Here is a 72,089-nt window from a genome sequence, read left to right as displayed (position 1 = left end):
ATTACGGTGGGTGAAAAAATTACTGTCGAGCAATTGATAGAAAAGCGAATAATTATGAGATTATCTAGGCATGATCATGTATATAGGCATCACGTCCGCGACAAGTAGACCGACTCCTGCCTGCATCTACTACTATTACTCCACACATCGACCGACTCCTGCCTGCATCTAGAGTATTAAGTTCATAAAGAACAGAGTAACGCATTAAGAAAGATGACATGATGTAGAGGGATAAACTCAAGCAATATGATATAAAGCCCATCTTTTTATCCTTGATGGCAACAATACAATACGTGCCTTGCTGCCCCTGCTGTCACTGGGAAAGGACACCGCAAGATTGAACCCAAAGCTAAGCACTTCTCCCATGGCAAGAAAGATCAATCTAGTAGGCCAAACCAAACTGATAATTCGAAGAGACTTGCAAAGATAACTCAATCATACATAAAAGAATTCAGAGGAGATTCAAATATTTCTCATAGATAAACTTGATCATAAACCACAATTCATCGGATCTCGACAAACACACCGCAAAAAGAGTTTACATCGAATAGATCTCCACAAGAGAGGGGGAGAACATTGTATTGAGATCCAAAAAGAGAGAAGAAGTCGTCTAGCTAATAACTATGGACCCGAAGGTCTATGGTAAACTACTCACAACTCATCATAGGGGCTATGCTATTGATGTAGAAGCCCTCCGTGGTCGATTCCCCCTCCGGCGGAGTGCCGGCGAAGGCTCCAAGATGGGATCTCATGAATACAGAAGGTTACGATGGTGGAAATTGTGTTTTGTTGGCTCCCTGGATGTTTTCGGGGTACGTAGGTATATATAGGAGGAAGAAGTACGTCGGTGGCTGCCTGTGGGGCCCAGGAGATAGGGGCATGCCCAAAGTGGGTGGGCGCGCCCTCCTGTCTCCTGGCCGCCTCGCCAGCTTCTTGACTTGCACTACAAGTTCTCTGGATCACGTTCGTTCCAAAAATCATGCTCCCGAAGGTTTCATTCCATTTGGACTCCATTTGATATTCCTTTTCTTCAAAATACTGAAATAGGCAAAAAAAACAGCAATACAGGTTGGGCCTCCGGTTAGTAGGTTACTCCCAAAAATGATATAAATGTGTAAAATAAAGCCCATAAACATCCAAAAGGGGTAATATAATAGCATGGAACAATCAAAAATTATAGATACGTTGGAGACGTATCAGCTATCGGGCCTGATTTTTTATTCAATAACCCGTTAACAGCCCGGACCAATGTTGGTTTTCCATGTGTAAAATTGTCATTGGCCGAAGGAAACATGTGTCAGCTCGTCATTGAGTCAGATAGGCGCCTATGATATAAAGCCCAACACTGGCCCATTTAGCTTACAAAGGCCGGCCTGTTCGACTTGGTCAAAAGTTAGCGAGCCGGACCATGAAAAGCTTGTTAATGGTTTGTTCGCATATAGCCCATTTTACGGCCCGGTAAGTCACAACCCGTTAGGGCCTTCCCAAAACCGGCCCAACAGCATCATGTGGGCCATCGAATATAACACCAACCTGTTTCACTTTCAGCCCATGTATGGCCCACGACGTCTTCCAAGCCATATGAGGCCTTCCATATCTTTAGGCCCTTGAGTGGCCCACGGTGACTCTGGCCCATAATGAACAGTAAATTTCTTTGTACCCATTAACGTCCCATGATTTCCTTGGGCCATTTCTAGCTCGTGTTAGCTTTCGGCCTACTGACGGCCCATACGTTCTTGGGCTCCTTTCTGGCCCTCGATTACTTCTGGCCCGTTAGTGGCTTGTTCCCCTAATGGGCCAAATTCGGCCCATGATTAGAATCAGCCCGTTTGTGGCCTATTAACCCGTTGTGCCATTTCCAGGCTGTCCTATATTCTGGCCCATTAACGACCCGTTATGCCTGTGACAGAATTAAGCCTTTGCTGTCTTCCAGCCTATTAATGACCCGTTACCGTGCTGTCCCGATACCAATTACGCCTATTTACGGCCCATGTGGACCCATTTATCCGACAGCCCAAGGCCCACTGATTCTACGACCCGTTGGAGGCCCATTTATCCAATGGCTCGTTGAGGCCCATAAACGGCCCGTAGGAGGCCCATGGATCCTACGGCATGTAGCAGGCTCAAGGTTACCATGGTCCGTATATGGCCCATGGTTGTTGCGGCCACTAGAAAACCAGGGAAAAAGAAGACTAGGAAACAAATAAGCTCGAAACTAACGCTGGGCTATTAAGACGATTGCACAGATTACATCCACTAGGCATCAAAGTTCGCCACCAGTGCAAATATAGGGAACACCCTACACTATACAAAAAATGGCTTGCTGTTTTATTCAGTCGATGGCTGGACATTAAGAACAAATTTTGTATCGCAACAAAACAAATTACAACCATAAAACAAAAGGAAGGTTGGCAAGAAAGTTAATAGTCTGGCAGATAAATGCACCACCAGAAGTTCAGAACCTCAGTTCATTTGACCTGACTGATATGTTTTCATGTTGTACTGTCCGATGGAGCACCATAACCTTCGCCTTCTTTTGTCCTAGACTCCTGAACAACATAGCAAATGTCTGATAGTCTGGTTTCAAAACCATGCATATCTTGACGACATTGAACAATGGATGTCCTTGTTTCACACAGGGTCTCTATTAGGGAATGGACTTGTGTCCGGAGCGCGGATATAACATTGTTTTGAGCTTGCATATCTTGATCATTAGGAAGTTTGGATGAGATTGCCTTAACAACCAACCCAGTATTACACAGGAACATGCTTTTGGCACTGTTAGTGGACAGGTACTGACCCACTACAGCAAGAGGTGGCATTGCGGTTATAGTTGCCTCGTCACCTTTAGAAGGTGGCGGTTCCACCATTTTTTTCATACCTTGCTGAAAAGTTGAGTTTTTACATTAGTACTACCAGAACAGAAGATATTAAGGAGGCAGCAAAACCGAACAAAATAGCTTTGGTCTATATACAAAACTTATTTTGGTGAACCCATGTAAAATATTAGTTGTATTTTATAGCAAAGTACATAATAAAACCAGGTTCCAAACATATGACTCTGTACCATGGCTAATGTATTGTGTATTTCTTCACATTGGATTGACAACTAAGGATAGAGAGACAAAGTTTATAATACGATAAGCATAGTATGACATCATTCATATCACAAAACAACTGACAAACAAACATGCAATTGTAACATTGTGTGGCCAAGTCCAGCACAGAACTAGATTACAGATCAAGATCAAAGGAACGTCACTCCTATCTTTTAAACCTTGTAAGGTGCAATGATACGCTAAGACAATTGTGTATAAAATTGAAAAGGCATGAGGAGTAAGGACTTATAACAGCGGCTTTGACTGGTGTAGTCATGCCCTTCGTCTTGCTGGTGTGACAGTCCTTGAAGATATACACAACATTTTGTTGAAGTACATTTTAGTCCTTGCGGGCTTTCCTCTACATTTGGAACAAGTCAATATAGATCTGATAATATGGCACAGCGAAAAGAGTGAAACAACAACTAATTACAAGAGCCTCGTAGTGTGCAATATAGCTATGAGATCCTATCGTCTGTTGGAATTTCACTTTCGTACAGTTCGCCTTGTTCTTTGAACAGTTCACCTACAAGAAGATAGATTTGTGAGGCACATGCGTAAATAGGAGTTCAACATGTGATCATATCACATATATATATAACATACTTGATACTTTGGATCAGACGAGTGTTTAACGAGGCCTCTCCAGTCTTCATCCAATATATTTTCCACTGGAGATGTTTGTGCAAGTTCACTGTCAGCCTTGCCTTCAAAGTGAGTTTTCCTCAAGTTATACCGATACTGTCGCAGTGTAGACTTGAAAACATGGGTGCAAGCTTGTCTGGTTGCATCATCTTGGTTATCCAACTTGAACCTCGTCTATTGAGAATTATGGGAGTCTCCTCATCAGCAACCTAGAAAGTATGGGACAGAGCAAGACCATATTACTAGTTTCCATACATAATTGTAACACCCCGATAATCATGCTACAGTAAACCCCTGTTTATGATGCCAGGTCATTAAATTAAAATTTTCCTAAAAATCTCACTTGTTTCAAACTAAGTTCAAATACAAATTCAAATAACAAATCAACTATAGTTTCATAAAGAAGTGAATAAAAAAAGTTCAAAATGTTACAAGTATTCGGTAAGTAATTTTCATGTAAAAACTAACAACCTTTGAATTGTTAAAAGGCCCCTAACCTAATTAAAATAGTACCAGCAGCAAATTAATTAACAAATTCAATTTCTAAAATTATTAAACAATTGCTATTGCCCTAAAACTTTTTGTGCACTCCTAGAATGTTAACTAGTATTTATGTTCCAAGTTTCAAGTTAAAGAAAAGGCCATCTACTAGCTAAACTAAAATGCAAATCGGAGAAGAAGAAACAAAAAACAGAAAAAGCCGAAAGGACTACGCTATGCATTTGGCCCAGAAACTGCCACAGTGCGGCCCAGCCCGAGTCACGTCGTCTCCCACCTCTCTCCTTGTGTGTCAACGTGCGCACGGTTTAGATCATGCTCACCGGCTGGATCGGCGCCACCGAGACGCTACAGGGCGCCAGGCGGGGATAAGTGCCCCACCCTAATCCCTTGGAAAAACCCTAGTCTCTCCTTCCTCTCCCCCTGCTTGTTCTCTTCCCTCAATCTCCACCGAACGGAGCCAAAGTTGCCGCCATCGTTGCCATGCTCCGGGGCCTCCTCGATCTGCTGTGAGGCGGCCAAGAGGATCGCCGCGGTCGACCACATCCTCTCCCTGCTTCAATTTGAGCGGAGGCGTCGCTACACCGTCGCCATCACCATCACATCCGCCCACGCCGTCGTCCACCTCCCTGACCGGCCGTGGATCCGCTGCTCCGATGTCTTCCGACCTCCCCGAGCCCGTTGCCACTCCCTACAACAGCCTCGTGAGCCCCCTCCCTCAATCCCCCCTGCTGCTACGCTGCCATTTCCCTCCCCGCCTGCTGCTGTTGCCTAGGTTGTCAGAATCATGATTCTGAATCGGAACAGAGCTCCAATGGCAGGATCCCAAATCATAGAATCTTCACTATCAGGATCGTAAAAATGTAGATTCTATGAACCAAAATCGTAGAATCAGAGGTGTTAGTTTGGATCATAAAGTCGTAGAATCGTACAATAGAATCGCGATTCTGACAAACTTGGATGTTGCTGACTGCTACCGCCACCGCCGGCTTCGCGCGCCTACACCGCCCGCCCTGCCTCGCGCCGCCGGCGCCTGGCCCCCTTCGCCGACCACGCCCTCGCCCCGCCACCTCCCTCTTCACCCTGTGCCTCCCCACCAGGCCCGCTCGCGCCCGCGTCGCCTGTAGCCGCCCCCGCTCGCCCCTGACCATGCTTCGCCCGCACCCTGCAGTCGCCGACCGCGCCCTTGGTCGCGGCCTTGCCGCCGCCTCCCTAGCACCCATGCGCCGTAGCCCCTGCTCCGCCTCCCCCTACTGCTGCTGCCCGCCTGAGGCTGCTGCCGCTGCTTGCTGACGCTGCTGCTGGCCGTGAGCTCCACCGCCTGCACCTGCTCGCGCGCCCTCCTCCCGCGCCTCGCGCGTGCTCGTCCACCGGCTGCCGCTCCCGCTTGTCTTGCCCGCCCCCTGCGCCGCGCACGCCGGCCCTAGCCGCAGCTGCTACCACAGCCGACCGCCCCCGTGACCCGTCGCATCTCCTGGGGCCCGGCCGCCATGCACAGCGCGCGTGCGTGCCCGACCTGGGTGGTCGGCTGGTTTAATTAGGGGGCCTAACCCCCTGCTGACCCCCTCCACTAACATGTGGGCCCGCGTCATTTAACTAAAAGAATTCCCCCTGTGACACTCACCACTGGACCCCCACAAGTTAATTAGATTAAATAATTGTGTTTAAAAAATGTTAATTGGCATGTGTCCATGACACCTGGGCCCCACTACCCAGGTTTGACCAGTCAACAGTTGACTAGTCAACTGTGACTGTACTAATTGACTGGGTCGACCCAGCCCCCTGGCCCCACATGTCATTGACAGCTGCTAGCCCCTGCTGAGTATAAAATGTATATTCTGTTTTTAATTCGATTTAATAATAAATCTAGGAATTTTAGAAAAACTTTAAAACTTTAGAAAATCATAGAAATTAAACCGTAGCTCGGATCGAAAAACTTTGAACTTGAATGTTGCTTAGAACAACGAGACGAATCCGGATACGCAGCCCGTTCGTTAGCCACACGTCCCTAGCATAGCGAGCATGCAACATTTCACCTCCGGTTCATCTGTCCGAAAACGCGAAACACCAATGATACTTTCCTGGATATTTCTCCCCTTCACCTGTATCACCTTCTATCGCGTTAAGGCACACCTAGCACCGCTCATTGTCATGTCTTGCATAATCATGCTTATGTTTGCATTATATTTATTGTTTCTCCCCCCTCTTCTCTCCGGTAGACTACAAGACTGACGCTGCTACTGCCCCGTTCAACTACGGAGTTGACGACCCCTCCTTCTTGCCAGAGCAACCAGGCAACCCCCCCCCCCCCTGATCACCAGATATCACCTATTATTCCCTCTACTGCTTGCATTAGAGTAGTGTAGCATGTTACTGTTCGGTAAATCCTATTCTGTTGCATAGCCTGTCATTGTTGCTACAGTTGTTGATACCTTACATGCAATCCTAAATGCTTAGTATAGGATGCTAGTTTATCATCTGTGTCCCTACATTCTTGTCCGTCTGCCTTGTTATACTATTGGTCTGTGATCACTCGAGAGGTGATCACGGGTTTATACTATACATACATAGTATACATATGGTGACTGAAGTCGGGTCGGCTCGTAGAGTACCCGCGAGTGATTCACGGGTTGGGGGCTGAAAGGACATTTGTCCCGACGGTCCTCTGTGTGCATCTTTGTGGCGGAGCGACAGGGCTGGTTGAGAGCACCTAGGTGGGAGGTGGGCCTGGCCCTGGTCGATATCCGCGGTTACTTGAAAATAACACGCTTAACGAGATCTTGGTATTTGATCCGAGTCTGGCCACTGGCCTATACGCACTAACCAACTACGCGGGAATAGTTATGGGCACTCGACGTCGTGGTATCAGCCGAAGCCTTCTTGATGTCAGCGACTGAGCGGCGCGCTCCGAATTGGACTGGAATGCCTGCTCTTGTATTAGGGAGGCTAGGTCTGCTTCCGGCTGCCCTCGCAACATGCAGGTGTGCAATGGGCGATGGGCCCAGACCCCTGCACGCATAGGATTTAGACCGGCGTGCTGACCTCTTTGTTGTGCCTAGGTGGGGCTGCAACGTGTTGTTCTTCCGAAGCCGGGCATGACCCAGCAAAGTGTGTCCGTCCAGAGGGATCGAACGTGTTGGGAAATGTGGTGCGCCCCTGCAGGGAAGTTTATCCATTCGAATAGTCGTGTCCCTCGGTAAAAGGACGACCCGGAGTTGTACCTTCACCTTATGATAATTAGAACCGGATACTTAATAAAACACACCTAGACAAGTTCCAGAGAAAACCCGGTGATCGCTTTCCCACAGGGCGACAAGGGGAGGATTGCCGAGTAGGATTATGCTATGTGATGATACCTGGTGGACTTCAATCTACTCTCTTCTACATGCTGCAAGATGGAGGCTGCCAGAAGCGTAGTCTTCGATCAGACTAGCTATCCCCCTCTTATTCTGGCATTCTGCAGTTCAGTCCACCGATATTGCCTCTTTACACATATACACATGCATATGTAGTGTAGATCCTTGCTTGCGAGTACTTTGGATGAGTACTCACTGTTGCTTTGCTCCCTCTTTTCCCCCTTTTCCCTCTTCTTCTCGGATGCCGCAACCAGACGTTGGAGCCCAGGAGCCAGACGCCACCATCATCCACGACTCCTACTACACTGGAGGTGCCTACTTCTACGTGTAGGCCGCTGACGACGACCAGGAGTAGTTTAGGAGGGTCCCAGGTAGGAGGCCTGTGCCTCTTTCGACCTGTATCCCAGTTTGTGCTAGTCATCTTATGGCAATTTGTTTAACTTATGTCTGTACTCAGATACTGATGCTTCCGCTGACTCGTTTAAGTTCGAGCACTTGTATTCGAGCCCTCGAGGCCCCTGGCTTGTAATATGATGCTTGTATGACTTATTGTACTTTTAGCGTTGTGTTGTGATATCTTCCCGTGAGTCCCTGATCTTGATCGTACACATTTGTGTGCATGATTAGTGTATGATTGAATTGGGGCGTCACAAGTTGGTATCATAGCCGACTCCCTGTAGGAATCCCCCTTTCTAGCTCCTTGGCCAAAGTTGAGTCTAGTCACAACAAAACTTTTACTAACATGACTATGTGTCTTACGGGTCCATGTCGCCATTGGGTGGTATTAGGATCTTTTACTCCTCTTCTATACTCTGGGACTCTGATATCTCTTATATTCGTGTCAAATGATTTTACTAACTCCGACTCTAGGTTCTCGTAACTACTTCCTCCCGAAGAGGCCTTCAGTTCAGATGATCGCCTGCTTCATGAGAAGATTTCGATGATACTCTTCGATGTATTCTCGAGACCCTTGTGCCCATCGCCGATGCTTTTCCCTACCACCGTTGTATCCTTATGGAACCTACACTTCCCGTTCATATATCCTTTCCCAATTGATCTTGTTATTACAAGATACCATGAAACATTTTCCTATATTCTGAGAAACCCTTCGTGTCTACTGCCTTGCAGTTCTATGCCACCTGAATACCCCCTACGGATAATTCCTCGTACATACTAAGTATCCGTTCTTCCCTCGTTGTTCATATGATTCACAAGATACATTGAAATACTATCTAATCTTCTGGTAATCCTATGCCCGCTATTGCCCTTCAAACACTTGTCTGCTTGCATTATGGTTGTGTTCCATTTGTCTAGCAATATTTGTTAGTATCCTTTGTCATTACCATTTCGAGTCCCTTTATTCAATATGTTGAGAATGCTTGCAATCCTTAATTAGATCCTAGAATTCATCCTTCCGGCTCAGACATCATTTTAAGCATGAGTTGGATCTCGACCAATCAATCTTAAGCCTACTCAACTTATCCATCATTAATCAGAGCATTTGCTTCTGACCCCTTGATATGGAATTCATAATTCCTTTGCAATTGAGCTTTAATTAGTCAGTTGTTTCCATCTTCTAATCTCCTGGCATTTGAGTACCGATGCTCACATCAGATCCTTTGTGGACCACCAGATCCTTTATTGGATTTCATACAACAACGTCCTTCATATTCAATAACCTTGTGAGCCTTTCCACTTGTATATAATGCCTTTGGTAAATTGTATCCTCTACTTTGTCAACCATGCTCTACTTTCGAGCTTGTCTTATTGTACTCCTGAAGTTGTGGTATATGTTCCTAAGATGCCCCGATGGGTTGAGCCTATGTCTTCCCTAATCTGTGTGAACTCGAGAGTTTTCACGAGTCATACTCTTCTGGTATTTTGCCAGATAAAATTTCAACGCCATAACTTTATCGAACGCGAGGAGTGAATGAAAGGTTATGCATTGGAGAAGTGGGAGTCGACCTTGAACTTTGCGTTCATGCCCATGGAAACGATATAGATCCTATCATGGAAGCTCCTTGTAATAATAATTACCCCCTTGATATAATATCATCTCGTGTTTGTGAATTGATCCCTTTATGATTGTGGTTCCAACCATACTTCTCCTTGATTCCATTTCTCAAACGAGTTGAAACACTTGCCTTTTGCAGATCAATACATCTCTGCAACCTCTATTTTTGATCTTCATTCGAGTATTACCCTCTGGTATCTCGAGGATATCGTGCCATTGCACTACCTCTAATAAGTTCTTTATCAAGTATTACTTCTCATCGATTTCAGTTATTCCCCGTGTTCTGAGTTTTTTATCACTCAGGAACACCGTACCAACTAGGGAATCGAGTCCACTCTACGATTCAATAACTCTTAATAATCTTTGTGACTTATGAGAGTTTGTACTCGATCATGTCATTCCCAGTCAATTGGCTACATCATCATCATCGTGCTAAAGATTGATCGTACTACCTATGTCCTTCATCCCCAGAACACAATCTTGACAGTGCGCTAAGCTACATCGAGCTTTCAACATCATATTGTTTGTCTTGAAAGGAAACTCTAACTCTAAGAGTGCATCTTATCTGTGGTTCAAATAACCTTTCGCTTCACTATTCCTTTGCTTGATGTCGTCGATGATCAATTACATCTTCATGAAACCCCTCGACAAAACGTGTCAGGATTAGCATTAACATTTTAACTTCTTCCGATATATCAATTGAGTTCATGATGAGAAATTCCATGCTTGCCCCTCGATGACATATGTTATCATCAACCACATGCATGCCTTCTTTCCAAACACAGACTTGGTCTTGTTTTGGTTGAACCTTAAGCTCCTTGCTATCCAGCTTATGTTATGTTCTACCTTGGAGTATTACCGCCTTTTAATTCAAGGGTGTTGTGAGAATTGCTCCACCTCTTAAGAATTCTTGATATAGTAATACTTCTCGCCGTCTCCGTTCATTACTAGGTTCCCGTGTTGTTTCTGACCGGAATACCGACAAATGGATTGCGATGTGTAAATTCAAAACTTCTAACAACCGTATTGCTTGTAAGTTAATGATCGATAATATCATGCTTGTGTGTTGGCTATTGAATTAACATTCTAACATAGATCATGCTACCTAGTCCAGATTTCCAGGTGCACTTTCAATCAATGTTTGATTGTGGATGTTCTCCACGAACATACTTCATTATATACTATGATATGTCCAATGCTATCACCTTGTTCTCTTAATTATGAAAATCCATGTTATGGAAATCTCGATGAATTGTTGCTGAGCCCATGGGCCCCATCCTAATCTTTTCCTTGCTGAAATTGTACGACTTATTTTATAAGTTGTTTCTGACGGATCCTTTGTGTATCCAAAGACTGACCTTTACCTGATGACCATGTCAATGCTATCTCGAAGCACGATTGTGGTACTCCATTCATCAACAAGAACATTGGCAGTGCAATGTTAAATGTTTCTTGATCAAGTACCCAAACACCATTGTATGGGTAACATCGTGAGTTTCCCCGCCCTTTTCCCTAGTTGGTTAACTACTTGCAGTCATGTCATGATTATCATGCTCTGCTTGGCCTTGGAAAGGAGATACACCTAATACACATGTATACAACCTTTCCTTTCCATTGTTCTGTTTAAATCTGATAAACACATTTTCCTTTCCATTGTTTTGTTTAACCTTTCTTGTGATATGTATGATCTAAGCAGTATTTTTCCTGCTTATGCAAACACCTCGGTGCACAACTCTGCCAGTAAGACCTAGTTCCTATTGTTGATGACATTTCGGTAACCACCGATGGACAAGAACTTTGCCTACTGGTCCGCCTCGTTTCAACGAACAGGAAAATGGTTCTCTTCGTCCCTCACCCTTGGTACCAACATTGTTGCCAACAATACTGACAGACTATCCTCTGACATGCCTTGCTAACATGACCGTGCAAGCTGGCAGCACCCTTCCTGCTTTTAACCCACATGGTGGGCCCATAACCCACATGCCCCAGGATCGACACCTGACTATCCTATACCCCCCCCCATTGTTTCCAAAGTTATTCCTTGCGCGTGACCTCGTATGTAATTCACGAGCCACCTTTCGAGAGATCATCAATTTTGGTATCAGACGCAATACTTATTTTCGTTGCTCCGGACCCCTTTCACACTTTGTTTCAGGTATCGAACGATTGCCTACCCTCTCAAAACTTCTCATGGTACCTTCTTACTTTGCTCTTGATATTTCTTAAGTTTCAATTCGAGAGTTACTTTCCGGCACTTTCCCTGATGTTATCTACCAGATAAGCAACCTTATAAAGGTCCGTTCTTCCGAAGTCACCCCCTTGTCCTTTCGTAAGTACGATGGAGTTCCCGAAGAAAGGATGACAACTTCGTCACGACACCCTGATGTAGAGAAATGAAGACATCAACACAATGGATTGACCTCTTCGATAATAGCAACCAAGACAAGAAGACTTGTCAGAATTTCATAACCAAATCATTTCCCCTCATCCTACCTCTTAAATCTCGGGACGAGATTTCTTGTAGTGGAGGAGATTTGTAACACCCCGATAATCATGCTACAGTAAACCCCTGTATATGATGCCAGGTCATCATAATTAAAATTTTCCTAAAAAGCTCACTTGTTTCAAACTAAGTTCAAATACAAATTCAAATAACAAATCAACTATAGTTTCATAAGGCAGTGAATATTTTTTTTCAAAATGTTAGAAGTATTCAGTAAGTAATTTTCATATAAAAAATAACAACCTTTGAATTATTAAAAGGACCCTAACCTAATTAAAACAGTACCAACAGCAAATTAATTAACCAATTCAATTTCTAAAATTATTAAATAATTGCTATTGCCCTAAACTTTTTGTGCACTCCCGGAATGTTAACTAGTATTTATGTTCCAAGTTTAAAGTTGAACAAAAGTCATCTGCTAGCTAAACTAAAATGCAAATCAGAGAAGAAATTTAGGAAACAAAAAAAACAGAAAATGCCGAAAGGACTACGCTATGCATTTGGCCCAGAAACTGCCACAGTGAGGCCCAGCCTGAGTCAACATCGTCTCCCTCCTCTCTCCTTGCGTGCCAATGTGCGCATGGTTCAGATCGTGCTCACCGGCTGGATTGGCGCCACCGAGACGCTACAGGCCGCCAGGCAGGGATAAGTGCCCCACCCTGATCCCCTGGCGAAACCCAAGTCTCTCCTACCTCTCTCAACTGCTTGTTCTCTTCCCTCGAGCTCCACCGAACGGAGCCAATGCAGCCGCCGTCATTGTCGTGCTCCGGGGCCTCCCCGATCTGCTGCGAGCTGGCCAGGAGGACCGCCGCGGTCGACCTCGTCCTCTCCCTGCTTCAATTCGAGCGGAGGCGCCGCTACGCCGTCGCCATCACCATCGCATTCGCCCACGCCCTCGTCCGCCTCACTGACCGGCCGCGGATCCGCTACTCCGACGTCTTCCGACCTTGCCGAGCCCGCTGCCACATCCTACAACAGCCTCATGAGCCTCCTCCCTCGATTCCCCCTGCTGCTACTCTGCCGTTTCCCTCCCCGCCTGCTGCTGTCGTTGACTGCTGCAGCCACCGCTGGCTTCGCGCGCCTACGCCGCCCGCCCTGCCTCGCGCCGCAGGCGCCTGGCCCCTTTCGCCGACCACGTCCTTGCCCCGCCGCCTGCCGCTTCGCCCTGGGCCTCCCCACCAGGCCCGCTCGCGCCCGCGTCGCCTGTAGCCGCCGCCGCTTGCCTGCTGACCACGCTCCGCCGGCACCCCGCAGTCGCCGACCGCGCCCTTGGTCGCGGCCTTGGCGCCGCCGCCCTAGCGCCCGTGCGCCGTAGCCCCTGCTCCGCCTCCCCCTGCTGCTGCTGCCCGCTGCTTGCTGACGTTGTTGCTGGCCGCGAGCTCCGCCGCCTGCACCTGCTCGGGCGCCCTCCTCCCGCGCCTCACGCGTGCTCATCCACCGGCTGCCGCTCCCGCTCGTCCTGCCCGCCCCATGCGCCTCGCGCGTTGGCCTGAGCCGCGGCTGCTACCACCGCCAACCGCCCCCGTCGCATCTCGTGGCGCCCGGCCACCGTGCACAGCGCGCGTGCGTGCCTGACCTGGGTGGCCGACTGGTTTAATTAGGGGGCCTAACCCTCTGCTAACCCCCTCCACTGACATGTGGGCCCGCGTCAATTAACTAAAAGAATTCCTCCTGTGACACTGACCACAGGAACCCCACAAGTTAATTAGATTAAATACCTGTGTTTAAAAAATGTTAATTGGCATGTGTCCATGACACCTGGGCCCTGCTACCCAGGTTGACCAGTCAACTATGACTGGACTAGTTGACTGGGTCAACCCAGCCCCCTGGCCCCACATGTATTCACTGTGGCTAGCCCCTGCTGAGTATAAAATGTATATTCTGTTTTTAATTCGATTTAATAATAAATCTAGTAATTTTAGAAAAACTTTAAAACTTTAGAAAATCATAGAAAATAAATCGTAGCTCGGATCGAAATACTATGTACATGGAAGTTTCTCATAACAACGAGATGAATCCGAATATGCATCCCGTTCGTCGGGCCACTGCTACCTCTTGAGCACTGCGTTGGATTTCCCCGAAAAGCAGAGGATGATGCAGCAAAGTAGCGTAAGTATTTCTGTCAGTTTTTGAGAACCAAGGTATCAATCCAGTAGGAGACCACGCACAAATCCCTCGTACCTACACAAAGCGATAGCAACTCGCAACCAACGCGATTAGGGGTTGCCAATCCCTTCACGGTCACTTACGAGAGTGAGATCTGATAGAGATGATAAATAATATTTTTGGTATTTTTGATAGATAGATGCAAAGTAAAAAGTAAAAGGCAAAGTAAAAACAAAGCAAGTAAATAAAGTGATAGAGATTGATATGATGAGAATAGACCGGGGGTCATAGGTTTCACTAGTGGCTTCTCTCAAGAACATAAGTATTCTACGGTGGGTGAACAAATTACTATTGAGCAATTGACAGAATTGAGCATAGTTATGAGCATATCTAGGCAATGATCATGTATATAGGCATCACGTCCAAGACAAGTAGATCGAAACGATTCTGCATCTACTACTATTACTCCACTCATCGACCGCTATCCAGCATGCATCTAGAGTATTAAGGGTGTGTTTGGTTTGGGAGCGAAGTGTAATGGAATGGCATGGTTTCATTCCAATGTAATGGGTCAGTTCCGTCCTTATGTTTGGTATGGATAAATCTAAGGAATGGAACGATTACGTTTTGGTGTTTGGTTTGAAGAATGGAATGGAATAGATTTGTAAGTGGTCATCCATCCATCCATGCAACAAAGCTCTCTAAACATTGAGTTTGATTTCTGAACAAGGGTGTGGTCATCAATAAATCAGACTCAAGCAATTTTTGTTTGACCAGCAACGAATCGAATCCATCCATCCATGCGACGAACAATAGTGTAGCTACACCAATCGGACTCAAAGCACAAGATGAACAGCAGCTAGAAGAAATATACGACAGTTGAGCATGGCGGCCGGCTGGATGCGAGGCTTGGCTTTGGCGTCCCCCGCGCAACCGCAGCTTCTGGCGGTGCTTGCTCAGGCGGTCAACGGACGGTGCCTGGATCAAGCGGGGCAGCGCAACCCTCCCGGTGTGTGCCGCCGTTGTTGCCCAGCTTCAAGATCTTCTCGCAGCCGCTCGCCTGTCGCGCACGTGCTTCAGAGGAGAGGGTGGATGTGCTTCAGAGGTGGTCGAGATGACAAGGGCCGGCGGCGCAGACCAGTAGAGAGGAGAGCCCGACGGCGTAGATCGGTGGAGGGGAGAGACGAGGGAGAGGAGCCCGCAAGAGAGAGGATAAGGCTGCAGGAGTGCGAGGAAAGAGACTGGTTCCGCGTCGTCCGCCCAATTTGGAGGTCTCACCCGGTTCCGGATCTGGGCCGAATATTCGGTTCATGGGAACCAGGTGGTGACCGTTCCATCTGCCAACTAAACGCAAGAATTAGGCCCAAGAACGGGTTGGACCCATGCCATTCCAGTCCATGAATGCAACCAAACACACCCTAAGTTAAAAACAGAGTAACGCCTTAAGCAAGATGACATGATGTAGAGGGATAAATTCATGCAATATGATAAAAAAACCATCTTGTTATCCTCGATGGCAACAATACAATACGTGCCTTGCAACCCTTTCTGTCACTGGGTAAGGACACCGCAAGATTGAACCCAAAGCTAAGCACTTCTCCCATTACAAGAACTACCAATCTAGTTGGCCAAACCAAAAAGGATAATTCGAAGAGACTTGCAAATATAACTCAATCATACATAAAAGAATTCAGAGAAGAATCAAATATTTTCCATAGATAATACTGGATCATAAACCCACAATTCACCGGTCTCAACAAACACACCGCAAAAAGAAGATTACATCGAATAGATCTCCACGAGAGAGGGGAAGAACACTGTATTGAGATCCAAAAAGAGAGAAGAAGCCATCTAGATACTAGCTATGGACCCGAAGGTCTGAAGTAAACTACTCACACTTCATCGGAGGGGCTATGGTCTTGATGTAGAAGCCCTCTGTAGTGGATGCCCCCTCCGGCGGAGCTCCGGAACAGGCCCCAAGATGGGATCTCGTGGATAGAGAAGGTTGCGGCGGTGGAATTAGGTTTTTAGCTCCTGTTCTGATCATTCGGGGATACGTAGGTATATATAGGAGGAAGGAGTACGTCGGTGGAGCGTCATGGGGCCCACGAGGTAGGGGGCATGCCTAGGGGGGCGCCCTCGACCCTCGTGACCGCCTCTGGCACTTGTTGTAGTAGGGTCCAAGTCTCCTGGATCATGTTCGGTGAGAAAATCACGTTCCCGAAGGTTTCATTCCGTTTGGACTCCGTTTGATATTCCGTTTCTTCGAAACACTGAAATAGGCAGAAAAACAGCAATTCTAGGCTGGGCCTCCGGTTAATAGGTTAGTCCCAAAAATAATATAAAAGTGGAAAATAAAACCGAATATAGTCCAAAATAGTAGATAAAGTACCATGGAGCAATCAAAAATTATAGATACGTTGGAGACGTATCAGGCATCCCCAAGCTTAATTCCTGCTCGTCCTCGAGTAGGTAAATGATAAAAAAGAATTTTTGATGCGGAGTGATACTTTGGCATAATTTCAATGTAAATCTTCTTAATTGTGCTATGAATATTCAGATCCAAAAGATTCAAGACAAAAGTTCATATTGATACAAAAATAATAATACTTCAAGCATACTAATCAAAGCAATCATGTCTTCTCAAAATAACATGGCAAAAGAAAGTTCATCCTACAAAATCATATAGTTAGGCTATGCTTCATTTTTGTCACACAAAGATGTTCCCAACTTCTATACCCCCGATGACAAGCCAAGCAATTGTTTCATACTTAAATAATCTCAAACTTTTTCAACCTTCACGCAATACATGAGCGTGAGCCATGGATATAGCACTATGGGTGGAATAGAATATGATGATGGGGATTGTGTGGAGAAGACAAAAATGGAGAAAGTCTCACATTGACAAGGATAATCAACGGGCTATGGAGATGCCCATCAATTGATGTCAACATGAGCAGTAGGGATTGCCATGCAACGGATGCACTAGAGCTATGAATGCTCAACAAAAGAAAACTAGTGGGTGTGCATCCAACTTGCTTCCTCACGAAGACCTAGGGCATTTGAGGAAGCCCATCGTAGGAATATACAAGCCATGTTCTATAATGAAAAATTCCCACTAGTATAAAAAAGACAACTTATGAGACTCACTACATGAGGAACAAGGTGCTACTTTGAAGCACAATATATGAGACTCACTACATGAAGAACAAGGTGCTACTTTGAAGCACAAGTGTGGACAAAGAGATGGTAGCATTGCCCTTTTTATTTTTATTTTTTTATTTTTATTTTTTTGGGCCTTTCTTTTTTTCTTTTGGCCTTTCTCCCTTTTTTATTTTTTTTATTTGGGCAATGCTCTAAAAATGATGATCATCACACTTCTATTGATTACAACATAAAGATTACAACTCGAAACTTAGAACAAGATATGACTCTATATAAATGCCTCCGGCGGTGTACCGGGATGGTGCAATGAATCAAGAGTGACACGTATGAAAAATAATGCATGGTGGCTTTGCCACAAATACGATGTCAACTACATGATCATGCAATGGCAATATGACAAAAGTAATGTATGTCATGATGATGATGATGGAAGTTGCATGGCAATATATCTTGGAATGGCTATGGAAATGCCATAATAGGTAGGTATGGTGGCAGTTTTGAGGAAGATATAAGGAGGTTTATGTGTGATAGAGCATATCGTATCACGGGGTTTGGATGCACCGGTGAAGTTTTCACCAACTCTCAAGGTGAGAAAGGGCAATGCACGGTACCGAAGAGGCTAGCAAAGGCGGAAAGGTGAGAGTGCGTATAATCCATGGACTCAACATTAGTCAAAAGAACTCATATACTTATTGCAAAAATTTAGAAGTCATCAAAAATCAAGTACTACGTGCATGCTCCTAGGGGGATAGATTGGTAGGAAAAGACCATCACTCGTCCCCGACCGCCACTCATAAGGATGCACAACCCAGGTACACTTCATGTTTCAAATTTGTTACACAACTTTAACCATACGTGCATGCTACAGGACTTGCAAACTTCAACACAAGTATTTCTCAAATTCATAATCACCCAACTAGCACGAATTTGATATTATCACCACCATATCTCAAAACAATTATCAAGCATCAAACTTATCTTAGTATTCAATTCACTCAAAAGAAAGTTTCACATATCTTGAATACCAAGTATATTAATATTAAGCAAATTACCATGCTATTAACGACTCTCAAAATAATCTAAGTGAAGCATGAGAGATCAATAGTTTATTTAAAACAAATCCACCACCATGCTCTAAAAGATATAAGTGAAGCACTAGAGCAAAAATTATCACGCTCAAAAGATAAAAGTGAAGTATTATGAGCAAAACTATCAAGCTCAAAAGATATAAGTGAAGCACATAGAGTATTCTAACAATTTCCAATTCATGTATGGATCTCTCAAAAGGTGTGTACAGAAAGGATTATTGTGGTAAACTAACAAGCAAAGACACAAATAATACAAGACGCTCCAAGCAAAACACATATCATGTGGTGAATAAAAATATAGCTCCAAGTAAATTACCGATGGAAGTGAACGAAAGAGGGGATGCCTTCCGGGGCATCCCCAAGCTTTGACTTTTTGGTGTCCTTGGATTATCTTGGGGGTTCCATGGGCATCTCCAAGCTTAGGCTCTTGCCATTCCTTGTTCCATAATCCATCAAAAGAATTCACCCAAAACTTGAAAACTTCACAACACAAAACTCAACAGAAATCTCGTGAGCTCCGTTAGAGAAAGAAAACAAAAGACTACTTCAAGATACTGTAATGAACTCATTCTTTATTTATATTGGTGTTAAACCTACTGTATTACAACTTCTCTATGGATTATAAACTATTTAACTAGCCATAGATTCATCAAAATAAGCAAACAACACACGTAAAATAGAATGTGTCAAAAACAGAACAGTTTGTAGCAATCTGTAACTAACGCAAACTTCTGGAACTCTAAAACTTGTACCAAACTATGAAGTCCTGTACAATTTGTTTATTGAACATCAAAAAAAAGAATCAACGCAAAAGCACGTTCCTATGATTTAACAAAATTATATTCGTGCGCGCAAAGTTTCTGTTTTTCAGCAGAATCAAATCAACTATCATCGTAGGTTATCCTATAGGTTCTACTTGGCACAAACACTAATTAAAAGATAAAACCACATCCAAACAGAAGTTAGATGGATTATTTATTCCTAACTAGAAGAAAAACAAAAAACACAAAATAAAATTGGGTTGCCTCCCAACAAGCGCTATCGTTTAACGCCCCTAGCTAGGCATAAAAGCAAGGATAGATCTAGGTATTGCCATCTTTGGTAGGCAATCCATAAGTGGCTCTCATGATAGATTCATACGGTAATTTTATTTTCTTTCTAGGGAAGTGTTCCATGCCCTTATTTAAGGTAAATTGGAATCGAATTTTCCCTTCCTTCATATCAATAATTGCACCAATCGCTCTAAGGAAATGTCTACCAAGAATAATAGGACATGAAGGATTGCAATCTATATCAAGAACAATAAAATCTACAGGCACATAGTTCCTATTTGCAACAATAAGAACATCATTAATTCTTCCCATAGGTTTTTTAACAGTGGAATCCGCAAGATGCAAGTTTAGAGAGCAATCATCAAAATCGCGGAAATCTAGCAAATCACATAAAGCTTTGGGAATAGTAGAGACACTAGCACGCAAATCACACAAAGCATGAAACTCATAACCTTTAATTTTAATTTTAATACTAGGTTCCCACTCATCATAGAGATTTCAGGGATAGAAACTTTCAACTCAAGTTTTTCTTCATAAGATTGCATCAAGGCATCAACAATGTGTTCGGTAAAGACCTTATTTTAACTATAAGCATGAGGAGAATCTAGCACAGATTGAAACAAGGAAATACAACCAATCAAAGAGCAATTTTCATAATTAAATTCCTTGAGATCCAAAATAGTGGGTTTAGCAACATCTAGGTTTTTATTTCTTTCTATCCTACTTTCATCAATTTCATCATCAAGATCTAGAAACTCTGAATTCTTAAAACGCCTTCTAGGTAAGGGAAGATAATCTTCAGTTTCATCAAGATTCATATTGCAAAACAAGGATTTAATGGGGGACACATCAATAACTTTTAGATCTTCATCTTGATTTTCATAGGAATTGGAAGAACACGCTTTAATAAAGGCATCTTTGGAAGCACGCATCCTAGCGGTTCTTTCTTTGCACTCATCAATGGAAATTCTCATGGCTTTGAGAGACTCATTGATATCATGCTTAGGAGGAATAGATCTAAGCTTTAAAGAATCAATTTCAAGAGAAATTCTATCAACGTTCCTAGCCAAATCATCAACTTTAAGCAATTTCTCTTTAAGCAAAGCATTAATTTTTTTTTGTGAATTCATAAACTCTTTAACACTACTCTCAAATTCAGAGGGCATCTTATTAAAATTTCCATAAGAGTTGTTGTAGGAATTTCCATAATTATTAGAAGGATTACTAGGATAAGGCCTAGGATTAAAATTCCCTCTATACGCGTTGTTTCCAAAACAATTCCTACCAACAAAATTCACATCCATAGATTCATTATTATTCTCAAGCAAAGTAGACAAAGTCATATCATTGGGATCAAGAGGAGTATTTTTAGGAGCAAACATCTTCATAAGTTCATCCATCTTTTCACTCAAAACATTGATTTCTTCTATAGCATGCACTTTTTTACTAGAAGATCTTTTGGTGTGCCATTGAGAATAATTAGCCATAATATTATCAAGCAATTTTGTAGCATCTCCTAACTTAATTTCCATAAACGTGCCTCCCACGGCCAAATCTAAAAGATTTCTAGAAGCAAAATTCAATCCGGCATAAAAATTTTGTATGATCATCCATAAATTCAAACCATGAGTAGGGTAATTGCGAAGCATTAATTTCATTCTTTCCCAAGATTGGGCAACATGCTCATGATCAAGTTGTTTAAAATTCATGATATCGTTCCGAAGAGTGATAATCTTAGCGGGAGGAAAATACTTATAGATAAAAGCATCTTTGCACTTGTTCCAAGAATCAATACTATTTTTAGGTAAAGATGAAAACCAAACTTTAGCACGATCTCTAAGTGAAACGGAAATAACTTCAATTTGACAATATTGTTATACGTATATTTCTTCTTTCGCATATCACACAAATCAACAAAATTGTTTAGATGAGTAGCGGCATCTTCACTAGGAAGGCCGGCGAATTGATCTTTCATAACAAGATTCAGCAAAGCAGTATTGATTTCACAAGACTCATCATTATTAAGAGGATCAATCGGAGTACTAAGGAAATCATTATTATTGGTATTTGAGAAATCACACAATTTGGTATTGTCTTGTGCCATGGCAACAAGTAATCCAACGCACAAGCAAACAGAAAGGCAACGGGAAAAAGGCAAACGGGAAAGAGAGGAGATTGGGAAAGAGAGGGCGAATAAAATGGCAAGGGTGAAGTGGGGGAGAGGAAAACGAGAGGCAAATGGCAAATAATGTAATGCGAGAGATAGGGATTGCGATGGCTACTTGGTATGGTTGACTTGCTTGCGTGAGCCTCCCCGGCAACGGCGCCAGAAATTCTTCTTGCTACCTCTTGAGCACTGCGTTGGATTTCCCCGAAGAGGAGAGGATGATGCAGCAAAGTAGCGTAAGTATTTCCCTCAGTTTTTGAGAACCAAGGTATCAATCCAGTAGGAGACCACGCACAAATTCCTCGTACCTACACAAAACGATAGCAACTCGCAACCAACGCGATTAGGGGTTGTCAATCCCTTCACGGTCACTTACGAGAGTGAGATCTGATAGAGATGATAAATAATATTTTTGGTATTTTTGATAGATAGATGCAAAGCAAAAAGTAAAAGGCAAAGTAAAAACAAAGCAAGTAAATAAAGCGATAGAGATTGATATGATGAGAATAGACCCGGGGGCCATAGGTTTCACTAGTGGCTTCTCTCAAGAGCATAAGTATTCTACGGTGGGTGAACAAATTATTGTTGAGCAATTGACAGAATTGAGCATAGTTATGAGCATATCTAGGCAATGATTATGTATATAGGCATCACGTCCAAGACAAGTAGATCGAAACGATTCTGCATCTACTACTATTACTCCACTCATTGACCGCTATCTAGCATGAATCTAGAGTATTAAGTTAAAAACAGAGTAACGCCTTAAGCAAGATGCCATGATGTAGAGGGATAAATTCATGCAATATGATAAAAACCCCATCTTGTTATCCTTGATGGCAACAATACAATACGTGCCTTGCAACCCTTTCTGTCACTGGGTAAGGACACTGCAAGATTGAACCTAAAGCTAAGCACTTCTCCCATTGCAAGAACTACCAATCTAGTTGGCTAAACCAAAAAGGATAATTCGAAGAGACTTGCAAAGATAACTCAATCATACATAAAAGAATTCAGAGAAGAATCAAATATTTTCCATAGATAATACTGGATCATAAACCCACAATTCATCGGTCTCAACAAACACACCGCAAAAAGAAGATTACATCGAATAGATCTCCATGAGAGAGGGGGAGAACATTGTATTGAGATCCAAAAGGAGAGAAGAAGCCATCTAGCTACTAGCTATGGACCCGAAGGTCTGAAGTAAACTACTCGCACTTCATCGGAGGGGCTATGGTGTTGATGTAGAAGCCCTCTATGGTGGATGCCCCCTCCGGCGGAGCTCCGGAACAGGCCCCAAGATGGGATCTCGTGGATACAGAAGGTTGCGGCAGTGGAATTAGGTTTTTGGCTCCTGTTCTGATCGTTCGGGGATACGTAGGTATATATAGGAGGAAGGAGTACGTCGGTGGAGCGTCAGGGGGCCCACAAGGTAGGGGGCGCGCCCAGGGGGCGCCCTCCACCCTCGTGACCGCCTCTGGCACTTCTTGGAGTAGGGTCAAGTCTCCTGGATCACATTCGGTGAGAAAATCACATTCCCAAAGGTTTCATTCCGTTTGGACTCCGTTTGATATACCGTTTCTTCGAAACACTGAAATAGGCAAAAAACAGCAATTCTGGGCTGGGCCTCCGGTTAATAGGTTAGTCCCAAAAATAATATAACAGTGGAAAATAAAGCCCAATATAGTCCAAAACAGTAGATAAAGTAGCATGGAGCAATCAAAAATTATAGATACGTTGGAGACGTATCAACCACACGTCCCTAGCATAGCGAACATGCAAGATTTCACCTCCGGTTCATCTGTCCGAAAATGCGAAACACCGGGGATACTTTCCTGGATGTTTCCCCCCTTCACCGGTATCACCTTCTATCGCGTTAGGGCACACCTAGCACCGCTCATTGTCATGTTTTGCATCGTCATGCTTATGTTTGCATTATATTTATTGTTTCTTCCCCCTCTTCTCTTCGGTAGACTACGAGACCGACGTTGCTGCTGCCCCGTTCGACTACGGAGTTGACGACCCCTCCCTCTTGCCAGAGCAACCATGCAAGCCCCCCCTTGATCACCAAATATCGCCTATTGTTCCCTCTACTGCTTGCATTAGAGTAGTGTAGCATGTTACTGTTCGGTTAATCCTATTCTATTGCATAGCCTGTAATTGTTGCTACACTTGTTGGTACCTTACCTGCAATCCTAAATGCTTAGTATAGGATGCTAGTTTATCATCTGTGGCCCTACATTTTTGTCCGTCTGCCTTGCTATACTATCGGGTCGTGATCACGGGTTTATACTATACATACATACATACTATACATATGGTGACTAAAGTCGGGTCGGCTCGTAGAGTACCCGCGAGTGATTCACGGATTGGGGGCTGAAAGGACATTTGTCCCGACGGCCCTCTGTGCGGATCTTTGTGGCGGAGCGACAAGGCAGGTTGAGACCACCTAGGTGAGAGGTGGGCCTGGCCCTGGCCGGTGTCCGCGGTTACTTCAAAATAACACGCTTAACGAGATCCTGGTATTTGATCTGAGTCTGGCCACTGGCCTATATGCACTAACGAACTTTGCGGGAACAGTTATGGGCACTCGACGTCATGGTATCAGCTGAAGCCTTCTTGACGTCAGCGACTGAGTGGCGCACGCCATATTGGACTGGAACGCCTGCTCTTGTATTAGGGAGGCTAGGTCTGCTTCCGGCCGCCCTCGCAACATGCAAGTGTGCAATGGGCGATGGGCCCAGACCCCTGCACGCATAGGATTTAGACCGGCGTGCTGACCTCTCTGTTGTGCCTAGGTTGGGTTGTGACGTGTTGATCTTCTGAGGCCGGGCATGACCCAGGAAAGTGTGTCCGGCCAGAGGGATCGAGCATGTTGGGAAATGTGGTGCACCCCTGCAGGGAAGTTTATCTATTCGAATAGCCATGTCCCTCGGTAAAAGGACAACCCGGAGTTGTACCTTGACCTTATGACAACTAGAACTGGATACTTAATAAAACACACCCACACAAGTTCCAGAGACAATCTAGTGATCGCTTTCCCACAGGGCGACAAGGGGAGGATCGCCGGGTAGGATTATGCTATGCAATGATACCTGGTGGACTTCAATCTACTCTCTTCTACATGCTGCAAGATGGAGGCTGCCAGAAGCATAGTATTTGATAGGACTAGCTATCCCCCTCTTATTCTGGCATTCTGCAGTTCAGTCCACCGATATTGCCTCTTTACACATATACCCATGCATATGTAGTGTAGATCCTTGCTTGCGAGTACTTTGGATGAGTACTCACGGTTACTTTGCTCCCTCTTTTCCCCCTTTTCCCTCTTCTTCTCAGATGCCGCAACCAGACGTTGGATCCCAGGAGCCAGACGCCACCGTCGACGACGACTCCTACTACACTGGAGGTGCCTACTTCTACGTGTAGGCCGCTAACGACGACCAGGAGTAGTTTAGGAGGATCCCAGGCAGGAGGCTTGCGCCTCTTTCGACCTGTATCCCAGTTTGTGCTAGCCATCTAATGGCAACTTGTTTAACTTATGTGTGTACTCAGATACTGATGCTTACGCTGACTCATTTATGTTTGAGCACTTGTATTCGAGCCATCGAGGCCCCTGGCTTGTATATGATGCTTGTATGACTTACTGTACTTTTAGAGTTGTGTTGTGATATCTGCCCGTTAGTCCCTGATCTAGACCGTACACATTTGTGTGCATGATTAGTGTACGATTGAATCAGGGGCGTCACAATAACCATACTTACAGATAAATGGTCGAGGAAGGTGTTGAAATGGGTTTCGTCTTTGTCATTCCTGTACTGAATCCATGTTGGGAGGATACGTGCATGACACCTAAGGCTGTTGGGGAACGCAGTAATTTCAAAAAAAAATCCTACGTACACGCAAGATCATGGTGATGCATAGCAATGAGAGGGGAGAGTGTAATCTACATACCCTTGTAGACCGAAAGCGGAAGCGTTAGAACAACGCGGTTGATGTAGTCGTACATCTTCACGGCCCGACCGATCAAGCACCGAAACTACGGCACCTCCGAGTTCTAGCACACGTTCAGCTCGATGACGTCCCTCAAACTCCGATCCAGCCGAGTGTCGAGGGAGAGTTTCGTCAGCACGACGGCGTGGTGACGATCTTGATGTTCTACCGTCGCAGGGCTTCGCCTAAGCACCGCTATAATATTATCGAGGAGGACTATGGTGGAGGGGGGCACCGCACACGGCTAATAGATCTCAAGGATCAATTGTTGTTGTATCCTTGGGGTGCCCCCTGCCCTCATATATATAGGAGCAAGAGGGGAGGCGGCCGGCCTACGGAGGAGGCGTGCCAAGGGGGGAGTCCTACTCCCACCGGGAGTAGGACTCCTCCTTTCCTTGTTGGAGAAGAAAAGAGGAGGAGAGGGAGAAGGAAAAGGGGGCTGCCCCCCTTGTCCAATTCGGACCAGAGGGGGGCTGCACGCCTCCTTCCTTTTGGCCTCTCTCCTCAATTCCCGTATGGCCCAATAAGGCCCATATACTCCCCGGCGAATTCCCGTAACTCTCCGGTACTTCGAAAAATGCCCGAATCACTCGAAATCTTTCTGAACTCCGAATATAGTCGTCCAATATATCGATCTTTACGTCTCGACCATTTCGAGACTCCTCGTCATGTCCCCGATCTCATCCGGGACTCCGAACTCCTTCGGTACATCAAAACTCATAAACTCATAATATAACTGTCATCGAAACCTTAAGCGTGCGGACCCTACGGGTTCAAGAACTATGTAGACATGACCTAGAACTATTCTTGGTCAATAACCAATAGCAGAACCTGGATGCCCATATTGGCTCCTACATATTCTACGAAGATCTTTATCGGTCAAACCGCATAACAACATACTTTGTTCCCTTTGTCATCGGTATGTTACTTGCCCGAGATTCGATCGTCGGTATCCAATACCTTAGTTCAATCTCGTTACCGGCAAGTCTCTTTACTCGTTACGTAATGCATCATTCTGTAACTAACTCATTAGCTACATTGCTTGCAAGGCTTATAGTGATGTGCATTACCGAGAGGGCCCAGAGATACCTCTCCGACAATCGGAGTGACAAAACCTAATCTCGAAATACGCCAACCCAACATGTACCTTCGGAGACACCTGTAGTACTCCTTTATAATCACCCAGTTACGTTGTGACGTTTGGTAGCACCCAAAGTGTTCCTCCGGTAAATGGGAGTTGCATAATCTCATAGTTACAGGAACATGTATAAGTCATGAAGAAAGCAATAGCAACATACTAAATGATCAAGTGCTAGGCTAACAGAATGGGTCATGTCAATCACATCATTCTCCTAATGATGCGATCCCATTAATCAAATGACAACACATGTCTATGGTTAGGAAACATAACCATCTTTGATTAATGAGCTAGTCAAGTAGAGGCATACTAGTGACTATATGTTTGTCTATGTATTCACACATGTATCATGTTTCCGGTTAATACAATTCTAGCATGAATAATAAACATTTATCATGAAATAAGGAAATAAATAATAACTTTATTATTGCCTCTAGGGCATATTTCCTTCAGTCTCCCACTTGCACTAGAGTCAATAATCTAGTTCACATCGCTATGTGATTTAACACCAATATTCACATCTGCATGTGATTAATACCCATAGTTCACATCATCATGTGATCAACACCCAAAGGGTTTACTAGAGTCAATAATCTAGTTCACATCGCTATGTGATTAACACCCAGAAGAGTACTAAGGTATGATCATGTTTTGCTCATGAGAGAAGCTTAGTCAACGGGTCTGTCATATTCAGAGTCGTATGTATTTCGCAAATATTCTATGTCCACAATGCTCTGCACGGAGCTACTCTAGCTAATTGCTCCCACTTTTAATATGTATCCAGATTGAGACTTAGAGTCATCTGGATTGGTGTAAAAGCTTGCATCGTTGTAACTTTTACGACGGGCTCTTTTATCACCTCCATAATCGAGAAACATCTCCTTAGTCCTCACTAAGGATATTCTTGACCCATGTCCAGTGATCTACTTATTAGATCAAAATTGTATTCCTTTGCCAAACACAGAGCAAGGTATACAATAGGTCTATTCACAGCATAGCATACTTTATAGAACCTATGACTGAGGCATAGGGAATGACTTTTCATTCTCTTTCTATTTTCTGCAATGGTCGGGTCTTGAGTCTTACTCAACTTCACACCTTGTAACACAGGCGAGAACTCCTTTCTTTGACTATTCCATTTTGAACTATTTCAAAAATTTATCAAGGTATGTACTCATTGAAAAATCTTATCAAGCGTCTTGATCTATCTATATAGATCTTGATGCTCAATGTGTAAGCAGCTTCACCGAGGTCTTGCTTTGAAAAACTCTTATTCAAGTATCCTTTCATGCTATCCAGAATTTCCATATCATTTCCAATTAACAATATGTCATCCACATATAATATTAGAAATGCTACAGCGCTCCCACTCACTTTCTTGTAAATACAGGCTTCTTCAAAAGTCTGTATAAAACCATATGCTTTGATCAACTCATCAAAGCATATATTCCAACTCCAAGATGCTTGCACCAGTCCATAGATGGATCGCTGGAGCTTGCACAATTTGTTAGCACCTTTAGGATTGACAAAACCTTCTGGTTGCATCATATACAACTCTTCTTTAAGAAAACCATTAAGGAATGCAGTTTTGTTTATCCATTTGCCAGATTTCATAAAATGCGGCAATTGCTAACATGATTCAGATAGACTTAAGCATAGATACGAGTGAAAAACTCTCATCGTAGTCAACACCTTGAACTTGTCGAAAACCTTTTGTGACAATTCTAGCTTTGTAGATAGTAACACTATCAGCGCCCGTCTTCCTCTTGAAGATCCATTTAATCTCAATGTCTCGCCGATCATTGGACAAGTCAATCAAAGTCCATACTTTGTTTTCATACATGGATCTTATCTCAGATCTCATGGCCTCAAGCCATTTTGCGGAATCTGGGCTCATCATCGCTTCCTCATAGTTCGTAGGTTCATCATGGTCTAGTAACATGACTTCCAGAACATTATCACCGTACCACTCTGGTGCGGATCTTACTCTGGAAGACCTACGAGGTTTGGTAGCAACTTGATCTGAAGTTTCATGATCATCATCATTAACTTCCTCACTAATTGGTGTAGGAATCACTGGAACTGATTTCTGTGATGAACTACTTTCCAATAAGAGAGAAGGTACAATTACCTCATCAAGTTCTACTTTCCCCCCACTCACTTATTTCGAGAGAAACTTCTTCTCTAGAAAGGATCCATCTTAGCAACGAATAATTTGCCTTCGGATCTGTGATAGAAGGTGTACCCAACAGTTTCCTTTGGGTATTCTATGAAGACGCACTTCTCCGATTTGGGTTCGAGCTTATCAGGTTGAAACTTTTTCACATAAGCATCGCAACTCCAAACTTTAAGAAACGACAACTTAGGTTTACTGCTAAACCATAGTTCATACCGTGTCGTATCAACGGATTTAGATGGTGCCCTATTAAACATGAATGCAGTTGTTTCTAATGCATAACCCCAAAACGATAGTGGTAAATCGGTAAGAGACATCATAGATTGCACTATATCCAATAAAGTACTTGTTATGACGTTCGGACACACCATTAAGCTGTGGTGTTCCAGGTGGCATGAGTTTGTGAAACTATTCCACATTGTTTTAATTGAAGACCAAACTCGTAACTCAAATATTTGTCTCCGCGATCAAATTGCAGAAACTTAATTTTCTTGTTACGATGATTCTCCACTTCACTCTGAAATTCTTTGAACTTTTCAAATGTTTCAGACTTGTGCTTCATTAAGTAGATATACTCATATCTGCTCAATTCATTTTGTGAAGATCAAAAAATAATGATACCCGCCACGAGCATCAACACTCATTGGACCGTATACATCGGTATGTATTATTTCCAATAAGTCACTAGCTCGTTCAATTGTTCCGGAGAACGGAGTTTTAGTCATCTTGCCCAAAAGGCACGGTTCGCAAGCATCAAATGATTCATAATCAAGTGATTCCGAAAATCCATCTTTATGGAGTTTCTTCATGCACTTTACACCGATATGACCCAAACGGCAGTGCCACAAATAAGTTGCACTATCATTATTAACTTTTCATCTTTTGGCATTAATATTATGAATATGTGTATCACTACGATCGGGATCCAACAAACTATGTTCATTGGGTGTATGACCTTCAAAGGTCTTATTCATGTAAACAGAATAACAATTTATTCTCTAACTTTAAATGAATAATCGTATCGCAATAAACATGATCAAATCATATTCATGCTCAATGCAAATGCCAAATAACATTTATTTAGGTTTAACACTAATCCCGAAAGTATAGGGAGTGTGCGATGATGATCATATCAATCTTGGAACTACTTCCAACACTCATCATCACTCCACCCTTCAACTAGTCTCTGTCTATTCTGTAACTCCTGTTTCGAGTTACTAATCTTAGCAATTGAACAAGTATCAAATACTCAAGGGCTACTATAAACACTAGTAAGGCACACATCAATAACATGTATATCAAATATACCCTTGTTCACTTTGCCATCCTTCTTATCCACCAAATATTCAGGGCATTTCCGCTTCCAGTGACCATTTCCTTTGCAGTGTAAGCACTCAGTTTCAGGCTTTGGTTCAGCTTTGGGCTTCTTCGTGGGAGTGACAACTTGCTTGCCATTCTACTTGAAGTTCCCTTTCTTTCCCTTTGCCCTTTTCTTGAAACTAGTGATCTTGTCAACCATCAACACTTGATGCTCTTTCTTGATTTCTACCTTCGTCGATTTCAACATCACGAAGAGATCGGGAATCGTTTTCGTCATCCCTTGCATACTATAGTTCATCACAAAGTTCTACAAACTTGGTGGTGGTGACTAGAGAATTCTGTCGATCACTATTTTATCTGGAAGATTAACTCCCACTTGATTCAAGCGATTGTAGTACCCAGACAATCTGAGCACATGCTCACTAGTTGAGCGATTCTCCTCCATCTTTTAGCTATAGAACTTGTTGGAGACTTCATATCTCTCAACTCGGATATTTGCTTGAAATATTAACTTCAACTCCTGGAACATCTCATATGGTCCATGATGTTCAAAACGTCTTTGAAGTCCCGATTCTAAGCCATTTAAGCATGGTGCACTAAACTATCAAGTAGTCATCATTTTGAGCTAGCCAAACATTCATAATGTCTGCATCTGCTCCTGCAATAGGTTTGTCACCTAGCGGTGCATCAAGGACATAATTCTTCTGTGCAGCAATGAGGATAAACCTCAGATCACGGATCCAATCTGCATCATTGCTACTAACATCTTTCAACACAATTTTCTCTAGGAACATATGAAAATAAACATATGAAAGCAACAACGCAAGCTATTGATCTACAACATAATTTGCAAAATACTACCAGGACTAAGTTCATGATAAATTTAAGTTCAATTAATCATATTACTTAAGAACTCCCACTTAGATAGACATCCCTCTAATCCTCTAAGTGATTACGTGATCCATATCAACTACACCATGTCCGATAATCACGTGAGATGGAGTAGTTTCAATGGTGAACATCAATATGTTGATCATATCTACTATATGATTCACGCTCGACCTTTCGGTCTCCGTGTTCCGAGGCCATATCTGTATATGCTAGGCTCGTCAAGTTTAACCTGAGTATTCCGCGTGTGCAACTGTTTTGCACCCGTTGTATTTGAACATAGAGCCTATCACACCCGATCATCACGTGGTGTCTCAGCACGAAGAACTTTCCCAACGGTGCATACTCAGGGAGAACACTTATTGATAATTAGTGAGAGATCATCTTATAATGCTATCGTCAATCAAAGCAAGATAAGATGCATAAAGGATAAACATCACATGCAATCAATATAAGTGATATGATATGGCCATCATCATCTTGTGCTTGTGATCTCCATCTTCGAAGCACCGTCGTGATCACCATCGTCACCGGCGCGACACCTTGATCTCCATCGTAGCATCGTTGTCGTTACGCCATCTATTGCTTCTACGACTATCGCTACCGCTTAGTGATAAAGTAAAGCAATTACAGGGCATTTGCATTTCATACAATAAAGCGACAACCATATGGTTCCTGCCAGTTGCCGATAACTTCGGTTACAAAACATGATCATCTCATACAATAAAATATAGCATCACGTCTTGACCATATCACATCACAACATGCCCTGCAAAAACAAGTTAGACGTCCTCTACTTTGTTGCTGCAAATTTTACGGGGCTGCTACGGGCTTAGCAAGAACCGTTCTTACCTACGCATCAAAACCACAACGATAGTTCGTCAAGTTAGTGTTGTTTTAACCTTCGCAAGGATCGGGCGTAGCCACACTTGATTCAGCTAAAGTGAGAGAGACAGACACCCGCCATCCACCTTTAAGCACAAGTGCTCGTAACAGTGAAACCAGTCTCGCATAAGCGTACGCGTAATGTCGGTCCGGGACGCTTCATCTCACAATACCGCCGAACCAAAGTATGACATGCTGGTAAGCAGTATGACTTGTATCGCCCATAACTCACTTGTGTTCTACTCGTGCATATAACATCAACGCATAAAACCTGGCTCGGATGCCACTGTTGGGGAACGCAGTAATTTCAAAAAAATTCCTACGTACACGCAAGATCATGGTGATGCATAGCAATGAGAGGGGAGAGTGTAATCTACATACCCTTGTAGACCGAAAGCGGAAGCGTTAGAACAACGCCGTTGATGTAGTCGTACGTCTTCACGGCCCGACCGATCAAGCACCGAAACTATGGCACCTCCGAGTTCTAACACATGTTCAGCTCGATGACGTCCCTCAAACTCCGATCCAGCTGAGTGTCGAGGGAAAGTTCCGTTAGCATGACGGCGTGGTCACGATCTTGATGTTCTACCGTCACAGGGCTTCGCCTAAGCACCGCTACAATATTATCGAGGAGGACTATGGTGGAGGGGGGCACCGCACACGGCTAATAGATCTCAAGGATCAATTGTTGTTGTATCCTTGGGATGCCCCCTGCCCTCATATATATAGGAGCAAGGGGGGAGGCGGCCGGCCTATGGAGGAGGCGTGCCAAGGGGGGAGTCCTACTCCCATCGGGAGTAGGACTCCTCCTTTCCTTGTTGGAGAAGAAAAGAGGAGGAGAGGGAGAAGGAAAAGGGGGCTGCCCCCTTGTCCAATTCGGACCAGAGGGGGGCTGCGCGCCTCCTTCCTTTCGGCCTCTCTCCTCAATTCCCGTATGGCCCAATAAGGCCCATATACTCCCCGGCGAATTCCCGTAACTCTGCGGTACTCCAAAAAATACCCGAATCACTCGGAACCTTTCTGAACACCGAATATAATCGTCCAATATATCGATCTTTACGTCTCGACCATTTCGAGACTCCTCGTCATGTCCCCGATCTCATCCGGGACTCCGAACTCCTTCGGTACATCAAAACTCATAAACTCATAATATAACTGTCATCGAAACCTTAAGCGTGCGGACCCTACGGGTTCGAGAACTATGTAGACATGACTAGAACTATTCTTGGTCAATAACCAATAGCGGAACCTGGATGCCCATATTGGCTCCTACATATTCTACGAAGATCTTTATCGGTCAAACCGCATAACAACATACTTTGTTCCCTTTGTCAACGGTATGTTACTTGCCCGAGATTCGATCGTCGGTATCCAATACCTTAGTTCAATCTCGTTACCGGCAAGTCTCTTTACTCGTTACGTAATGCATCATTCCGTAACTAACTCATTAGCTACATTGCTTGCAAGGCTTATAGTGATGTGCATTACCGAGAGGGCCCAGAGATACCTCTCCGACAATCGGAGTGACAAAACCTAATCTCGAAATACGCCAACCCAACATGTACCTTCGGAGACACCTGTAGTACTCCTTTATAATCACCCAGTTACATTGTGACGTTTGGTAGCACCCAAAGTGTTCCTCCGGTAAACGGGAGTTGCATAATCTCATAGTTACAGGAACATGTATAAGTCATGAAGAAAGCAATAGCAACATACTAAACGATCAAGTGCTAGGCTAACGGAATGGGTCATGTCAATCACATCATTCTCCTAATGATGCGATCCCATTAATCAAATGACAACACATGTCTATGGTTAGGAAACATAACCATCTTTGATTAATGAGCTAGTCAAGTAGAGGCATACTAGTGACTATATGTTTGTCTATGTATTCACACATGTATCATGTTTCCGGTTAATACAATTCTAGCATGAATAATAAACATTTATCATGAAATAAGGAAATAAATAATAACTTTATTATTGCCTCTAGGGCATATTTCCTTCAAAGGCAACCGCTGCCTTTGATACTAACTTGGTTGACTCTGTAGCATCACGTGGCCTTTTTAAACCTGCCTCAAAATGGATCTCCATTCTTCCTCCTCGAGATTTAGTTAACCTATCGAGCATTATCCCTGATGTTTGTTTCCTCTTGCGCCTAGGTGCTAGTGCAACAACGAACATAGGAAGTGTTAGGGTACATCAAACTGTGAGATTACATATAAAGAAGCATGCAACTATAACTTGACTCCAACAACTACCTTCTAGTTGTTGAAGCTCACAAGGTTCATCTAATCTTGCCAACTCATCTTGTGTCAAGAGTGCTTTGGAAGTAGTGTCAGGTGGCAAGGGAGCTTGGGAACGTGCTGCTAGCTCAGTTGACGCACGAGTAACTCGTGCAGCTGGTGGTACTATGGAAGGTGTTGCAACAACTAGGATCGTCTCTCGTTGTTTGGTGGCAGCTATTTGTTTTTGTTTAGCTAGTTTTGCAACTCGTGTAGCACGGGATATCGCGTTTGTACAATTTTTCGCTGGATTTTGACCTTCTATTGCACCATCAGTACCACCAGAATCTGCATTATTCGCCCGCTTCTCTTTCCGTGTGTCCTTAGTACTAACACCATCCCATGTCATTTCGTCTTCCTTCCTCTTTCTCTATGCCATGTTAAGTCAAGCCGACAAGAAAAAGGAATAAAAATTTAGTTCTTCAGAACAAATTGATGCGTGATACAGACGAACCGAACTTTGATGTTAGACAACCATGTGATAGGAGGATCTAATATGTACAAAAAACAAGACATCATGAGATAATCAGAACTATGATGAGTAAACTAAGCAGAAGGCATTTCAATAAATTAGAAGCAATGCAATCGAAGGTAGACACCATATGAAAGATTCTACAAATATCGCTCTGCCAAGTTAACAGTGTCTCGTCATAACTGGCATTTAAACAAATGTGAAGCAGAACAAGAAATAAATCATATGCAAGATGCAAACAACATCACACTACCAAGTTAAAGGACTCTTGTCATTAGTTCCATTGCATATCCACAGCTTATGATGTGTAAACTAAGCAGAAGGCATTTCAACAAATTAGAAGCAATGAAAGCTATACACCATATGTAAGATGCAACGAATATCACTCTACCAAGTTAAGACTATCTCGTCATTAGTGCCATTTCAGCAAATTAGTAGTACAAGCTAGAAAATAATGCGAGATGTAAACTATATCAGACTCCCAAGTTAAACGTGCCTTGTGAAAAGTGATTGTTGCAGGTTACACAGCCGTAGTACTTTGATGTAAGAACATGCTGTGATAGACAGATATTGTATGTTCTAGAAACAGGAACAGGTATGATATGAGGATGGAATATGTATGAAAAACAGGACGACATGGCATATTCACAACTAATTTTGTAAGCTAAGAAGAAGTAATTTAATCAAATTACATGCAATACAAGTGAGACACCGTATGCAACATGTAAGACAATATCACACTGCCAAGCTAGAGAATCACCTTGGATGCCGGTTTCACCGGAAGACCGCCATCAGTCCCTGCCTTATTTTTCCTTCCTTTTTCTTAATTGCATTGCCTTGTCAAGTCAAACCCACAAGAAAAATAAATAAAAAATTGCTTTTCGGAACTCATTGATGCAGGATGCTGACGAGCACTACTTTAATGTAAGGCGACCACATGATAGGATGATTGAATGTGTAAGAAAAAGGACAACATTGCATATTCACAGCTATAATGTGTAAACTAATCAGAAGGCATTTCAACAAATTAGAAGCAATGAAAGCTACACACCATATGAAAGATGCAACAAATATCACTCTACCAAGTTAAAACTGTCTCGTCATAAGTGCCATTTAAACAAATTAGAAGTAGTACAAGCTAGAAAAGAATGCGAGATGTAACCTATATCACACTCCCAAGTCAAACGTGTCTTATGATATGTGATTATTGCAGGTTACACAACAGTAGTGCTTTGATGTAAGAACATGGTGTGATAGACAGATATTGTATGTTTTAGAAATAGGAACACGTGTCTAATTCACTAGTATAATGTGTAAAGTAAGCAGATGGAATTCAACAAAATTAGAAGCAACACAAGCTAGACATCATACATAACATGCAACCACATATAATAGTGCCAAGTTAGAGGGAGCACCTGTGATGGTGCACTAGGGGAGACATGCCCATCATCAACATAGCTACATTGAGTGTCTATGCATGTGTTGTCTTCCAAATCTTCTTGGGGGTGGCGGAGTAGAATCTGTAGAGGCCCTCTGTTTAGAAGGAGCACCTTTATCCACTGCCTTGCTAATTTCCTTCCGCTTTATTGATTTTGAATTGTCAAGTAAAACCGACAAGAAAAATCAATAAAATTCACTCTTCAGAAGTCATTCATGCATGATACTGACAATAACTACTTGGATGTGAGGCAAACACATGATACCAGGATGGAATATGTATGAAAAATAGGACGTCATGGCATATTCACAACTGTTTGTGTAAACTAAGCAGAAGCCATTTCAATAAATAAGAAGCAATGCAAGCTAGACACCACATGAAAGATGCAACCAATATGACTCTGTCAAGTTAAAATCGTCCCATCATAAATGGCATTTCAACAAATTAGAAGCAGCACATGCTATAAATCATATGAAAGATGCAACTAATATTGCACTACATATACTAAAGGTGTCTCGTCATATTAATTGATGAGGGATACAAAAAACAATAGTTTTATGTAAGGACATGCTTAATAGACAGATGTACTATGTACTAAAAACAGGAAGGCATGTCACCTTAATAGGTATAATGTATAAAGTAAGCAGAACAGCACATGCAATTTAACCAGATTTGAAGAATTATACTCTAGACACCATATGCAACATGCAACCACATATCACGCTGTCAAGGTAGAGCTAGCACCTGCGATGCTAGTGTAGGGGAAGCGCGGTAATCAACTACAGAGCTACGTTCACTATCTTCATCTAGCCATGTTGTTTCTTGAGAATCATGTGGGGAGGCTGACGCTGTATTCTTTAAATGATGATCTTTTCTCGTAGTAGTCCACTGGCCTGACTGCATCATCATAAGTGATTGATGAGGATACACAAAAACATTAGTTTGATGTAAGAACATGGTCAATAGACAGATGTACTAGTATCTACCAAAAACAGGAAGGCATGTCATATTCAAAGGTATAATGTGTAAGCTAAGCATATGCAATTTAACTTAATTGGAAGCAATACAAGATAGACATCCGGCTGGAGTGGTGAGCATGATCATCTAGGACCTGAGAGCCTGGTGGGAGGCGGGCTGCTTCACCACCATCGTGGCTTTTTAGTTGGCTTCCATGTGATGCCTGTCTGTGTTGGGCTTGTCACTGGCTCGGCCAGTGCCCTGACTAGCTATTTGTCTTCTGATGCTCCCGGGATGGTGGTTCATGTAAAAATATCTTTCCTTATCTTAATAAAGACCGACTCCGGCCTTTCGAATACAAGCTAGACACCATATGCAACATGCAACCACATTGACACCATGAAGTTAAAGCAAGCACCTGGGATGGTGGTTCAGGGCGAGCGAGATCATCAACTCCAAAGCTACGTTTACCGTCTCCATCTACTCACACTGCACCCTTTATAGCGTTGAAACCTATCTTGCCTAAGCCCGAAGCAAGTAGGAGCGACTTCTCTCTTTTCTTTTCTGTTTCTGTCAAGGCAGAGTCTGAAATACCCTTGCATAAAAACACAATAGTGAGAGTATGGGTGAAGTGTGTGCAGAACTAGTGCACTGTAAAAGTAGCAGATAGAAGGTGACTGAAAAATAAATGGCAGGAGACATATGATAGCTCTACAACATTGCATGGCAAACAAAATTAGATTCTACTCCATATGATTTTGTAATATATGAGCACAGGGATGGCCAGGAAATGCAGGTACTCCTCCAGCACACCACCACATGTGGTCCTATCAAAATAACAGTCAACTAGAAATAAATAGGTCAGTCGATTTTTTTATGAACCGTCCGATCTATAAGGAACGGGCAGATGGCCTTCGTCTACCTCCCGCCAGTCACTATTGACGATCTTTCTGGAATAGCTAGCGACCACCGGCCCAGACCCCTGCCTCCGTCGCCCCGCCCTCCCCTAAACCTCACACCACCGCCGTGCTTGGAAGCGCCCCCCCGATCATCCCTTTAATCCCGGCCGACCTCCAAATCAGGCGCTAGCAGCTCTAGGCCCCACACACCCCTAAGATAAACACCGAGGTGCTGCTTCCCTGGCATAATATGCGGACTAGCGCCTGTTACGCCAGGGAATGCTTCCTTTAATTGGGAATCAACTGACCAAGAATTGAAATCCAGCAGGGCGACAGACCTCTAGCTAAGGTGAAATAGTATATGAGGAGAAACCTTGTGCATCGCGAGTTACTAGGAACATCTAGTATGAGGAAGAAGTGGTCAACTAGTGTCTTTTGTGGGATGAATACCATGCAAGTAGACACATAAGATTTGCACGAATAAGGGAAGAGGAGTACCATTTTCGGTTGCCAGTGCTGGGTCCTTTGGATGTCGCGGCGATTTTATTTGTTTTACCTGGGAAACCGATGTTTTGGAGGAGGGTCGAGCCTTGGACGAACCCATGGCCAAATTGTTGACTGTGTTTCGGTGGTCGTCTGTCAACGGAGGGGAAGTAGATCCGAGGCGCCGAAGGATGGTGTAGCGAGAACAGCTCCGGTGCGGTGGACGGTGGCAAAGTTGGAGCGGCAGTAGTTGAACTAGCTCGGGTATGGACAACTCGGCCTCGGCTTCAACAACTAGCTGTGGAGGGTGTTGCGGTTGCAGTTGCGGTGGACGACGATGTCAGGGTATCGGCTCCGGCGTGATGGAGGTCGGTGGTTGATGGCTGGGATAGGGTGGCGAACGGAGGACGCTGGGATTTCACGGCTAGTGGAGAGGTAGTTTTGGCGCCCACGTGTACGAATGAGGAATCAGACAAGGGGCGGGGGCGGGGGAAGCTAAGGGAGAACCATGTTTCGGTTTGGGACGCTCTTGTTTTTGGTTATTTCGAACAGATGGGACGCGCGAAAAGTACAAACTTTGCCCCCCTCTTAAATTTTGGACCTACTGCGGGTTGTGGGTAGGATGGTAATCCCAGGTGTCCAAATAGTGTGCGGGAGCGATTTCAGCTGCGCACATGTGTGCTTAGGCAGCCATTATGTATGAATGTTTTTCGGAGGCGGTTGTGTGATGTCCAGATGAAGCTACAAACCTATCCTGGTTTAGACCTTTGGACGTCAGGCCGGTAGGTTTCACAGGTCAGAGTTATTAAAGTAATTTCCTTCCACCAAACATTGGTCTCACGCGGTTTCGGGCGAGTAGAGGCTCTTTTGGCGCTTCGTTTGAAATTTTGAAACAGAAGTATTCATGTCTAGAGTACTCCCTCCATTTTTATTTACTCTGCATATTAGAGTTGACTGAAGTCAAATTTCATAAAGTTTGACCAAGTTTATAAAAAATAGTGTAAATATTTATCATAACAAATCTATATGGTGTGAAAGTACCTTCAATAATAAATCTAATTTTATTGATTTGTTATTTCTTATGTTAATATAATTTTTATAAACTTGGTCAAAGTTTATAAAGCTTGACTTTTACCAAAGCTAATACGCGGACTAAATAAAAACGGAGGGAGTACTCTTGAACTTTGAGGACTGACCTAAATAGACAACATTAAATTTGACCTTGTATGTTTGAAAATCACATTAAATTATGCGCTTCTTTTTGAAATTTTGACACTTGAAAATCCTATAACTATGATTATTTGGGAATGGAGGAGGTAAATTTGAATCTATTTTGTACACAACAATATATGCTATTATGTACAAAGGCAGAGCAAAGATTGGTGCCCCATAATTTACGTATGATTTACAAATGCCATGCATAATTAATGGACTTCATGTTGAACTCGATTTTTTAAAACCACCTTAAGTTGAATTCAAATGTATGCTAGTTCATAGCTAGCTATTTATAATGTTCATTGTGTAACTTTTCTATGTATACTGTGCTTTACACACACACATGAACTGTACTCACGTTTATATTCGATTGCTAAAGCTATGCATTGTCTGGAGTTTAAAATACTGACTCTGTGGATCAATTATGTCGAATAATAACATAGACTTGCTCAAATTCGATAGAATATAGATGTCTGATGGATCAATGATCGTTCCTTACGCGAATTGCAAATATCATGATCTCATCCTAATATTTGGATACAATTTATATTTTTAATCAATGTGTACATTAGTCTTTTACGTGTAGTTTCACTCTCCATAGGCCCCTCCTCACACACACGCTGACTTTCTCTCTCACACATACACGCAAACGGTGTATATCCATCGGTGGTCTCTCACACACGCTCTCCCGAGGTGTCTTTCTCGCGGACATGCTCTCGATATAACCCTCCCTCACTCTCGTAACAATTTATGACTTTTTCACTAACCTTTATCACAAGCACTCTCCCTCTCACAAGCATACACACGCATAATCCCCATCGACCCTTTCTATATACGTAGACCTGCCTACGAGTCTCCCGCACACATATTATCCTTAGGCATGTCTCTCACCCATTCTCTCCACCTCTCTTCCTAATTGAGGAGTATGATTCTAGCATAGCATTCTTTAGGATGCCCCTTCAAGTTAGGTTGGATGAATAGTAATATCAGAGATAAGGAGTTACCTTAGTCCGAGGACCTAGGGTTACAAATCCTAGCTGGCTTTGTCAGTGGACACAGAGTCCTTCATGACTCTGCTAACTTTGTCTTGTATGACTAGTCCTTCATGGGTCTCCCTAAATGCGTCACGGGCCGACCAATGTGGCGCAGGATGGAACCGAGCCAAGGGCCTCACCTCGGCCCATCAGACCTCACGCAGTGACACACCCTAAGCCCCCAGGTCTCATTATCTTCTCACACCCACACATACCAACAAATACACCACAAAAAATATTTTCTCCCCGTGCCTCTATCCCCTCCGCCCTTCGATATACACACTCGAGGGCATCTCTCGCCATGACATCCTATTCGTCTCTCTCTCTCTATCTAGACCTCTCATTTCTCGTGCTATCTCTCCCACGCCCCCCGCGTCGTTGTCCCCTCTATCCATTCCTCTCTCGAATACGTAATACATACACATACCTCTCTAGGCCTTGCCAAATACATCAACTACACATTCACACATGTTACATCACGTACCCCAATGATCTAAAAAGCCCTCTCTTCATGTTTATTTCGCATACAACATTCCTTTTGAATAAAACCACACAAAGTGTGGCCAAAAGATTATTTTAGAATTTCTACATATATACAACATATAAAGTTATATGGAGGAGTATGAACGTTAATTTGCATTGCATGGTGCCCCCAATTATATTTATTCCGCACTATGAATTTTTATATTTTTATACTATATATAAAGTTATTCATAATAAAGAGAAATGAAGAGCATCTCTCTCTATCGCGTACACCCCCTCTACGCCCCTTTCACGTACGCACACAAACTATCTCCAGGTCCTCTAAAAGTATGCCACGAGCACATTCATGCATGTTTCATATTTCTCTCGCGATATATACAATGACGATCATTGTATTTGAAGCAAAAGCACGATACGTACATTGGACTTCAAAATACACTCATTACGGTCACCATTTAGGTTTTCTGGTTATTATAGAGTCACGGGCTCATCGTACAGCTTTGTATTTGCTGAAGACACGACTAGTTGACTAGTTAAACACTCGATGTGGCACCTCTAGTGTTGCATCACATTAGCTCACTACCATTGGGCCCACCTGTCGGCGTGTATAAGAATGAAAACAAACGATAAAAAAATATTGGACGGTTTCAAAGTCATGACCGCGGGCACAATGGACAAGGTGGCCTTGTATTGGTATGTTGAGTCATCTGTTTTAACACACAAGAGCTGGTGTGGTGATTATACACACACGCACGCATGCACATGAACTGCATGCACACAACACTCACGCGAACACACGCAACCACGCACACACGCAACACTGGCACGTACACATAGCCACGCACGCATGCAACACTCACACGCACGCATGCATGCACACACCACACGACCAACACACCCTCTCACACTCAAGTGCTCAACCTACACGTGCATGCGCACACATTAGGCCCTGAGAGACACATACACAACTAGGTGGTTCCCGTGCACGGGTTGGAGTCTTGTCGCGCCTGCGTAAATTTGCGTTTATCTGTCCTTTTTCCTATGCGAACTGATAGGTGGGACACACAAGGAACATGGTCAATTTAACTAGTCAACATAGTGCCACACAGACTATTTAGCCGGTTAGCAGAGTGCAATCCGATGGTGAACGGTGAGCAAGTAACCGTATAATCACCGCAAAACGTATATAATGACCGTAATGAGTGTATTCTGAAGTCCGGTGACCGTATTATGCTTTTCGCTTTGCCCGTGTATTTATCTCTTCTCTCACTCTCTCTGTGGAGCCGAGTAGGCCAACGTGCCAGTGCCTCAATTGGCGCACACCACCCCATTATTGCTACACTAGTTTCATAAGACCGAACAAGCATTCACGTCTACTGTACAAACTGTACATATGAGTTACAAATGCTATGAAGACGAATACAAATATTTGAATCCACTTTATTCCCAATTTCTCTTTGTAGGCCCTCCAAAAGTACATCTCTACATGTTCTCGCATGTTACATCTAACAACTATGCAATACAACACTACTACTACACTCTAACATAATAAATCATATGTGTTTTTAGTTTTACTAGATCTCATATTATTACTTAATTATTCAGTTTGCATACATTAAAATTGCCTTTGAAATGTATGGCTAGTATCATCTACTGCGGGGGGGAAATCCCGCCCTTGCTTGTTTCATCGGGTTTGCATTGATGGATCGTGCGAAACAACAAAACTATAGTAGTACTACAGTACAAGTAACAGTTCACTGGGCCACCATGTCGTGTACTCCTCTATCATAAGAGTAGAGTGCTCACTTTCATAAATGTTCTAGTCCCTTTCGCCGACATGTGGCACGTTGTGACACCCCCGATTTAATCATACACTAATCATACACGCAAACGTGTACGATCAAGATCAGGGACTCACGGGAAGATATCACAACACAACTCTAAAAAATAAAATAAGTCATACAAGCATCATAATACAAGCCAGGGGCCTCGAGGGCTCGAATACAAGTGCTCGATCATAGACAAGTCAGCGGAAGCAATAATATCTGAGTACAGACATAAGTTAAACAAGTTTGCCATAAGATGGCTAGCACAAACTGGGATACATATCGAAAGAGGCGCAGGCCTCCTGCCTGGGATCCTCCTAAACTACTCATGGTCGTCGTCAGCAGCCTGCACGTAGTAGTAGGCACCTCCTGTGTAGTAGGAGTCGTCGTCGACGGTGCCGTCTGGCTCCAGGGCTCCAGCATCTGGTTGCGACAACCAGGTAGAAGGGAAAAGAGGGAGAAAAGCAACCGTGAGTACTCATCCAAAGTACTCGCAAGCAAGGAGCTACACTACATATGCATGGCTATATGTGTAAGGAGGCAATATGAGTGGACTGAACTGCAGAATGCCAGAATAAGAGGGGGATAGCTAGTCCTATCGAAGACTACGCTTCTGGCAGCCTCCGTCTTGCAGCATGTAGAAGAGAGTAGATTGAAGTCTTCCAAGTAGCATCTCCAGTAGCATCGCATAGCATAATCCTACCCGGCGATCCTCCCCTCGTCACCCTGTGGAAAAGCGATCATCGGGTTGTCCGTGGAACTTGGAAGGGTGTGTTTTATTAAGTATCTGGTTCTGGTTGTCATAAGGTCAAGGTACAACTCCAAGTTGTCCTGTTACCGAAGATCACGGCTATTCGAATTGATTAACTTCCCTGCAGGGGTGCACCACATAACCCAACACGCTCGATCCCATTTGGCCGGACACACTTTCCTGGGTCATGCCCGGCCTCGGAAGATCAACACGTCGCAGCCCCACCTAGGCCTAACAGAGAGGTCAGCACGCCGGTCTAACTCCTATGGCGCAGGGGTCTGGGCCCATCGCCCATTGCACACCTACATGTTGCATGGGAGGCCGAAAGCAGAACTAGCCCCCTTAATACAAGAGCAGGCTTACGTTCCAATCCGGCGTGCGCCGCTCAGTCGCTGACGTCTAGAAGGCTTCGGCTGATACCACGACGTCGAGTGCCCATATATTTCCCACATAGTTGGTTAGTGCGTATAGGCCAGTGGCCAGACTCAGATCAAATACCAAGATCTCGTTAAGTGTGTTATTAAGAAGCAACCGCGAACGCCGACCAGGGCCAGGCCCACCTCTCGCCTAGGTGGTCTCAACCTGCCCTGTCGCTCCGCCACATAGTAACAGTCGGGGGCCGTCGGGAACCCAGGCCCACCTCTACCGGGATGGAGCCACCTGTCCTTTCAGCCCCCTTATCCGAATCAGTTGCGGGTACTCAACGAGCTAACCCGACTTTAGTCACCATCTGTAGTATGTATATATGTATAGTATACACCCGTGATCACCTCCCGAGTGATCAAGGCCCAATAGTATAGCAAGGCAGACTGACAAGATTGTAGGGCCAATGATGATAAACTAGCATCCTATACTAAGCATTTAGGATTGCGGGTAAGGTATCAATGACTGTAGCAACAATGACAGGCTATGCATCAGAATAGGATTAACGGAAAGCAGTAACATGCTACACTACTCTAATGCAAGCAGTATAGAGAAGAATAGGCGATATCTGGTGATCAAGGGGGGGGGGCTTGCCTGGTTGCTCAGACAAGGAGGGGTCGTCGGTGACGTAGTCGACCACAGGGGCATCAGCATCGTCATGGGGTCTACCGGAGAGAAGAGGGGAGGAGAAACAGTAAATACATAGCAAGCAGGTGCATAACAGGACAACAAGCAGAGCTAGACGTGTTCTAACGCGGTATGAGGTGATACCGGTGAAGGGGGAAACATCCGGGAAAATATCCCCGGTGTTCCGTGTTTTCGGATAGATGAACCAGAGGTGAAATGTTGCAGGTTCACTATGCTAGGGACGCGTGGCGGATGAACGGGCTGCGTATCCGGATTCGTCTCGTCGTTCTTAGCAACTTTCATGTAGAAAGTTTTTCCATCTGAGCTACGGTTTATTTTAAATTAATTTTTTAAGTTTTAAATCACTTTTAGGATTAATTTAAATATTTTAATTCAACATTATCCAGAACAGTGCACGCTGACGTCAGCATGACGTCAGCAGTCAACAAAGGCGTTGACTAGTCAACTGACATGTGGGACCCGATCGTCATTGATTGTTTAGTCTAATTAGGGTTTAAGTAATCTAATTACTGTTTAATTAAACTAACTAGTTAATTAGGTTAACTAAATAGGATTAATTTAGTTAATTAATTTAATTAATTAATTAATTAAATTTATTATTATTATTTTAATTCTTTTTTTTATAAAACCGTTCTAGGGAGGGCCCATATGTCATAGGCCCTGGGGCATAACGGGCGACGGGTGCGGGGTGGCCCGAACGGGCGCTACGGGCACCCGACCGCAGGCGGAGGCCATGGCCCGACGCGGCTGGGCGCCGGCGGCCAAGGCGCCGGCCAAGGGAGGCAGCGGAGGTGGCCGCGGGGCGTGGCGATGAGGAGTGGCGCGGGGAGGAGGAGGCCGCGGGTGGTGGCCGGAGTGGGGACCGGACCGACGAGCGGGAGGCACGGGTAGCAGGGGGCTTCGGCGGTGGCCGTGGCCGGTGACGGCAAGCGCGGGTGCCGAAGCGAGCGGGCGCGCGAGGGAGAAGTCGGGGACGGGCGTGTGCGGTGTGCATGCGCTGGAGCCAAGAGGGGCGGTGACCATGACGGGACAGCGGGCGCGTGGCCATGCACGGGCGAGGGGCGACGGCGAGTGAGCGTGTGCTCGTGCGGAGAAAGGCAACCGCGACGACGGGGAGAGAGGGAGATGGGGATGGCGCTCACAGAGGGATGTAGGGTCCAGGGCAGTGGTGCTCGTGGTGGAGGCCGAGGATGACGAAGGCGTGGAGGAGGCAGTCCGGTGGGGAGGCGGTCGGGGAGGTCCAGCAAGGAGCGAAGCTCCGGGCGGCGATGGTGCGGCGCACGGCGTCGGGGGCACTTCCCGGTCCAGGAACGGGGAGGAGGTGGAGGACGGCGGTGAGCGACGTGTGGCGGCGAGGCGCCGGCGTGAGGCGGGACAGCACCGGGCGGCGGCGGCGTCGAGCCCCCGATCTCGATCCAGATCGGGGGGAGGAGTGGGCGATGTGGGAGGGGGTGAGTGGGGGTAGTGCGGTTAGGGTTTCGGGGCGTGGCCTATAGGCCAGGCGGTGTGCGGGGAGTGGGCCGGCATGACGGGCTGAATGGCCAGTTGGGCCACGAAGCCCACTGGGGGAGGGGGGTTCTGTTTTTCTGTTTTTAACCCTTTGATGTTTTGCCTTTATCTTTTCTTACTTTTATTTGTTATTTTTGCTTTCTTTTAGTTTCCTTTTATTTTAGTTTTAGTAAATTATCAAATTGGCACCTAATTAGATTTTACAAATTATGCCACTGCCACAATAGTTTAATACTTATAACAATTTAGTTCGGAAAATGTTCATCATTTCTAAAGCATTAAATAATTGTATTTGCTATTGTTTTATTTATTTTAGAGTATTTAAACATTTTATAAAAGTGTGGTTTCTCCATCATAATTACCTATGCATTATTTGGCTCACTCCGAACATTTTAGTTTTAACCTGCAATTAGCAAGTTATGTTTATGGTCTATCATGCTGAAATACAAAAAATGTTTTGTGTCACATGCTTAACAGACTTTGAACTATATACCTGGTTCAGCTGTAGAGAAAAATGCACCTGGTTGTTTAACACACTGAACTATTCAGCCTACCAACTCAAACTACCATCAGTATCCAACAAACACCTACAGAAATAATTTTTGCCATCAATCCTTTGTTTTAAACAAGTACTAATATTTTGGCAGGACAAAAAGTTGCAAATTCTGATGATGGTTTATGTTCCTTCTTTTAGGTTATGAGAGATGATGCTAGAGAGATTCCCCTACCAAATTGGAAGGGTTGCAACCAAATCTAATCGGCAGCATAGCAGTTATCTCTAAATATCTAAGCTAGTGATCATATTTTCAATGATTTTTTTTTGTTTGGCCTTCCTGTAGGTCTGCACATAAGCGGAAGTTGTACTGTATATTAGTTGTGATGCTGTTTTTTTATTGCCAAGGTTATTTGAACATGGCTGTCGTTTGTTATAGATGAGAATCTTTTAGTTGCTGCTTCTTATGTCTGTAATGTGATGAAAATGTAATCACAACAAATGTTGTATGATGGAACAAACGTTGCTTTGACAGCAAACTTGAAAAAAAATCATTTGTTTCTCCGTCATCTAGTCCTTTTGCATTACTAGGCTGAAAATATTGATGGGCTGGAAGAGGCCTTGGCCCGAACAATGTTGGACAAATTAATTCCTGGGTTGCAAAAAGGCCTTGCCCCAAATGGTATTATGTTGAAAAAATGACTGGAAAAAAGGCCGAGCCCGGATAGAAAAGGCCCAGCCATATAGCAGAAAAAATCAGTCCAAAAAAACATAAAAGGCCGAATTACTGGACTCGGCCCATCTAAAACACCGAATTGGACCCGGCTGAATCTTATCAACGACCTTTTCAATTGGTCGTAATTTTGCCACGTCGGATCCGACGTGGCCTGGGCAGACAGCTAGTGACCAAAACAGAAGGTCGTAGAATCCATGACCTTTTGTTTTGGTTGTTGCCTCGTTAATTTCAGTTTACGACTGCCAGCTTTTGACCATCTGTTTTTGGTCACAAAAAGGTCACAAATGAAAAACAATGACCTTTCAGCGACCAATAGTGATGGTCGCAAGTTGACGTATTTCTTGTAGTATATGCAATAATTTATTTATGTTATCCAGGACAAAAATACTTAACAGACCTTTGTGCCATGCCTAATTGCAGGTGTATGGGACATTTGTACAATCCACATATGAAGATAAGAGAAAAAGAGAAGTTTAGGTGTTGTTAAAAAAAGTGCTCTCACATCACTTTTGGGCCAAGAGAAGATAGAGTCCAAGTCTCCCATGTTCTGGACTCAGATTCTGACTGCACAAACATACCTGACTCAAAATGCCGAGATCTCTTTCATTCGGACTCCGAATTGGGTAATTCTTTTTCTGTTGGAAAGCAGATTTTGTGCTCTTTCCAACCCAATTGGATTCACCTTCAAATTCGCTTGAAGTGTTGAGATATTGACAAAACAATGTGATGTTACAGCAGAATCCAAGTCAAATTACAAGTCCAAAGGTGTTGCATCACCTCCACTTGGGCCCATGGGCCTTGTATGACTTAGGGCTAGTTTTAGACAAGGTTGGAAAAAGCAGTAGGCGTAAGCAAGGCGGTTGGCCTTCGCCTAGTGCCTAGGCGGTGCCTAAGAGCCCTAGGTGCGACCTAGGTGGTAACTTAGTTTTTACTCGTAGTGCATTTGTGATTATTATATGGGTGTTGATATTAGTTTAGCGCATATAAAGAAGTGAATTACCGTCTACTACCATTGAAATATAACCCGTTTGGCATACTAGTGTAGTATGTGGCATGATTTCTTATTTGTGTAGGCAATTCCTTGCTTACTCTGCCTAGACCTCCATTTATGCCCTAAGTCTCGCCGACCTAGACCTCCATTTATGCCCTAAGCCCTTTCTTACCCTGCCTAGACCTCCATTTACCCTGCCTAGACCTTGCATGCTGAGGTTCTAGATGAGGCGGAGCGCGGTGAACGGCTCGCCGACCTAGGCCTTAGTGAGGAGGGAGGAGACGGAAGCTGCGTCATCATGGAAGAAGAGGAAGGGGTCCTCGAGCTGGTAAACATCACGGAGTTCTCCGTGCGCACCTTCTGTGGTGGTTTGTTGAAGTTGGTGTTGAGCTGATCTGAGTAGGGTTTGTGAGACAGCTCTCCGGCAAACCGCGACGCGTTCTAACATGTGTTTTTAGTAAAGTTTTGATCTATAAATAGATCTGTTGCGTCAATTGTAAACTTATGTAAATACAGGTGTGCCGAAGCACACCTAGTTTGGTGCATGATCATGGCTTCACAGGAAAGCGCATGCTCATCCACAACGTTTTCTTCTTCTTTTAATTTTGACGAAAAGGCTACACAGCAAGCTTTCATTGAATAGCAGAGAGGCAACTCGGGCGGCGGCGAGATCTACTCCGCCAGGTCCCTCTCACACCTTCTCTTCCCCCTCGTCGCCGCCCTATGGACTCGACCGGGCTAAGCCCGTGCAGATCCGGCGGCGGCGGGGTCCCTGGTACCCTGGCGTGGCTTGTCCTCGGGCAGGAGGCTCGAGCGATGGGTGGACGGCCCGGCGCTCCTCGGCTCGCGTCGCTAGGCCCGGTGGTGGTGGGAGGACGGCGATGATAGCGGTTGTGCGCCCATGTCACTGCAGCCCTCTTCTTCAGGGATGGGATCCTGCCCAGATCCATGGAGGAGGCGTGGTGGCCGCGGCGCGGGCGCACGCACGCAGATGGCGGCCAATCCGGCAGCAGGATCACCCATGATGGTGGCGGCGGCTACCTCCGGTGGTCGGGTGTCCTTCACATTGATCTTGTCGGGTGGGCGGCTTGGCGGCGCCTCCGGTCAGATCCAATCTGGCCGGTGCAGCCGGCGGTCTCCTCCGTCGGAGGTGGTCGGCCTGAGGCTGGATGGTCAGATCTCAAGATCCGCCATCTATTTCCAGCTGCGAGTCAGGATGACAAGTTGTCGGTGAAAACCGAGCCGATGGCAAGCGATGGCGGCGTTATGCGTCGTTACCTTGATGAAGGCATCGCCGTGCAACGACTGTCGACCCACTCATGCTGCTCCAGGGGAAACCTTAGGATCTGGTCTTCCAGATCGTACGATGGCGGTACTGCGGCATCGTTTCTCTCTTGGGAGCATTGTTTGTGGAGCAGCGCTAGAAGACAAGAGGCAGGAGGTGGAGCGGCTTCGTCTTGCACGGAGCTTCGGTGAAGATGTCAAGTCATGCCTGACCGACAGGTGCTACGCTGTGTCATGCCTGGTCGGCAGGTGCTACGCACGACAGATCTTCCAGAATCTTCGCGCTTGGACGGACGAGCGCGAGGAGGTGGCGCCGTGGTGGCATCGACGGATGGACAGATGGACGGGCTGACAAGGATGATGCGGATCTCTCTCCTGAAGATGGGTCAGCGGTCTGATGATGACGGCGGCGTCTAAAACGTGTGCATGTGTGGTGTACACTTTAGGTCTGATGTACTGGTTGTTCGTTCCAATACGTTACGTGGATGGATCGGCGATGACACCGATTTAGATTTGAGGAGTAAAAGCACTCCACATAATTGAGTTTTATAGGTGTGAGTGATGGCTTCGTGTGGTTTGATGGCCACATGCATCGCTTGATGCAGAAGCCGAGGGTTTAAACCTCCTTTTCCAAAAAGGAAAAAACAGAGGGGCGACGAGATCAGGGTTCAGAGGCTGAACGGACCCATAAGTTTTCACCTGATGGCCGATGCATCACACGAACAGAGTGGTCTACAACAGTATGACTGTTTCAGAAGTGTAACCAAATGTACAATCTCCTTGGCTACAACCAAATTTCTCTCCAACAATAAAGCAAAAAGGAAGGAATTAGACTGAAGGCTGTTACCTGCATCTACAACATTGGGTTACCAGCAGTTGAGCGGCCATGAAGTTGGGCCCAGAACTGGAAATATCACCTTTAGCATGCATCTATTCTACTGTACCACGCTGGCAACGAGTTAATAGTAGGAATATTCATTCACTAGAGCTACACATGACGGTAGGTAGCTAGAGTACTGTACGTTGCTATGCTTATTAAGTAGTACTTATTACTAGTGTGGATTGATCAACTCCTGCACTTTCTTATACAACTCAATCGGAGGGACACCCATCGCGCACGCAACCTCCACCATCTGGCTTGGGCTCAGACTGAAGAAAGATTCAATCAGATCACCATCCACGAAGTTCCGGGCTGAACTGGTCCTCCTGGCGTTACAGAATGACCGCCATTCTGCATGGCTAAGGTTACCAACACCCTTGACGAAATTCACAAGGACGGACTGCAGCTTCTCTAGGAACGCATATAGGTCATATGGAAGGGAGGCAATCACACCGATGGCGCCATTGACCGTGCCAAAGATGACTGAAGGAAACTGGCCTGTCCCCGAATCTGCGTGGTGCATAACCAGAGAACCGTGATGCAACCTATTCACCACGTCCCCCAGATGGTACTCCCCAACGGGCTCAAGGAACCCATATGGGGACTTGCACACGGTAAATAGGTTACAGCAATTGTCTGCACCAATATAAATATCATCATCCAGCATCTCAACTGCAGTAATCCAGTTTGTGTTTAAATCCCTAGCCACCTCTTCAATCGTGCCTTCTTCGTGCTGCCCAATAAGAAAACAGCAGTAACCAGTGTGATGCAGAAACGTCGGCGAACTTATTTTAGGATTCAGAGGAATTGCAGTGATCCTTAAACAAGTATCAAATGAAAAGTGTGGCTATACCTTGTATATCAGCAACGATAATGATCTCATCAAGTCTCCAACCAAGATGAAATCACCACGTGTTTGAGTATACAAAGATAATACGTGGCCATCATGGGCACACTCAAATTGTAGTACATGTGACATATCATTTCGCTGCACCCACTTGTACAATCTGATCTTCTGATTAATAGCAGCCAATAATTTCCCATTGAATGATTTAAGCGAATAGACAGCTCCTTTGGTTTCCTTCGCTTTGATTAGTTGTAACTTCCCTTCTTTAACTAAAAAAACCAGGATCCGCCCCTATGTCAGGTTGCATTGGTACCAAAACAGAGAAGTTAAGTGCAGGAGAAAATGTTGGATCAATATAGGCATAAAAAACAGTTCTAATGCTCAATGTAATTTTCTGTATTCTGCAAAACTACTCACCATTGGTTGACTACATGCACCTCCGTGTAACAAGAATTACAAACAAAGGAAAAGGAAACGCAGTATCTGTGGTTCATATTGCACAGCACCGATACTTGACAAGTGACTAGATACAAGTCATAAGAACCTAAAACTTCTACCAGAGAAGAAAAGGTAATCCACGTTGCTGAAGTTTGACATGATTCATTCCATGCAGTCAATAATAGGTACTCCCTCCGTCCTATAATATACTCTTATATTATGGGACGGAGGGAGTATGTTACTTGCTTGTCACAAGAATATGTAATAAAGAAGCAAAGAAGGAAGCCATTACTAGTTTCATCAGATGAATTCATGAGACAGTAATTCCGGATAAGGCAGTCAAAATTTACAAAGAGCATGATGTTCATTAGGCGTCAACCTGATAAAACCTTACCTTTGTGGGTTCATCTTCCATGGGCAAAACATATGCTGTTCCCACACAATAGTAGAAATTATCATCATCAGAAAATGAACAACTGATGATTGAGCAACCACATTCAAAAGCATCAAGACTATGTGTTGATAAAATCCCAAAAGTCTGATGGTCTAATAGACGAACAAAATGTGTCTCGCTCACTCCATGCATGTACTTGTTCTTGAAACTGCAGAGTGCAAGTGTTTGAGATTGTTCCTGGTGACAGATGCGGCGTGCATGCTCATTCAAGGGGATTGTGTGGATATGACGCTTTCTGGAGTAGTTAATTGCACCAATTGAAAGTTCAGCTTCTTTAGCTATCGCAATGCTGTGACAACAAGAAATAGCTTAATGCAAATCCAAGGAACTATTTTATCCAAAGAGATAAAAACAATAGGTACACACGTGCACAACATGAGGGAGGGAGGGACCTTTCTGGAAAAATAACTGTATTAAAAGGGCACACGTGGTTCATTTCTTTCAAGTTGACATAACTATAGAGTAACTTCTTGTCACTGCTGCATATGATAGTTGGCCTATCTGATGCAGCCAACACATGAGCTTTATCATGAGATAAGAATTTACAGAGGCTGATTGGTTGTGTCCCCAAGGAGACCCTGCTTCTATCTGATAGTTCACATGTACTTATGTTCAACACAAAACTAAAGAGGTGACCATCTCCAAGAGCACAGAACAAGTACGACACCTGAAAAGAAGACCAAGGAAGATATTACTGTCGGTGGTCCAATTTTCTTTCACGGAAAAGCAACATGAAGAGCATACCTCTTCAATAGTACACAGCAGAACAGAACGATGAACAACTTCACCCAAATTCTCCTTCCTAATTAGTTCAATGCCAGGGAGTGAAAATATCCTCACACTTGTATCTGTCCACATCCCAACAGCTGCAAGGGAGCTATATTGTAGATTCTCACCGATTGGGTTTATGTCAAGACAAGAAATCGCATGCTCAAGCTCTACATGCTTCACTTCCACCAACTTAGAGTTGGTAATTTCTAGGTAGATGAGATGGAAACCACCAGTTGCCAACAAAACCTGCAAGATGGCAACAATGTGTATCAAAAACTGCTACAATACCAAGGTATAAGCAATTAAAATGTTGAGGACATGCATATCATCTGAAACGTCTGAGTTTGTAGATAACACAAGTCTTATTTCATTCAGGAACTTCTACTTTATTCTGACATTGTAGCACGTACTACAATCCTAGCCATGCAAAACCCAGTCATCCACCCACCCACATACACCAATGCCTGCCCCCTGCGCCTGAACTCACACGCACATTTCAGAAGTGGAACAAAGTGCGACGATTTTTTCACGACTAGCTGCAGCATTTTTCGAGCAAGGGCATGTGTAGCACCCTAGGCTTGGGAGCAACATGATTGTGCATCAGCATTGTTAGATTTTAAGTAGGTGCTATGTACCATGCATTGCTAGATCTGAAGTAGATCCCCCAACTGATAGTAATCAGAATGTCATTACTGTAATAAGCCAACTCAATCAGGAGAGCTTCCAGGTAAACCAACAAAAAACCATTTATGTCAAGCTGTACCAAGTAATGAATAATTTATGACAATTATAATATACTCCCTCTGTTCACAAACATAAGATAACAACAACAAAGCGTTTAGTCCTAAACAAGTTGGGGTAGGCTAGAGGTGAAACCCATAAGATCTCCCGATGTTAGAGTACGTAATGGGCCTAATGGGCCCATTAGTCTTAGGGTTAATTAGGGATAAGGGTCGCTTGCTTAGGGGTCAAGTAAGCCTTGTTGGGAGTCAAGTAAACCTCTCTATATAAAGAGAGAAGATGTATCAATCTAATCAAGTAAGAATTAAGAAGGAAATCCCTTCCCTCTTGCCCGGCCGTGGGCAAAAGGCCCCCGGCCGGCCCTCTCGCACCCTCCTAGCCGCCGCTGTGGCTGCCGTGGCAGCCGCCGCACCAGGCGGCCTTCGCCGCGCTCGCCGGGCCACTGCGGCAGCCGCTGCAGCTGCCATCCATCGCCACCACCGCCCAGCCCTGGCTACAGTGGCAGCCGCCGCGCCCGGCGCTCCGCCGCAGCAGCCGCTGCAGCTACAGCAGCCACCGTCGGTCAGCTCCGGTCCCGCATCGACCGCACCGGCGGGAGTCCCGCTTCACCAAGTCCAGTCGCCGTCACCGTTTCCGTCTTGGATCGCTACCCGCCATGTGCCGGCGGCGGTGAGGCTGCAGGCTGCTGCGCGCGGCCTCCTAGCGCGTCGGCGTATGCGGGAGATACGTGGTCTGCAGCTGCCGCTCCTCCAAGTTGCCCATCGCTGCGCAAAGGACCTCGATCTCATCCGCTGCGTCGGGGATCTTGGGCATGCGGTTTCCCCCACGGGCGGCGGGCATGCTGTTTTCCCCGCGGGCAGCGACCTCAAAGTCTGCGACATAAGCGGTTGGGGGGGTGCACCCCTCCTCGTCATTCTCCATCGTAAGCCCTCCACTCTTTCCTGTGCGGTGCAAACCAACAGTCGTCCGGCAGGGAGAAGGCATGGTGTCACCGATAGCAGCGCACCGCGTAGCACCACTGCATTCCGCCACCGGCCGCCGCGACGGCGCCTCTGCTGGTCACTCTTGCGACCACTTCCAGGTGGTCATACACATGCACTCCTTTTGTCCAGGTGGTGTCCATGGGATCCAGGTGGCTGTACACGTGCACGTCCGACGTATGGTGTCCACTTTTTGTTAACGGGTCCAAAATAAAACGTCCCAGTCCATTTCAGGTTGAGAATAATAAAACAAGTCGAGATGTAAAAGGCTTGTTTTTAGGTGTTAGGTTTGTGATGCGTCGAGTCATGGTTATAAGTTGGTTAGGCTGCAGCTCGAGGACAAGCTGCATGTCCAGGTGGGGTGTAGTGTTAGAGTACGTAATGGGCCTAATGGGCCCATTAGTCTTAGGGTTAATTAGAGATAAGGGTCGCTTGCTTAGGGGTCAAGTAAGCCTTGCTTGGGAGTCAAGTAAACCTCTCTATATAAAGAGAGGAGATGTATCAATCTAATCAAGCAAGAATTAAGAAGGAAATCCCTTCCCTCTTGCCCGGCCGTGGGCAAAAGGCCCCCAGCCAGCCCTCTCGCACCCTCCTTCTAGCAGCGCCATAACACCCGACCAACTCATGGTTCTGGCACATGGATAGCAGCTTCCACGCACCCCTGTCCATGGCTAGTTCTTTGGTAATACTCCAGTCCTTCAGATCTCTCTTTACGGACTCCTCCCATGTCAAGTTCGGTCTACCCCGGCCTCTTTTGACATTATCAGCACGCTTTAGCCGTCCGCTATGCACTGAAGCTTCTGGATCCTTTTCTAAAAAAACTGAAGCTTCTGGAGGCCTGTACTGAATATGCCCAAACCATCTCAGAGGATGTTGGACCAGCTTCTCTTCAATTGGTGCTACCCCAACTCTATCTCGTATATCATCATTCCGGACTCGGTCCTTCCTTGTGTGGCCACACATCTATCTCAACATGCACATTTCCGCCGCACCTAACTATTGCACATGTCGCCTTTTAGTCGGCAAACACTCAGCGCCATACAACATTGCGGGTCGAACCGCCGTCCTATAAAACTTGCCTTTTAGCTTTTGTGGCACTCTCTTATCATACAGAATGCTAGAAGCTTGGCGCCACTTCATCCATCCGGCTTTGATTCGATGGTTCACATCTTCATCGATATCCCCATCCTTCTGCAGCATTGACTCCAAATATCGAAAGGTGTCCTTCTAAGGCACCACCTGCCCATCAAGGCTAACCTCCTCCTCCTCGTGCCTAGCAGTACTGAAACTGCACCTCATGTACTCGGTGTAGTTCTACTATAAGTCTAAAACTTTTCGATTCCAAGGTTTGTCTCCAAAGCTCTAACTTCCTATTGACCCTCGTCCGACTATCATTGACTAGCACCACATCATCAGCAAAGAGCATACACCATGGGATATCTCCTTGTATATCCCTTGTGACCTCATCCATCACCAAAGCAAAAAAGATAAGGGCTCAAAGCTGACCCCTGGTGCAGTCCTATTTTAATTGGGAAGTCATAGACATAAGATGTTTTGGATATTTCAATATAAACTACATAGTGACTGAAATGAGCGAACAAACACACTAAAACATGTCTATATACATCCAATTAACAAGAACGTTAGAACATCTTGTATTTGTGAACGAATGGAGTACTTCATAACTGTCGTTGCAGTGATAGACATAACATTTCGTAAATTAACTTAGTATAAAGAAATAACTTTTTTTTAAATACGTTCTGATCAGCTTCCACCCAGCTTGTGACTGACTATCATGCTCGCTGAGCCACATATAAATTTAGATACTGAAACCGGCTTGTTTCCCTACGGTAATCGGTTTGGCATCAGTATCCTGAGTTTCTGCGAACATTGTGAATGAATTAGTTTAAAAATAGAAGTACATGAAACTAAAGTAATGTTATGTGGATACTGGATATACAGTTTGCAATCTCACGTCATACGTCACAATAGTTAGCAATAATATGCAGACTTCAAAACAGAGATGTTAATAATTAGAGTACTATCACAAAGATGTATAAATTGGAAAATATTATCCGATGTGAGGATGCATGTGTAGCTTAGAGCCACATTTTGAGTGGCAAGGTGGATGTATTTTCCAACTCAATGATCATCGCGATAGTACCAAGAAATATCACCCAAAGAGATGCCAACCTGGCACGCATTAGCTGCTGCAACATTGACTGGAAATCCTGTTGGTGCAAACCATTGATCCAGTAAATCTCGAGAAGTAGAGCTGACTAATCTGACAGATTGCGCAGTAACCTACCATCAAGATTACATGTTTTAACAAGTGTGGGAAGAAAACCACAGAAATGGCTAAAACTAAAAGCAAGTATCCAAATGTAGACAAAGAAAAATACAGATGAGTAAAAAGGGGAGAACCTGTATAAGCTGATTGTGGATGGCACTTTCGCAGACCAGAGTCTGTGTTTCTGAATTAAATCCTTCTATAGGTGTTTCTACCAATTTGTTTTCCTTATTGATTGCCAAGAAGCGTGTCTCGTTTATAAAGGTCACAACCAAGAATATGTCATATGGATCGTTCGATGAACATTTTAAAGACCATAGTCCTTTCATGCCATGGAGTTGTAATGAAGCCTGGTTACACATGAAGATACATCTTAAGATTTCAATAGTGTATCTCAGAGTTCAAGACAGCATGGATGAAGTATAAAAGGAAAATTTCAGACCTGGTCAGTAATTACTATTTCATTACGAATTATCCGAATTGAACCATCCTTGTGTGCACCCGAACAAGTAATCACCTGACCTTGTCCTCGCCTTCCAAAATCAACCACACACAAGTCTACAATTGGTCCAGTGTTTATATATTGTTCGAGAATTTCAACAAATGAACCTCTAGCATCAGCTTGAGTATTCAATTTTAGAAGCTGTTAAGAACAATAGCTTGTTTAGGCACAAACTTATAATGCCACTAGAAATAAAGGTTGGAATGGAAAAAACTCCAGAATATTCACATGGTTGGAACAGCAAAGTCAAACATGAAGATGCAGTCATACAGTCTGTCTGTCCCCGCGTGTATGGGCACATGCACATGTTTTGGGAGTTTATTTAGAGGTAACAGTACAGCAAATCATGAATGACACCCACTATGACACAATGTCAGATCTATAAGAGTAATACACTAGGAAGAGTAAATAACAACTGCAATTCAAGCTGATGTCACCTACCTGTGAGTCCCCAAATTGTGAACCAACATAAAAGAAACCACTGCCAACATATGATATTGTTGAGGCAATTGACGTCTCCCCAATGAAGTGACTTTTTAAACCAGTCACTCTAGATGCCACCATAGCATAGACAAAGGAAATTTAAGAGGCGATTAATTTAGTACTGGAGTCTAGAAGCCAGTTTAAATGCAATAGATGGATACCTTCCCGATTCATGGGTAATTGTAAGCAAATGCAGAGCACCAGTGTTGTCTCCATATAAATAGCGAGAACCGCACTGGTCAACCCGCCCAACAGCTCTAATGATGGACTGCACAAGAAATGATGTAGCAATTATAAACCGTTACCAGAATGAAAATGTTATACACAAATAATAGTTCATGCCAAAACAGAAGAGCACTACTGCCAGAGTCTTACTTGCTTTATTGATAGAGATTTAGTAGTTTCGGAACTGCAGTAAACTATTGTGTCCTCACCAACTATTATGACACCACCCAGTGGTACAGGTATTAACAGACGAGCACTGTGGTCTAAATTGTTCTGAGACCAAGAACCTTCGACTTTTTGTCCTCCAACTCAATTTCGTATGTCTTAACATGTCTGGCATCTTTGTTGTCCTGCAGTGTAATATGGAAATAAGAATCATTTGATGACTATCATGGCTGAATTACAACAACAAAATGCAAATCAAGAAAATCAAAAAGGGAGACGTAGCATTAGAAAAACTGAAGGCATGTGTTTTTTATGTTACATAGAAACCATTACTTTACAGCAGTCGAAAATTTTCATGTGGTAAAGATAGGGATCAATCAACAAAACATACTGTGTACAACTACTTTAACAAGAGCATAAAGTAACATAGTTATATGTTTGCATACTAGGAGTCAACTGGATGGAGTCCACTGTGAATATAGGACATAATACATTCTTGTGCAAAAGTGAAAAAGGAGTATACCTGGTAAAGAACCACTACTGTAGGGTTTTCACAACGATAAAGAAACTTGATGTCCAACACTACAAGTTCTTCAAGCCTGACACATCCAGAACGAAAAGCTGATAAGATGTACAATAACATGCTTACCTAGTTATAGGCAAAATAACAGTTTTAACAATTCTCTACTAAACTTAAAAAATCATCATAACCTTAAAGAAACATAAAACCGAAAAAGGCTAACTCTTCTATAAGGTACTAATGCCATAAACTGGCATGGTGGCACAGTGATCCAGCAATCCTTAATCAATCATTTCAAAATACCTATCATACTATAGCCTATAGCATACCAACTTTCCGGAGTAAAAACGAAACAGGAAGGTAATATATACATGATGTGGCCCGTCTAAGAAAAACAGTTTTATAGGAGCTGGTTGGGTTGCTCGAATTGGATGGTATAAAAAGAATGTGTTAGTTTCGTTTGGTAGCATAACATGATGAGTGGTGGTCGTACTGTCATAGAATCATATGACAGTTCACTACTTCATCCACATTCCAGGTAATGTATATGATCTATCCATTTCTAACTGTAAGTGAATTGGTAACTATGTACAACTACAGTACCTGATGTTCAATGCTTGTATAACCTGGCAACAGCCAACAAACTCATTTATTTCTTTTTTCACAATGTAGCTTTTCTTTTATCTTTCCTTGAGCTAGGATCTGAAGCCAGGCGAAGCACTTCAGTCTATGGTCTACCAAGTCTACACTACCAAGAACACATCCTGGTGGTACATTTCTCCATTTATCAAAGTTTGATACAGTAATTTGTTTCTTCAGCGACTTGAACTATAGAACAGCCTCGAGGAACAACACTGAAAAACTCAACAAAACAAAAAGTGTATAGATAACTTACCTTAAATAAGCCATCATATAGGTGAAGACCAATCAGTCGATAGTGATGATCAATAATTCCAATCCACATTTTAAGTAATACAATTAAATCATGAATTCTGGCATAATAGGGGTATCTTAGAGATTATTTCACAGAGAACATCACTGTACTAGGGTTTCTCAGCAAAAAGTGTTCAACCAGTTAGTTAACAAGAACTACATTCTGTACAGGACTCGTAATAGAAAATAATGTTTCCGATTAGTAAAACACCTCATATCTCTGTACATGTACAAGTCGAGAGAATCACATTACCTGTCCATTGTCAGTAGGGCGCCCCAAAAATTCAGAAGCATCTCCCTCAGATCTGCATATTCAAACTGTTTAGTTCCTGATTGACAGAAAACTGAGAAAAAGATTTCACCAACTTGCAAGATGATATTGCTGTAACAGCAAGTGGCAACATATATCGAGATGGACAACTTCATAAGACAAACAACTAACATAGAAAAACATTTCCCAGGTTCACCAGAAGGTCCTGAAAACTAAGAAGAAACTTTGGATGCCATATATCTGTAAGGTGTGAAATATATAACTCCTGCTAAGCTAAGTATGGTTAGGGGCTTAGGGGAAGGATATATTTTTAAACTAGTTTCAGTTGAGTTCTATGAAAAGCTAAAGAGAGTGGTTCGGCTGGATTGACCTTCAGGTCATGCCTGTTATATAAGTTTCTTAGAATACCTAACCAACAACTCCAGGATCTGAAATATAGCATGCTAGTATATACATATTACACTAATCTACAAATGAATGGACTTAAGATAAGCACCAACTTTGATAATTGCTTTCTATGTTCAGAATGTGATGAATGAAGAAGGCCTAAACCTTGTAAGAAGTTCTGACTTTCTTCCATCCCACTGAAGAACACAATATCTATATCTTTCCATACCAATGAAAAGAAAATCTTGAGTTTCACTCTGGGAATGAAAAAGAGACGAGCTTAAGATTATAAAACACAAATACTTCCTTAAGATAAGAAGCAACTTTCAACCAGAGAAACAGAAAATAAACTCACACGAGAACGGTAGAGCTCAAGTGTTGCAACTGTTCCATACAAAGGTACGTCAAGCATAAGCTGGCAACCAGAGAAAATATCTTTTAGTTACAGAATCTCAAGTAGTTCACAAATAAGAAAATTATTAGATCAAAGCATGTCAATGTAATTTATTTGAAAAAAAATAGCCACCAAATAGTAACTCTTAATAGCACATATGATGCAACAGAAGAAATTGACATATTCCATGGAGGCAAATGTCTCTGACCTGAAGGCCATGAGGAGTAAGCATATAAATCTCGATATGGTTACATTTCCTGAAAGTTTGTTGTGCAGGCAGGCGTCAGCAAATATTTAAATAAAACCTGACAGTTTACTTTGTTTCTGTTTGAAGGGCGGCAAATCCACTAATAAAGTAGTAAAATATAAGCAAACAAGGTACTGCTAACACACAGATTTACATATATCACCTTAGCATTAACGATAATGTAACCTTCTTGAGAGACATTACAATTTACAGCATCACTATTACAACAATTACAACATCAATATTACAACCACAAGTAGCTTTGTTGCAATGTAGACATCAATCGCCTTTCCTTTTTTCCTTTTTTGAAGGACGCTAAATCCACTAATCAAGTAAAAGATAAGAAAACAAGGTACTGCTTTTGTTTTGCAAAAGAAAGAAGGTACTGTTAACACACAGATTTACGTATATCACCTTAGCATTCACGATATTGTAACCTTCTTCAGAGGCATTACAACTTACAGCATCACTATTACAACCATAAGTAGCTTGTTGGTTTGCAGACATCAATCCCCCCCCCCCCCCTATCAGTAGTAGTAATGCCTTCCGCTTGCAAACAAGGATACATGACAGGATAATGCAGGCCTTCCACCCCAGGATGATTAAAAGACACCAACAAACTTGACGATTCCTAGAAAACAACCAGTCGCCCAAAAATCAGCACATTAATTAGGAATTCCCTATCCACGACCAATTCTATACCTCGCTTATGCAGTTCAGGATACCGAAACAAACCCTTGAATGGGGCTTTGATTTTTGTACGCCCGACGGCCCGAGTCAAATTTCAAAGAGAAAGTATCAACCTATCCAAAATGCACCTTAGTATTTCACAAGCAAATAGTATTTTCTCATAACTAGAACTAAATTGAGAGCAAATCCATCTGGGTGGGGTACGATCATGCTAGTACGAAAGCAGATAAGCATCGATGGTGGGCTAGGGTTTTAGCCGAGCAAACAAAAACTCTAGGCACCACCACGCGATCCTCGCAACTTTCGCGACCGCCGAAACCGGAAGAGCAGGGAATGCGCGGAGAAGGAGAAATGCATTGGTGGTGCTTACGCGACGATGAGGTTGAGTTGGTGGGGCGCGGTGAAGTTGCCGACGCAGGAGTGGGAGACGGCAGTGGGCTTGTGCGCCGTCACCACGTAATTCCATGCCCTCATCGTCCCCGACCGGCAGCAGAAGCAGCGGCGGCGGACGCTTCGCGCGGCCGCGCCGGAGGAGAGCGAGGAGCGAGGAGAGCGAGACCAGAGAGAGAGAGGTGTGGAGGAGGTGGTGGGAGTTGGGGGACTCGGCCGGGATTTTTCTGGGCACGAGGACCGACGTCAACGGCCCGTAATTGACAAGGCACGAGGCCCGGGCCGCCCGGCTAGCGAGCGCTGAACCCGTAATCGAAATCTTTTTTCTTCTTTTTTGCGGGAACGAGCAGTCCAAATCTACCCAGACCACTCTCATCTCCTTTGTGGTTATCCCTAAAAAAATCTCCTTTGTGGTTACCTTTAGAAAAAACTTCTCCGTATGCACGACACTTGCCATGACCTATGGGTTTTATGTTTTTTATATTTATTTTTAAAAACATTTTATCTCTTAAATCGTGCGTCCAAATAATGAATTGTTTTCAATGTTGCGTTTTTCGCGTCAAGATTTTTAGAACTTGATCTCATGTCAATAGGTTTGGATGAAACTCTCTTTTTTCCCAAAAACCGAGAACCGGAAAAATAAAAAATAAAAAAATGAAACTAAAAAAGAAAACAAAACAAAATTAGAAACCAAAAAAACAAAAAGCAAAAAATCCAGAAAGAAAAACAAAAGCATAATTGTGCTTCACACGAAAGCACATTTGTGCATTTTTCATATTCGGAAAGTAGAGTTGTGTTTCACCGAGAACACAACCGTGATTTTCATTTTTCGGCAAGCAGGGTTGTGGGAAGTGCAGTTGTGCTTCACCGTGAAGTACAACGGTGCTTTTTACTTTTTGAGAAGCACAACTATGTTTCATGCGGAAGCACAACTATGATTCGTCATGAAGCATATAGCTATGCTTTTCACACGATGTTCTCCACGCGTAGAAAACAGGAAACCACCGTAAAAAAAAGGGGAAAACACTTTAAAAAAGCTAGTAAAAAGCAAGCAAAATCTGAACACCCAACTACTTAACAACTCATGCAGAAAAAAATAAAAAAATTGTGCTCCCTTATTTGTACCCGGTGCACGACACATCTTTTTTAATCTAACGCGTGACACGTGATGGTGGCTTGGTGGCTGGACGCACCATTTGGCAGCGGTCTGTGCGCCCTGGAGGGACCGCTAAAAGCCCAAGCCAGAGGGTACCCTCTAGTTGCTCCCTTGGACAATTACAATCATATTTGACATTCAATCACAACCATATTTGGCACTCATGTACCTTAAGAAGATTGATCGCATTATTTAGCGTTTATTTGAAAAATGTGATCCTTTTCTACAAAAATTATCGTATGTTATTTTTTCATCGTGTATCTGAAAATATAAATCGTTTATTAAAAAAATGATTATTTTTTCAAACAAAAATCATCATTGTACTAAAATATTTGTCATGTATGTATAGACTACTCATTGTTTATTTTAAATTTATAATATTAATTTTTATCTTTATTTTATTTGACCTTTTTAAGTCATGATGACCATATTTATTACATGGTGAACATTTTATGAATACACAGTGACCATTTTCCAATATATGATAAAAGATTTTAAATTATAATATAAGTAATTTTTATTCACATAATGAATGGCTTTTAAATACACGATGATCAGTTTTAAAATGTGTCGCAAACATTTTCTTAATACACAACGCATATTATTTTTAAAGTGTTCACAGATCTACAAACAATTCATGCAATAAAAAAATGTACAAATGCATTTTTTAAATGTTCATGTAATTTCAGGAAGATGTTCACCCTTGTAAGAAACGTGTTCATGTAATTTTCAAAAAAGTGCTTGCGTATTTAAAAAATGAATGTGTATTTATCAGCAAATGTTTATATAGTTTTCCAAAGTCTTGTTAGAAAAATAATTGTTCATATATACGCACATATCGACTATAGGTTCATGTCTTTTTATGAAATGGTCATAGGTTAAAAAAAGATGTTCATGTATCACATTAAAAATAAAAACAAAAAAGGCAAGAGGAACATCAAACAAAATAGAAAAAAAAACAGTTTGTTGTTTCGTTCATGTTGGAGGGAACGGTCGCTAGAAGAAAACGTAAAGGCTAATGTTTCTATCCGGCCGACTGACCAAAGCACGTGTCGGTCGCATGAACGACGTCGGATTCCACCCAGTCGTGTGTTGCCCTTTGCTTTCTTTTTTCCCAGCCTTATCTTCTTCCCTAACCTTTCGCTCCATAAGCACAGCTCATTCTCCATTTTTCCGAGACTTGCTGCTCGCTGCCGCTCCACTCCTCGATCTTCAAACCCGTCGGGGATGTGTTGGGCGACGCTGCTGCTGCAGGCCAACCACCGCCACCTGTTGTTAGGGCGAGTCACCGCGGGCAGATAAACAACCACAACAAGCGCCTCCTTTCCTCTCCCTCTCTCGGGAAACCCTCACCTCTAGCACACACGAGCTACAACGGCGTTGGGGACACATGCTGCAACGGTGACGGACGGGTGCTGGAATGGAGACTCGACATGCTGGGACTGCAGGCTCCTTTGTGCAGCGACCAGCGGCGAGTGTTGGCGCACGACCGCGAGGTGATGCTGGAACCACCGTAAACAGTATTGCAACCGTTGACAAAAAAGCTTCGGCCGACAATAGAGAAAGCTTCAATTGGTCACTAACCAACCAGAAAAAGCTTCAACCGGGGCATTGCTCAACGAAAAAAGTTGCATCAGTTGACCGAACAAGCTTCGACCATAGATAAAAAAATGTTCAACCAACAAGAGAGAAAGCTCAACGGGCCACCGTACAACCGGAAAAGTTGCAACCGTTCACAGAGAAAGCTTCAACCGTAGGTGAAAAAAGCTTCAAACCAGCGAGTGGCATCGGGAAAAGCAGTGAGGCGAGCCGACGATGCACATGATGATGATTTGCACCCACGTGCTACGAAGGTAGTGAGCCAACGAGCTCAGTCGATTGGCGGAGAGGGGTTAGAAACATCAACAACCCAACAACCATGCACGAAAAAGGTTTAGCCATTCTGCTATTTATACTCAACTAAATTTACATCTATACAATCATTAAATGTTATACATTATATGCATATATTATTTTTGTTTAGTTCTTTTTTTAATGTTTGTATAACCAAATATGATTTAAATATATTGCAACTAGCATATCATCTCTCGTCGCAAAAGTTTTCGCCCCGCTTCCATCTCAATGGCTTGGCGGCAAGCTGAATTACGGCTGAGGTGTCTCTACGACCGACGGTAGGAGATCCAACGCTGACATCGTAACACATCGCCCCCCATAACATTTTTTGTGGCTCAGCTTGTATCTCGTGGCCCTCGGGGCCATCCCAAAGATAAGCCGCTGCTAACCAGCGGCCACGTTCCAGTTTTACGTACAACAAAAGCCGAGAAAGCAGACAAGTCAAAAAATAACCAGTGTTTCGCATCAGTAGAGGAAGAAGAGAGCAGGGAAAGAGGAGGGAGAAATGGCTGCAATATCAGCAGCAATCTCCGGCTGGTGCTCTTCGTCCTGTCTGTCCCAGTCCCAGCGGGGCCTACCGTCCCCCGCAAGGAGAAGGCACTTCAAGGTCACGGCTATGGCTCCCAAGAACAAGGTAATCGGATTTGTGACCCCAGCTCTGTGAATTCTCTTGTTGCCAAGATCCAATTTCGTGTCCATGTTCAGTTCCACCGCATGCTCTAGTAGTATCTTAAAAATTGGTCTTGAAGGTGAACAAGTACGACGATGGGTGGTCCAAGCAGTGGTTCGGCGCGGGGATCTTCGCGGAGGGGAGCGAGGAGGCGTCGGTGGACGTGTTCAAGAAGCTGGAGAAGCGCAAGGTGCTGAGCAGCGTGGAGAAGGCGGGGCTGCTGTCCAAGGCGGAGGAGCTCGGCGTCACGCTCTCCTCGCTGGAGAAGCTCGGACTGCTCTCCAAGGCCGAGGACCTGGGACTCCTCAGCCTCGTCGAGAGCGCAGCCACGGTGTCCCCGGCCGTGCTCGCATCGCTGTCGCTGCCGCTGCTCGTCGCCTCCATCGCCACGGTCGTCTTCGTGCCGGACGACTCCACCCTGCTGGTGACTGTCCAGACGGTCGTCGCTACGTTGTTCGCGGCCGTCGCTGCCGGGCTGTTCGTCGGCTCCGTCGTGCTCGACGGACTGCAGGACGATTAGCGCCTTCACTCCGTTAATGTTTGTTTTGTAGTAGGATAGACCACCAGTCGACCACTGCTACTACGAATAATAGTGAGTTATGTGCGTTCAAGGGCCTCGTATTTGCTATTTCATTGCCCCACTACTGATTACTAGTATAATGCCCGTGATTTGCCACGGGCCTTTAAATATCTTTTGTAATTGCAAGTAATGTGTAGAAAAGACAACCTCTAACAATCAGAAAGTAATCAAAATCCACTACATTTACTATGCAATTTGATGATGTATACACAGAGAGCAAATTCAAAGAATTAGCTTCGGGATAGGGGAGGCTTGCCCCTATCAAATTCGGAGTAAAAGATGGGAGGTCTGCCCACTTTTGGCTTGATCACTGGATAGAGGAGGGGGAGTTATTTATCCAAAACCACCACATTATGGGCTAGGGTAACAGATCAGTACCACATTTGAGGCAGGACACAAAAAACCACCAACAATGGGGCTAATCTGTAACGTGGAGCACTGACGCTGCGTTTTAGCCCAGAAACAGCGAATCCGACAGATGGGTCCCGCCTGTCGGGCTGACGTGGCAAATACCAAGCACACAAAAAAACTTTGACTAGCTGAGGTGGCAGATGAGCCGCGGGTCCCGCCTGTCATTGACTACATGGTCATCTTCATCCCATCTCTATTTCTATGGAGCATTGTGTCGAGCAGCTTGTGCGCGGCGAGCCATCTCTGCCGATGCAAGTCGAGAGCTCCATGGGCAAGGCGAAGGGGAAGCAGCCGCAGGGCGAGTACTACCACCTCGCCAAGGAGCAGGGCTACCGGAGCCGCGCGGCCTTCAAGCTGCAGCAGCTCGACGACCGTTTCCGGTTCCACCCGCCGACGCGCGGCGTGCTCGACCTCTGCGCGGCACCGGGGGGCTGGATGCAGGTTGCCGTCGCCCGTGCCCCCGCCAGCGCCTTCGTGGTCGGCGTCGACCTCGTGCCCATCCGCCCCATCCACGGCGTGCGCCGTGCTCGACCTCTGCGCGGCGCCGGGGGGCTGGATGCAGGTGGCCGTCGCCCGTGCCCCCGCCGGCGCCTTCGTCGTCAGCGTCGACATCGTGCCCATCCGCCCCGTCCGCGGCGCGCGCCGTGCTCGACCTCTGCGCGGCGCCGGGGGGCTGGATGCAGGTGGTCGTCGCCCGTGCCCCCGTCGGCGCCTTCCTCGTCGGCGTGGACCTCATGCCCATCCGCCCCGTCCGCGGCGCGCACTCCCTCACGGAGGACATCACCACCACCAAGTGTCGCTCCGCCGTGCGGAGGCTCATGGACTCCAAGGGGGTCACCGCCTTCGACGTCGTGCTTCACGACGGCTCGCCCAACGTTGGCGGCACGTGGGCGACGGCCACATGCATCCAGCCCCCTGGCGCGAGAAGAGAGGAGAGAGAGAGGAGAAAGAGACTAGTCAACCTGCCCGCGTGGAAGTTTTTTTTCCCACATCATCCCGACAGGCAGGCCCCACCTGCCGGTTTCGCTGTTTTCTGGGCTAAAACGCAGCGTCAGTGCTCCGCGTTACAGATTAGCCCCATTGTTGGTGGTTTTTTGTGCCCTGCCTCAAATGTGGTACTGATCTGTTACCCTAGCCCATAATGTGGTGGTTTTGGGTAAAAGAACTCGGGGAGGGGTCCCTTAAACACAGATTCCCATGACTCTTTGTCATTAGGCACAATCCAAAAGAAGTGGAGGTCAAGGTGGATGACAAATGGACTACCTTGTTCTAGCAATCGTTTGGGCCCTTGGAAGTGGTGGATTGGGACCTCCTCTAGGATGAGCTAGCCGGAGTGAGGTTAACCAACGGGGACGACAACATTTCTTGGAAGTTGGAACCTTTGGGCCAATTTTCCATGGGATTCCTATACAGAGAAATTTTTAAGACGGATACACAAGGTGAGGTGATGGATATCTAGAAGATGAAGATTTCTTCCAAAATAAATAAAAATTGTTTGGCAAGTTGCCAGGAACCGAATTTGTAGTGGTGATCAAGTGATCAAAGGGAAAGGGACAGAAGACAGCAAGTGTACTTGTTGCGGCCAAGATGGAACTTGCGAACATATCCTATTTAGATGCATCATTGCAAGGTTTATTTGGAGTGTCATTAGGGAGACCACACGGTGTATCTCGAATTGCATGCGGGGTGTGTGTGTGTGTGCGTGTGTGTGTGTGGGGGGGGGGGGTGTGCTAATTCACACCATCTTCTTATGGGCAGGGCCGACTCTATGTTTCAGAAGGCCCTAGGGCGAACTCGGCAACATAGGGCCCTAAGTCCTAAGACCGTATATATGTGTGCATGTGTGTGCGTGATACACAAACAAATATATCTAACTCAATTTTCATAATATTAAGAGTAAACTTTCAAACATACATTTTTAGTTTGAGATGGCTATAATAATTGTTGGAACCTTGGTCAATGCCATATTACGACAGAAAGACTAAAAGATAGCAAAATGAAACTGACACGATTACCTTAAATAAGAACCCTTCTCTAATTGAATTTCCATATTGCTTTCTTTTACTTTTCTCCTTTTTTGAGCACCCAAAAAATGCTTCTTAGGGAACATTGTAAGACAAGCTAATGTCCTAAAATTATGAAGAAAAGAGCATGCAAAAAATTGCAAACCTATACATCGAACCCTAATCTTTTTTTTGCAAGAAAGCTTCGATCTATTCATCAATCTTGGTAGTACAACAAACACCAGAAATAATAAAAATTACATCCAGATACGTAGACCACCTAGTGACGACTACAAGCCTTGAAGCGAGCAAAAGGCGTGTCGTCGTCATCGCCCCTCCCTTTTTGGAGTCGGGCGAAACTTGTTTTAGTAGATAGACGGGAAGTCGTCGTGTTAAGACCTCATAGGACAAGTGCACTAGAACAACAACCGCCATGGATGAAGAGTAGTTTAGATCGGAAGGATCCAACCTGAAAACACACGAATATAGACGAATGACGACCAGATCCGAGAAGATCCACCAAAGACAGATCCACCGGAGACACACCTCCACACACCCACCAACGATGCTAAAAGAATCACCGGGACGGGGGCTACGTGGTGAGAACATGGGTGCTTCACTTTTTTTGAGTCACTGGGTGCTTCGCGTATCACTAGAAATCAGGCTAAGGGAATTCGGCCCACATCGTTCTTTTTCCCCTAACCATTTTATTTGCCGGGCTATATCATCAGATCATGGGCCCCTAGGCCTGCTTCTTGGGCCATTGCCTCTCTAGCCATACACCAGGGCCGGCCCAGCTTATGGGGACCCATGGACGAGATAGATGAATAGTTTGGATTGGTTTTGCGGCGATTGCTTAGACCTTGTGGACGACCTGCAACAAAGCTTTAATAAAGGGACGATCTATAAAATAAAACACTCGGTTGACCGTGTGTACACAATTGTGATTCTACTGCAACTTTGAAAACCGCTTGGACGACTGCGGGACCGACCTCATCTTGGCTGCTTGATCAACACCCTCCCGGACAAGTGTTGGAGCCTTCGCAACACATTATGACGAAACAACATTGGCTAGCGAGCCATCCTCGCCGTGAAGTGGTGTCGGAGCCACCTTCGATTCTTGCGTCTTGCTTGCTTAGTTGTGCTTTATACCGCTTCTTAGTAGTTTCTTCTTTGAGGAATACTTCTTAGTAGCTGTTAGCCTCCATGTGCGTCGCGTCACTATGATTCGGTCCTATGGGTCTTGTAATAATTTAGACTTATTCTTGGTTATCTCTTTGGTGTAATAAACCGTAAAGCTTATGTTTAGATAGGCAAGCGCCTTTTATCTGGAAAAAAATTAGCTTCAGTTTCTAATTTGTTAGTCTATTATCTAAAAATGATTCTTAGGCCTGCATAACATCCTTATCTCATCGCATAAGTTGCTCGTTTCTCATTTTCTTGAAAGAAAAAAACCTTTTTTTTGAGACAAGAAAGAAAAAAAAGCCTAACATGGTAAGGTTGTATGATTGTTACCTGTTTTCTTTTCACCTACATGGCCTTTTCTCACCGCATCGTAGCACAGGGCCTCGTTCCTCTCACTCCCTCACAACAGGTTGTTGCTCTCGCTTTCTTACCGCAGCACAGCCCCCCCCCCCCCCCCCGCGCCGGCGGCGGGCAAGCCCGATCCCTCCTCTACCCGCCGCCTCCCCTTCCATTTAAGGCGTCGCCGTCCACCCTCTCCCAGCCACGGCGTCGCCAGCATCCTTCTCTCCCCGACAACTGCTCGCGCGGCTGCGTCGGGACCTCGGGCACATCGACGTGGCGCGGGCGAGGAGTGTTGACATGGATTTTGACCGAGATAAATAAATGTATAAAATATAAATTCAAAACAGCAAAAATAAAACATTCGATAATGAAAAGAATTAATTTAAAGAAATCAATCAACAACTCAATCAACCAAGACATCGACGACCGGCAGCTCCAACTTTGTTGATGTACATTGCAAGAGAAAGTTGCAAGCCTCACAACGACATAGTCCATCGCAATCTCTGGAGAGCACCGTCCGCTGAAACCGCCGTCATGGAATCATCGTTGTCGCGGGGGCCCCGCCGCGCGCAGCTCCGACTTCTCTGTCGTAGCGAGAAACAAACATAGGCGCACCCATTGATGCACTGGACCGTTGGAATCAGGAGGATTACCTGCGACCAACTTTGCATGTCCACCCTAGGGAAAGCGCGAAGGGAAATTAGTCTTCAAGATGACGACCACAAGGGAAAAGCGACTCGGGAACGACGCCATCAGCCGACCCTGCTACAGCAGCGCAAAAGGCTTTCACCCAAAGCCAAACCTCGAAGACGGACAAGGCCGGAGAGTACCATGACGACCCTGTGGGAAGGAGGAACAACACCCACGGGCGCCGCGCCGTCGGCGTTGGCCATCGAAATATCACGGCATATTAACAGAATGCATAGACAATATAATTGGTGACTAAAAAAAATTTAGCATCAATTAAATCTTTAGCTAGCACGAGCATGCGTTATGTGCTAATGCATGCAGGCTAGGCAGCGTACATGCATGAACGTATGTGGCGTGGCTCTCACAACCAACAATAATTTTTTTAGCAAATCAACACAGTTACCATGCATATGCAAAAGCTGCTCCGATTAAATAATCAAAGTAAGAAGCCCAAACGTGTCTTGTAGCAGAGCCCACCTTAAGTAGTGTTTAATTAAGCAAATTGATTAAACTAATTGGGCCAACGCCATGTGCG

At 44.4% G+C, this 72,089-nt stretch overlaps 1 protein-coding gene and 1 pseudogene across 1 annotated transcript; one reads left to right on the top strand and one right to left on the bottom strand.

Moving 5' to 3' along the window:
• Positions 1-50,583: 50,583 nt before the first annotated feature.
• LOC123070011 (DNA damage-binding protein 1-like) lies at positions 50,584-62,820 on the bottom strand (annotated as a pseudogene).
• Positions 62,821-66,004: 3,184 nt separating this feature from the next.
• Positions 66,005-66,954, top strand: LOC123070010 (uncharacterized). Its single transcript, XM_044493017.1, has 2 exons — positions 66,005-66,307; positions 66,423-66,954. Exons 1-2 carry the CDS (start codon positions 66,179-66,181, stop codon positions 66,861-66,863), a joined length of 570 nt encoding a protein of 189 aa, XP_044348952.1. The 5' UTR covers positions 66,005-66,178; the 3' UTR covers positions 66,864-66,954.
• Positions 66,955-72,089: the final 5,135 nt, after the last annotated feature.

The sequence above is a fragment of the Triticum aestivum genome, chromosome 3B (assembly GCF_018294505.1).
Source record: "Triticum aestivum cultivar Chinese Spring chromosome 3B, IWGSC CS RefSeq v2.1, whole genome shotgun sequence".
In the NCBI taxonomy this organism is placed as follows: Eukaryota; Viridiplantae; Streptophyta; class Magnoliopsida; order Poales; family Poaceae; genus Triticum; species Triticum aestivum.
This window is presented reverse-complemented; position numbering and strand designations above follow the sequence as displayed.

What these genes read in the sequence shown, in the direction of transcription:
- LOC123070010 (XM_044493017.1), top strand. Translation starts at nt 66,179, where the DNA reads ATGGCTGCAATATCAGCAGCAATCTCCGGCTGGTGCTCTTCGTCCTGT. An exon ending in CTATGGCTCCCAAGAACAAG is followed by an intron (nt 66,308 to 66,422) that starts GTAATCGGATTT and finishes TTGGTCTTGAAG; the next exon opens with GTGAACAAGTACGACGATGG.